The 69,643-nt window shown below is 54.1% G+C and overlaps 2 protein-coding genes across 3 annotated transcripts; one reads left to right on the top strand and one right to left on the bottom strand.

Moving 5' to 3' along the window:
- The first annotated feature begins 17,908 nt into the window (after positions 1 to 17,908).
- Positions 17,909 to 51,254, top strand: ACAN (aggrecan). Its single transcript, XM_073227105.1, has 16 exons — positions 17,909 to 17,994; positions 20,289 to 20,672; positions 21,636 to 21,810; positions 23,024 to 23,151; positions 24,543 to 24,836; positions 26,423 to 26,800; positions 28,565 to 28,739; positions 29,218 to 29,345; positions 30,411 to 30,704; positions 31,781 to 31,996; positions 33,860 to 37,282; positions 47,916 to 48,074; positions 48,514 to 48,596; positions 48,838 to 48,982; positions 49,778 to 49,960; positions 50,394 to 51,254. The coding sequence occupies exons 1-16, from the start codon at positions 17,925 to 17,927 to the stop codon at positions 50,468 to 50,470; spliced, it is 6,312 nt and encodes a 2,103-aa protein (XP_073083206.1). The 5' UTR covers positions 17,909 to 17,924; the 3' UTR covers positions 50,471 to 51,254.
- Positions 51,255 to 53,419: 2,165 nt separating this feature from the next.
- HAPLN3 (hyaluronan and proteoglycan link protein 3) lies at positions 53,420 to 66,788 on the bottom strand. 2 transcript variants are annotated; one of them, XM_037000438.2, is made up of 6 exons: positions 66,662 to 66,788; positions 59,870 to 60,027; positions 59,594 to 59,776; positions 57,090 to 57,458; positions 54,474 to 54,776; positions 53,420 to 53,831 (listed from the first exon to the last, which is right to left on the bottom strand). In XM_037000438.2, exons 3-6 carry the CDS (start codon positions 59,715 to 59,717, stop codon positions 53,545 to 53,547), a joined length of 1,083 nt encoding a protein of 360 aa, XP_036856333.2. In that variant the 5' UTR covers positions 59,718 to 59,776; positions 59,870 to 60,027; positions 66,662 to 66,788; the 3' UTR covers positions 53,420 to 53,544. The 2 variants fall into 2 exon arrangements, with proteins under 2 accessions (XP_036856333.2, XP_036856335.2); XM_037000440.2 differs by having other exon boundaries at positions 59,870 to 60,016; positions 66,662 to 66,770.
- Between the last annotated feature and the right edge of the window lie 2,855 nt (positions 66,789 to 69,643).

Raw genomic sequence — 69,643 nt, 5'->3', positions numbered from 1 at the left:
TCATTTAAGGGATCATAAAGGGGACAGAGACCCAGAGGGGGGAAGGTGCGTGCCCCCAGCCGACCCAGAGCAGGTCAGTGAGGATCTGGAAGGGAACCTTGGCCTGAAACATACCATGTCCAGAGGAACCATTCATTCATTTACTCATTCGTTCTGTCAGCAGCACCTTCTGTGTGCCAGGCATGCAGTAGATGTGGGTGATACGGCAGCGAATGAGACAATTCCCTCTTCCCGCCTGCTACCTGCTCACAGGCTAATGGGAAGACGGGCTATAATCAACTTGACCCTGACCCCTCATTTCTATAAAGCAGTGGTTCTCCACTGGGGAGCTGGGGAACACCTGGCCATGTGTGGATGCAGTTTTTGTTGTCATGGTGGGAGAGGGGCAATACTACTGGTGTCTAGTCGATAAAGACCAGCTATGCTGCTCAACGTCTAACAATGCACAGCTGCCTCCCCCTAGCAGGACAGAACTCTCCAGGCTAAATGTCAATAGTGCCAAGATGGAGAGATCCTGCTCCAGACCTTCATTTAGTTAGTGGGCCAGGCCATGCCCAGCTATGTACATCTGGAAGACTGGGGGTGGCAGGGCAATATGGGAGGAGTTGGCAGGCAGTAAAGAGCAGACAAGAAAAGAAAGAAAAGGAAGCTATTGCCACAGCTGTAAAGTAGAAAGAACTTGGACTTTGGTGGCCCAGATCTAGGCTGAATTCCCAGCTGTGTGCCCTTGGGCAAGTCACTTGTCCTCTCTGAACCTCAGTGTCTGCATCTGTAAAAGGGGGCTTGTGGGATAACCAAGAGAGCAGAAGATAAAGCAAATGAAGGACCTGGCTCCAAGTAGACCTATAACAGCATAGCAGCTGTTATAATGATCTCTGAGGCTTTTAAAGGCCCCGCTATGGAAAATCACAGCATCAACAAATGTGGACATGCGATCGATCACCAGGCCAAAGAAGGATGCTGTTTGGGGTACGATTACCACAATGATGCCTTCTGACCCGGGCGAGGAAGGAGGGTCAGTACCTCCCCAGATGCTCAGATTCCAGCTTGGGGTGAGCCGGGAAATGGGTTTGCTCCAGAGAGAAGTGCAGTGTGTGCAGTGCCAGGAGCACTGGACTTGGAGCCGCATAAACTGGGCATTGACTGGCTGTGTGACATGGGAAATTGCTTTACCTCTCTGAGCCTCAGGCTTCTCATGTGTAGAATGGAAATTGGCAGGTGCCCGTGGGGGCACCTGTGAAACCTAAGCAGGACCTTTTGCATATGATGTGCACTGCACCTAATCCGTGCCTTGCATGCAAACAGGCTGGTTGAATGAATGAATGAATGAATGAACCATCGCACTATAGATTACCTTCAACTCTTGACAAGGGGAGTACCAGCAAAACCCAGATGAGCCGCCCCCCACTTAGCCGATTCTCCATCCCAGCAAGCTGCACCTGTGGTCCCCGGTATGTTCAGGGTCAGTTTACAGCACATGATAACAGCGCCCTCTAGAGGGCACTGCAGTCACAACAATTGATCGGGCCCGCCCCAACGTGGGGATCCCCTTGGGGAGTGGGAGGTGCCCCCGAGACAAGAATGCAGGAAGGCCAAGCTGCTGGAAAGAGGACCAAACCAGTGCGAGGAACCTGAGACCCATCTCAGTGCAGGCAAATTATTGAACACCGGTGCTTTCCTATCTGTACAATAGGGCCACTGCTCAACCACGCGGAACTGAAGTTACAATAAATGAAGGCTTAATTGAAAGTCACTAGCCACAGGGGTACGTTTGGGAAATCACCCTAGCTTCCCTGAGCCCCCGTATTTTAGAATCATGAAGCATTCAATCAGAAAGGGACCTAGGGGACAAGTAAATGACGCACCTCCGCATTATGCAGATGAGGAGACTGAGTCCCAGGGCCGGGGGACACTCGGACCCAGGGCTCAGGCTGCGCCTGGCACAGCCATGGCTTCCTCAGGGACTCAGGCTGAGGCTCCTCCCTCCACGCCACACATCACATTCAAGCCAGCAAAAGGGGGCACCAGGTCACAGAAACACTGCCATCCCATCAGAACCGACTGTGGACAGATTTTTGACCTGGGACCACCCCCTGTCTACCCGTGGGCCACCTTCTGACTCTGTCCCTGCAGAGTCCCTGCTGGTTCCAGGGCTGCTTTTAGGAAGAAAGCCCTTGAAAGAGAAATGTCCAGAGCAAGGGGCAGCCCAGCCTCCTATCCCTCTCAGAAAACCTGGGTTTCTTATTCCAGCCACCACCCTGGGTCACATGTAGGCGATTTTCCCCAACAAAACCTGGACCTTGGCCTGACCTTCCCCCACAACTGCCCTCCCCACCTGGTGCCCCCTCCCTCCCCGTGACCAAACAGCCCTCACTTTGACTCCCTATCCGGATGGCTCGGGAACACCTGGATTTTAGGATGACTCAGGGATATAGCAGACGTTGGTCAGTTTTACAAGATACTGGAAAGAAGACTAGACGCTGTCATCAGTGGTAGCCTCGGTCCCTAGAATCAGAAGCATTTGGGGAGCTTTTGAAAAATGTGAATCCCTAAACTCGAATATGCCCCCAGAGATTCCACGTGGTGGGGCATCTCTGTTTTTCAAAACTGCCCCAGGTGATTCCATTACAGCCACATCCCTCTGACCTTGCTTCTCAGGGTCACTAGCTTTCCCCTCCCCGCAGGCAGAACCACAGCCTCTGGGTAATGAGAAGGTCAAACCTGCTCCCTCATCTTCTCTCCTCTGCCTGAGACAGGGGCCCTGCTTCCTTGTCGTCCTTGACCCTGGATGAAAGCACATTTGTCCCTAGAGGCAGATGAAGCTAAACCAGGTTTCCCAAAGTGGGTTCCACAGAACATTCCTTCCAGAGATGGTCAACCGGCATTGAATGTAAAATGAGTCTCATCCGCAAGGGTCTAACAGAATAAAATGCCCCCCTTTTCCACAGGACTTCTCTATGCTCATGGACTTGGAAATCTCCATCCGGTTCCTTAAATTGAATTTGACCCTGGAACTCTTCTTTCCTAGAGCAGTTTGAGGGTCCATAGACACGGTAATCTAGGCGATCAACCAGGTCTGAACCCACTGCTGGGAAGAGGCAGCCGCACCAGAGCCCAAAGGAAGGGGAGGCCCCACCCTAAACCCTAAAATCTCAAATACAGTCAGTTACCGTCAAGGCCTCTCCACCCGGGGCAAGGCTGGCCGGCCTCTCCTTTTCCACTTCGTACCTGCCACCTTCCCTCTAAAGGTTGGCTGTGCAGAATGCTCATTTTAGTTCCGTTGTTTGCTGTATTTTTAAAAAATAGGGAGAGAGGTGCAGCAGTTAGTGCAGTTTACTGGAGGCGGGGCTCCAGTTCCTGCTGACCCCGCCTCCGGACCTTTCTCCACCGGAGCCTGGCTGCCTCCGCAGCTGTGGGTCAAGGCCCCCACCTCTGTGCACTACTCGCTGTGTGACTCCAGGGGGCGCCAGTGTCCTGGACGTCTCCTTGAATTGCAACCCCGCCAGGGGTGAAGTGCTCTTCCCGGAGCCCATGCTGCTTGCTTGTCTCTGTCCCAGGTCTTCATCACTACAGCCACAGGTGTCACCCCGCCCCAGGCCCACCAAGCCCAGAGCCACTTATTCCTTCTAAAGCTCCTCGTTCCGGATTCCCACTTCCGGAATCCAAGCTGCAGTGGCTTCGGTCTCCTGCTGTTAATGTTACAGCAGGGAGGCTCCCCCTGGTGTGGAGGGACCTGATGGCTCCGATGGTCTCCGTTCCCGTTGCTGCGCGGGCCCTGGCTGGGGTGGGAGTGGCTTTGTTAGTCAAGGCAGGCCCTAGCCCCACCTTACAGCCTCCGCTTCCAGTTGCCCCTGGGGCCCACCTAGGCCCTCCCACCCACCCTCTTCTCTCTCTGAGAGCTCCATCTACCATCTCAGTGCCTCAGGGGCCCAGCGCTTACCCACAGGGGTACGAAATCTCTGTACCTACCCTTGGCTGGAAAGGGTGACTAGCCCCACCCCCTCCTTAGTTGCTGCAGATGCTAATGAGGAACACCTACCCTTGATGCCCCCAGCAGCTCCCAGAGCATTTGCATATCCCTCTGGGGACTGCAGAGGTCTTAGAAGACCTTAGGGCTGTGGTCATTCTACACTCAGAATAAAGCCCGATACCCACAGACCCTCAGCAGCTGGTCTCCCTGTCCCCCTCGGCACCCACAATTCATCCCTCACCCACCACCCTCTAGCCACAGACCTCCCACTTCATCCCCCTCCAGCCGTTCACCCTACTGGTCTTCCCTGCCTGGGTTCTCTTCCCACATGACTTTGCAAGGCTGCTTCATTCTGACATTCAGGCCCAAATGCCACCTCCTCCATGAGGCCTTTCTTGACCACACAATTTAAAGAACATATACACCCCTGCCGCCATGCCCTCAGCCCTTGGTTGCATTTTCTTTGTAGCTTTTCACTATCTAAAGTTTGTCTGGTTGTTTTCCTGTCCCCTCCCTGGTGTCGTCAAGGACAAAAGCCGCATGAGACAGGAGCCCCGTCTGTCTGGATCATCTTCTATTTCCAACACCTGGACAATGCCTAGCACACACTAGGTGTCCGGTAAAAGCCTGCTGGCTGGACAAATGACTTCAGTCCAGTGCTTTTCAAACCAGCTCCAGGGAGCCTGGGGGTGGGAGGAGCCTGTGACTCCCCACAGCAGCCACAGTGAGGAGGTAGTCAGGGATTCGGGGATCCCTGGGCCTGATACTGTCAGAACAACTCCAACCGCTGATGTGAATTCTCCTCTTGTCATAGATGAGAAAACGGGGGCCTGGAAGAGGGTGTGCCCTGGCCAGAGGTGCGGCCCTGGCCAGTGTCAGCGCTGGGACTGGAGCCCAGGGCCCCCATCCCCAGCGTGCTATCAAATGGGCTGTTGCCTAAGAACAGTCCCCACCTGTCCCAGCCACCTCAGAGCCCCATCTCACCCTGGCCGTGGCCAGGGGGCTCTGCACAGTCAGAATGGCCACCCCCCGGGCCGGCTCATGTTCTGCCACCATTGGGCCCCAGCTGGGGAGAGGAATGGCCACTCTCCGTATGCCAACTGCCTCCCCTTCTCACTTCCCTTAGTAGTTGACTTGAACATCATGGGGGAGCAGTTGCTTTTAGGAATAAATCTGTATTTTTATGGTCTACCACCCTTGGAGCCTCAAGTTCTATCACTGGACTGCCCAACGTGGGCCATGGCCACCTTCCATCTCATCTCCTTTGCCTCTTTCAAGCTGCTGAGTTCCAGCGCCTGCTATGAAAGGAGGAGGCAGGCCAGGCTGGGGACAGGACTGGGAACAAGCTGCTGGTTCCCTGGCCCCACAGAGCTCAGGGTTCTCGTGGTTCTGCAGACCCAAACGTGCCACTCTGCTCAGCCTTTGCATCTGCACTGAACACCTCTCGCCACCAGTTCCCCCCTGCGCCTGGCTGCTCAGGCTACACCGCTGGGCCTTCCCTGGACCCCCAGCTCCATCTGGTCTTTCTTTTACGATGGAGAGTCTAGAACACTGTCCCCTGCATTGTATTCCCAGTTCCCTTCCTGATGACACCTAGTGCCTGGACTCCCAACAGCGTCCCTCAGGCATTGTCCTCCAGGAGTGGATTCAGGTCGAGGGGCTCCAGGCCCAGTTTGGCCAACTCACCAGCTGGGTGACCTTCCAGATATGACTAGTCTTGTGTGCCTCAGTTTTCTTATCTGTGAAGTGGATATAATGACTCTCATCTCATAAGTTCACTGGAGGGTAAAATAAGATGTTAATAAGACCAAGATACCTGGCACAGAGTGGGTGCTCAGGAAGCAGTGACTGCCATTAATCATGAGTATTCCAGGGCCCATTCCTGGCATCTCAGAACCTGACATTTTGTGAAGATAGGTTGAATAATCTTGTGACTCTCTCTCTTGCCCAAACTAAAGTTTCTCAGCTGCTTTCCTGCCCACTTTCCCTCTTAAGGTGGCCATACAAGCTTGGAGCAGGAAGGGACCTGAGGAATTCAACACGAGCCTTATGGTCTCAGTCCCCCGGAAGCTCGCTGCGGGACAGGGCAGGTCTCCTTTCAGATCTGGCAACTGCAGCCAGCACCCTGGTACCCAGGGCCCCCACTCTGCGTAATTCTAGGGGGGGCCATTCCATGTGGTCCATGCATAGTGTCCCCTGGGGTCGCACAGTGCATAGCCTTTGCGCTCTACACGTGGGCCCTGAGTGCGCCCCATGCACCCTACCCTTCAGCCGTCCCTTGGGACTGCACCATCGCTACAAAAGCAAAAAATTCCTTTTCAGGTGTTCTAGCTGCCAGCCAGCATTTGGGTGCTTTCAGGAGGAGAGAGGGGCTGGGACAGGGCTGAAAGCTGGCTCTGGCCACCCTGATGTCCCCCTTCACTCCCCACCAACCCTGCCATCCTTCTCCCCTGGGGCTGGAAACTGAGGAAATCTAAATGTCCCAGGAGAACCCTTGAGGGTTCTGAGCAAGTCAGGGCAACTGAACAGACTCAGTTGTGCCTCCCCCTGAAACTTCAGTCTTTCTTGGTCCTATGTGGACCCCCCAAGATAAGGTGTTCTGCGTCCAAACAGGCCAGAAACCTCAAAGGTACTTCATGTCTGAGTTTTTCTTAATAAAATATAACACCCAGACCAGGATCTGGGAGATGTTCCTCCCTCGTCCTGGTTCCCTAGAAATACATTGTCAGTGGGACCTGGAGGGGAGCCGGAAGCCCTGACAATAGCCTGAGAGTCAAGGAGCCGACCAAGAGGAGCACAAGGGCTGGATGCCAAGCAGGAGGGCAGCTGAGAACAATCTAGAAAAATCCATCAAGAACAATCCCAAGACATGAAATGCCTCCACTGAGAAAACAAAAGCCAAAGGACTTCGAGTAGACCTAAGAAATATTTTCTAAAGAAATCTAAGTGATCCTGAAGTTGACTACCAAGTGAGATGGGGAAATCTTTTTTTAAAAGTTTTTTCTTCGTACCCCTTTCTGTAAGCTCCCGGGGGCTGCCGTAACAGTGTACCACAAACTGAGTGGCTTCAAATGGCAGAAATGTATTGCCTCCCCGCTCTGGAGCCTCCAAGTCCAAAATGAAGGTTCCCCCAGGGCTCTGCCCCCTCTGCAACCTTGGGGAGAGAACCCTTGCTCACCTCTTCCCTGCTTCTGCCCACGCTGCCATCTCTGACATTCCTTGGTCACCCCAGCCCCACTCTGACCTCTGCCTCTGTCTCTGCTTAGCGTTCTCCCTGTGTGTCCATGTCTTCACTTGGCCCCCTTCCCCTCTAACAGGGACACAGGTCATATTGGATCAAGGGCCCCTCCTAATGACCTTATGTTATCCTGATGGCATCAGCAAAGATGCGAATGTCCAGATAAGGCCACATTCACAGGTACTGGGGGTAGGGCTCTAACATATCTTTGTTTGAGGGGGAACAAAACTTAACCCCTAACACCCTTTAGGGACTCACTATTTTAGACCTGTGCTTCATCTGTGAGTTGTAAAGGAAGTTCTATCAGGAGAGATTAAATAAATAGGTTAAATAAATGACATAGTCTCTGAGAGGTCAGTGCTTTTATGCTAACCGCAGACTGGGCAAGTTGAGTAAGAAGGATAGAAACACCCTCGCACAACCTGAACCAGCAGGAAGCTTGGTGAGGCTCAAGTAGGTCTAGTTATCCCCACTTACAGATGGTGAAACGGAGGCATAGCTGTTAAGCGGTAGGGTCAGGACTTGAACTCGTGACTTTCTGATGGCACAGTTCATGGTTTTCTGGCTAGTTCATGACCTATTCCCAGAGAAAAGGCTAATTTCTCAGACTGGACCTTGACAACTACTATAAGAAAAAGAAGCTAAGGGCCTTGTCGCCCAGTCTAGGGTGTGTGTACAGCTGTTTGTACCCGTGTACCATGCGCAGGAGCTTCACAGGACCCCCTCGGCTGGGAGTCAGGGCCACCTCAGGAAGGACAGTCCTGAGCCGGAAAGACCCGAGGCCCAGTCTGTTGAACACTAACCGTGACAGAAGGAAAGTCTGTTTCCCAGCAGATCCCCAAGAGTTTCCCACAGAGACCTTTCTCTCTCCTCCACCCCCCTTCCCCAGCTGGCTGTCACCTTGGCCACGGGGAGCCCACTTGCTTTGACACACAAACTCCAGTTCCCCCACTGGCCTGCCGGGGCTGGAGTTTATTTCCTCCTGTGATTGTCTTAAATGTAGATTTTTTTAAAAGGATATACCATTTCTTTTATTTTTAGAAACACTTTTCCTTTGCAAAATAATAAAGGGCATTGTAGAAAGTTTACGACATATAAATGCTCAAAGTGGAAAAAAATAAAAATCTACTATAAACGTACTACCCAAAGATAAGCAGAGTTAAACTTCTGTCTATCTTTCTGGTCTTTTTTCCATGAATAGATACACATACAAATGGAATGGAATTGCATAGTACATGTTACTTTGCCATTTGCTTTCCGTGCTTAACCATATAGCGTAAAATGTTTCCAAGCCAGTAAACAGTTTTCCATAATTCAGATATTCTATGTGCCAGGCTCTCTATGGGACACGGTAGGAAACACAAAAGGAAGAAAAAAGAAGTTTTCCCTGCCCTAAATGAGAGCGCACAGTCTAGGCGGGAGGGAACATGTCTGCGGCAGAAAGTACAGTACGCAGAGAGCTCTAGTTCTGTGGCTAATTGAGCAGCTGTAGAAGGATTTTTCCATCACGGAAAGTCAGCACAGCTGCTCCCACCCAGCTCACACGGGGTTGAGGCTCAGCTACAGGGCACTGGCAGTCATTGGGAGAGCACACTTTAGTGAGAAATTCCACAGGCGCTCTGCCTGCTGGGTGTGTGTCCCCGGGAAGCCAGAGACAAGTTCTCCTGTTCTCCTCCTGGTATGAGAATCTTGAGGGGCCAAGCATGTGCCTAGTGTTTCATGATACATGTTTCTCATATAGCATGGCCCTCCTAACAAGCCAACGAATACATCTGCTGCTCAGATAAAGAAATAACTATGTGCAGAAATGGAAAAAAGGGTGATTGTGTTTGACTCATTTGCAGTGAGTGGGGGGTGAGGTGCCTCCAACATGGTGCCTTCCTATGAAATTTTTAAGGAAAAGTTTGATCATACCGATGAGTGGCTTTGGAGCCCAGCCCCACAAAGATGCAGCTCCTCTGTGCAAAGGTGTCCCAGAATGCCACAAGCAGGGTGGAACCCGGCAGCACCCTGCTTGCGTGAAGGCCTCCTTGGACATATAAAGCACTCCAGAAAAACAGTGGAGCCTGTCCAATGGGAATAGCCCATAAAGATCTCTAGATACTGTGTCAGGTAGAGATACTGATTATTCTCCTCGAAAGGAAAAGTGGTCTAGTCAGCTTCACGGAGATGGAAAGTCGAATGGTCATTGCTGGGGCTGGGGGAGGGCAAATGGGGAGTTGTGTTTTAATGGGTACCGAGTTTCAGTTTTGCAAGTTATAAAGAGTTCTGGAGATGGACGGAGGTGATGTTTGCACAACATGTGACAATGTGAATGTACTTCCTGTCACTGAACGGTAAAATATATGAACTTAAAAATAGTTAAAATGGTAAATTCTTTATTACATATATTTTATCAGAATGTGTTGAAAAAAGAATTCAAAAAAAGAAAAGGTAGATTTCTTGGGAGGACAATAATCACTGAGGAAACGCTGACCGGGAGGGGCTGGGAGGCAGCAGGCAGCGCCAGTCCCTAGAAGGCGCTTTCTTGAAGCAGCTGCTTGGGCATCTGGCAGAGACCATGAGGCGCTATGACCCCGACAGCCTTACAGGGGACAGTTGCCCAGCCAGAAGGGGCTGGCAAGGCGCAGGGACACACTGGAGACAGCTGGAAGGGAGGAAGCAAAGTGCTGGGGCTGGAGTGCGGGGCAACATTATGTCATGTCGGTGTTTGCAGCTCTTCAGGGACTGTTCTGGAACAAGCCAAGAGTCCGATGGGGTCTGTGATGGGCTCGGAGAGCAACTCTTTGGGGTTTTTCAGCCTTAATTGCTACAAGGTGCTATGGTGCTTTGAGTCAAACTTCAGAGCTGAATCGAGTCCGTGCGAGGACTCCTTCTGCAGTAGGCACGCCGCCAATGTCTGTTCGTTGAATCTGCACTTTCGAGCTGGGTGAACAGATTGTCAAAGGTTTTTGGGTGATGAGGCCAAACTCCTGACAAGCTCCACTATCAGCACCTACCTGCATTCCCAGCACGTACGTGGGGAGCAGGGAACTGGTTGGGGGCACCGCTTTTGGAGTTAGGCTGACCTGGGCTTGAATTCTGGTCCTGCCATTTCCTGGCTGAGAGATCTGAGGTGAGCGGTATTTACCTGCTCCAAGCCTCTGTCTCCTCTGTTCTGAAATGAGACTAGTAACAGTTCCACCTCCCAGGACGACTGTGAGCATTGAGTGAGATGATGCATCTGTTCAAACTGCTGTTGGGCACCATGCTGGCTTGTGATCACCCTTCCATGGCAATCTTTAGAGGAAGTAGTTGTGACAGGCGTTCAGGGCTGAGGGACCTCCAAAGACAAGAACGCCTGATGCATGCCTCAGTGGCCCCAGTCCCCTTGCAGAGGCAGATGAATGCTCCGGGCAGCGTGTGCTCCTGCTGGGATGGAGGAGGGTGAACGTGATCCTGATGGGGCACCAGGGGGACCTCGTGGAGGAAGAGCCTTCTGGCAGCACTAGCAGAGGCCTCTTGATGCACACCTCAAATCAGGTCACTCCCAGAACCCCTGAGAGCCTCCCCGTCACCCACAGAATAAAGCCAAATTCATTAGGTTTTTTTCAGCATCTAACCCAGCTTTGTTTCTAACTGTCTTGGATCCTTCACCAGTTAGATCTACTCCTTTCTTCGTGCCTTTGCCCGCAGTGCCCCTGGCTGTCAGGGCTCAGCTGGAAGACCATCTCTTCTTCAAACTCTCCCAGGTCCCCCAAACAGGAGTGATGTCGGAATCGTCTCAGTTTCTGGAACCTTCTTGTTCAGAGAAGCTCTTCCCCTTGAAGTGGATGATTCATTCACACCTCTCGTCTCCTGTCCTGCCCAGTGAGCCTGGGGTGGATTCACACGGGTCCTTCCTAGGATCCCCCTCAGCACCTGCTGCAGAGTTTTCCACATGGCAGGGGCTCCACAGAGGAGAGGAGGGAGGGAGGCAAGCCAAGGGGTGCCTGGAACTTTCCCAGGGGTAGGGCAATCGTTCCTTCCACGTGAGGGCCAAAGGGAATGCTCTGCTCTCCAGAACGCATGCCCCAGGCAGGGAAAGCAGCGTCACTGAAGGGTGGGCGTGGGGTGCAGAGATCTTGTCCACCATCCACCGTCCAGCCAACACTGAACCAACCAACTGACACTGGGCAGGACCAGCCAACCTTGTCCTTGCAGCACAGAAAGTGCAGCTGCTGGTCTCCAAGACCCCCTTCGGGTTCAGTGAGTCACTAGAAGGACTCACAGAACTCAGCAAAGCTGTTACACTCACAGTTATGGTTCTTTACAGCAAAAGGATACAGATCAAAACCAGCAAAGGAAAGAGGCACCTAGGGAAGGGGCCAGGGGAGCCCGGCTCAGAGAACCCGGCTGTGTTCTCCCAGGGAGTCCCGTGCCAGAGCTTACTTCGCCCAGCAACGATGTGTTAGAAAATGCACAGTTTGCCAACCAGGGAAGTTCTCCTGATCCTTTTTCTTGGGGAGCTGGTCATGTAGACATGGCTGACCGCCCACCTGGCTGACCTTAGTCTCCAGTGCCCCCAGAGCTCAAGTTGATACCAGGTGACCCAGGGAACCCCCACCCCCACCCCCCTGCCATAAATCACACTGTCAGCATAGACTATCCAGTGTGTCCCAACACATCTGGGTAAACGGGAGCTTAGAGGTTACCCGCTGGGAGCTGGGCCCACAGGTCCCATCAGCTCTCAAAAGAGAACTTGACCCAAAAGGAGCTAAGCAGACATTGTCTATGAAGCCTTTCCCAGTCCTGGATTCAGGGGATGCAAATTAGGGCTGAAAGAGTGAGGTTTGACTCCAAATAATCCATCTTCTTTCTTACCTTTGACTGGATCCCGGGACTAGACTCCCAGAACGTGAGCATCTATCCCAGACATTTAAGGGATTGGACCTGTCACCCCTTGTTCCCTTTCAGCCACACCCCTGGCCCTCTGCTTTGCCCAGGAATTCAACTATAACCCCAGACACCTTTCTGGCAAGCAGGCATTTCTACCAGGACCCTCACCTTCCAGAAACTTGTACCAAAAATCATTTTGAAACCTGGACTCACAACCCCCACCACGTCCCCCACCCAAGGGAGGCTCCAAGGAGTCACACTGCATCCCCGAGCCCCTTCCCAAACTCCTGCAGGAAGGAGCTCTCGGTCCCACTAGGGGGCTGGGCAGTGCCAAGCAGAGGGAACTCAGCTCTTGGCTCAAGATTCCTGCCCCAGGAAGGGTGCTTGTGCCTGATGGAAAGTTTGGGCTGAAGGACACTCCCTTGTAAAACCCCAGGTCTGGTATTTACACAGCGTCTGAAATTAATGCAGAGAAAACCTCCAAGTGCCCAGGCTGAAAAGGAAGGCTGAGAACAGGAAGGGGCAGGTCCCAAGCCCCAGGTTTTTTTCCACAGACAGAACAGGGTAAAGCTAAATGTCCCTGGGTGAGTGAGTCAGGAGCCACAGTCATGCCACGTTCCTCTCCGCTTTTAACTGGCTTTACTGGGAATCTACAACTGGGAGTAGGGAGAGGTAGAAGGAATGGGGAAAGGTTGATGAAATTGAGCTGAATTCTTCCCTCAAGGGCCCACCCTTGTCCAGGCATGTGCTCTGGGGCTGGGGATGGCTGGGCCACCCTGCCCTTAGGAAGTACCACCCGTGACCGGCCTTCCTTCCCTGCACCTGAACCCGCACCCAGCCCCTTGGAAGCATAGCCTTCCTTAGGTGCCACGATGGCTCTGCGGTCTCTTTTGTCCCTGGATGCTACCCCCAGACCCCCCGCTCCCTGTGCGTGGCCCGACCTGTCCCACTCCTGGCCCTGTAGCAGGAGGGGAGCATGAGTGATGCTTCCATGGGCCACTTGTATGCTCCAGGCCACCCCTGGCAGCCCTCCCTCAGTTACCCTCCCTCCCAGGACTTCTAGCACTCTCTGGGGCCGAGGAGCAAGACCGCTTTGAAATCAGGTGGCATTCACGTGCGTAAGCCACCGTTTTTATGCACAGAGGTAGGATGGATGGTCCGTGCTTGACAAGAGAAGAGGGGTTTTTGGGAGATTGGCCTGCAATTAAGTGATGCACTGGAGGTCAGTAGGGGACGGGCACTTTGGTCCTTTTGAATCCCTGCCCCAGGACTGGTCACAGACACAGAGCCACCTGGTTACTGACAACTCTCACTGCTGGTCAGCCACTCTACAAAATTCCAGTGTCCACCAATTCATCAACAAGTAGCTGTCAATTACCAGTTTTTGTGGTTCCTGGCACTGTATAAATTAACACGGATTTTTTAACTTAAGGCTTGACATCACAATGTGCTTGATGAGGCAAAGCTAGTGTAGGTAAAACAGTGGGGGAAAAAGAGCTCGAAGGTGGCCGTAGAAGCTGTCACCATTGGGAGAGCAGAACCAAAGGGCAGGGCCTGCTGAGGCTTTGCAGAGCGCACAGGAGCCCTGCAGGGTCAGGGAAGGGAAAGCGCAGACATTTCCTTATCCAGCAAACATGTGCTGAGCCTGCAGCGAGGTGGCCAGCTCGAGCTGGGCCCGGGAATATTCCACGGAGCTGAGCAGGGCCCCACCCTTCCCTAGGCTGGCAAACTGGCCTTGGTTTCTGTGCCGGCTTCCAGTAACCCCAGGGCCACATGCAGGACTGCATCATGAATGGAGAATAAGACTTCATTTCACAGAAAAAGAGAAGGGCCTGCTGTCCTTCAGCGAGGCTTTTTCTTCATCTAGGGTTGGTTACCTCAGTAGTGTGCCGGGAAGCCCACTCCCAAAAGGGGGAAGAAAGGAAGAAGCCCTCGTTTGCAGTGTAGGCTGATTTCCATGGTGTAAATAAGCCCATCAGGACCAAGTTCAAGCTACCAGTGTGACGTCACTGAACGCATGGTTTGGGAAGAAATGTTTCAAATTGTCTCTGGCAAGCTGCTACGAGCCGGCTCCAGCATATCGCTGGTTCTCCCTGAGGCCCTGGGAAGAAGGTTCTCCCTGACTGTCACACCCCTGGGCTGCACATGGACTGTGACCCTCTCACAGTCACATGTTGTATGACTGGGAGCGTGAATCAATATAGCCATGCATCCCACACAAGCAACGGGTATCTCTAGCTGAGATTTATGGACTGCAAAATGGGAGTGGTCTGCCTCAAAGGGCTGTGCAGCGCATGGGTGCTCAGCAAGGGTGAGCCTCCAGCCCCCTCTCCCCCCCCCGTGAAGACGTAGGGCTGAAGGAGATGACTCCTAAGGGATTCCGTCTTGGACGATGATGAATATAGTCAGAGCTGCCCAGCGACGGTAGGGCCACTGTGTGAAGGAATTCGGTTCAAGGCTGAACACCCCCTGCCCTAGCCACGGACACAGGAGCTGCGGACAGGAAGGTTTGCAAAACCCCGCAGTCATGGATTCTGAAGGACCAAAAAACATCATTTGGTCCCACTGTGTTACGTGGACAAGCAAAAGGATGCGAAAAAGATTCCGATTCGATGAACCACAAACGGACGCCTACGGGAAAGGGCTAGAAGGGAGATGATGAAGGCAGAAATAATGACTGAGAGTGAGAATCATGGTGATTTGTTTTATCTGTTTCCCTATTTTCCAAATGTTTGGCAGTGTGGCGGTGATGTTTTTGAAGCAGAGACAGTTTTATTCTTTAAGGAGAGCTGTGTAGTCCGACCCTCATCCCAGGACAAGACCTAAACCCGCAGTGCCCACATTCCGAGAGGCTCACGGGGCTTGACCCCAGGGACCTGGGAGGGGCACGGTGCTGACGGATGCCCTCTGAGGGCCAGGCCCTGTGCTTGAGACGGCGGGCTGGAGCCAGGGCTCCTGCTGGCACATTATCCTGCTGGGTCTTGAAACAGCCGGAGTAGAGCAGCAGATGGTGGAGACGGGATGGGGGCCCCAGTCTGTGGGTCTCCACTGCACGTTGTTGGAAGAATGTAAGGCAAGCGGGGGAGCTGCCCATTCAGTCCCGTTATTTGATGGAGGAAAGGTCAAGGTGGCAGCTGGGTCAGCAACCGTGGACAGAGTCCAGCTGACGGGAAGGTGGAGAGTTTCCTGTCCTGAGCTTTGGGGCTCGCGCTCACACACACACACGCATGCACACACAACCTCTGCTCAGGTCCAAAGCACTGCCAAGTCCCCTAGTGGTTCTCCCCTGAGAATGCCACCTCTTTGACAGGCAGCCCAACCCCATACCCCATACAGGCCAGCAACTCCCACAGCCTCGGCCCTCACTTCCTGCTCCCCCAGCTTCCCCTCTCCCCACCTTTCAGATGCCCCTCCCCTGCCTGGGGTGTAGCTCCTCGAGCCCCACCACCTCCTAGCTTTGCTCCCTGGAGAAAGGCCCCCCTGTTGACAGGCCGGCAGTCTTCTCCTCCCATAAAAGCCTCACTGAATCCTGGAGACCCTTGGAACCCAGACAGAATGGAATTTCTCCCTATTTTTTTTACAGCTGAGAAAACACACACACACACACACACACACACACACACACGAGAGCATATTTATTGCAATATTTCTTTCCCAAAGTTTGTCTAAGAAACAAGAAATAAAATTAGTTTCTCTGCACCCCTCCCTGCATCCCGACAATGCCGGGCTTGTCCGGAGCCACGGAGGCACACAACCCCGAAAACAGACCCCAAAGTTCCGACGGAGCACGTTCTAGGGAAGAACAGGCTGTGCAGGCAGGTCTCAGAGGCAGCCTCCAGGGACCACTTCCTGCCTAGGACTGGTCACACAGGGTCTGAACAACAGCGCCACCAGTCAGCGACCCTGCAGTGCAGTGCTAGGCCTGGAGCCCCAGAGATTTTAGTTTGCAGGCAGTGTCTAGGGAGAAAATCCCCAAGGAGAGCAAAAGCCTGTGTCCTGGGGCTCTGGGGCCTTCCAGCCTGCCCTGGTGTAGGGAGCAAGCCTCAGGCACTCATCTCTGTCCCCCACCCCCAGCCCTTTCACATCTCAGGGGAACAACATGTGTGGAATGAAGGATAATGGGGCAAAGTGCCCCCAAAACGACAGGCTGGGGTCATCCAAGAGGGTCCCCCTGGGGTCCTTGGCCCTGCTCGCCCCTCCCTCGTGCACTCCTGGTACAGGAACCCCAGAAAACCCCATCCCCAAATCCAGCCAGCACAGCTGGTGGTGACTGGGCCAACAGTGACGCCTGCTGGGCCATCAGCCTCCAACAGAGCCAAGGTCAGGCAGCCAGGCAGCTGCCCCAGCCGAGCGTTACTCTGGGAGTTCCAGGTCTTGCCTTCGTTCCAGGTCCTCCTTAAGCCTGTGGAGCGTGTGAGATGCAAACACTTCTGAAACCCAGACTAAATGCCCTCAACAACTGGAGGGGGTGCAGGGCTAGTGCCAAGGGCAGGTCCATCTAACAGAAAACTCAGGAAACACCACCGGGCACGTGTCACGGAGTGCAAGGCACAGGCGTCTGCAGCGTGACTGCACACCCTCTAGCCAGCGGTGCTCCGTCTTGGCTGCAAAGAGAAAAACCTCCCAGGGAGCCTTTAAAATTCCCTTGGAGAAGACCGAAGCCCAAGTCATTTCCCTGTGCAGCCAAGGCTGAGAAGCACTGCTCCTATTGAGCGCTTGTAAAGTCAGCTGGGTCTTCTCGGGGTCCCCTTGCACTGGCCCTCTTGGAATCAGGGTCCCCGTTGTGCAGGACATATGCTTTACAATGCGTTGTCACAGGTTTGTATACTTAACCATGATGGTTTTCCAGCACATGACAATGAGGAAGGCTTGTTTTTCTAATTCATGTAAGCCATTATTTGGACCAGCTGGAGGGCTGCAGGAGTCCTGGGCTCTCATTTCTCTCCTAAAGTATTAATCTGTCCATCCATCACCTTCTAGAGAGCTCACTAGGCGGGCAGCCTTTCCCTGATTTGAACCACGTCCTTGAATTGTGCTTAAAACTTTGGAGCATTGTCCGTTCTGAACACACAAGATTCCTGAACTTGAGGTTGGTGGCTGGTCCAGATTTCAGGACCTGGGGGAGTGTATTAGTCAGGGTTCACCAGGGAGACAGAACCGATGGTATGTGTGTCCATACACAGAAAGAGATTTAGAATAAAGAATTGGCTCACGAGCTTACGGAAGTATTCGGCACTGGGAACAGGAGGGGCAGGAAGTAGTTCCAACCTGAGTCTAAAGGCTCCAGATCCCGGAAGAGCTCATGTTTCAGTCTGAGTTTGAAGGCAGTTTGAAGGTCCGCAGGTAAGAGGAATTCCCTCTTAATAGGGGGAGGTTCAGCTGTTTTGTCCTATTCAGGCCTTCAGTGGGTTGGATGAGGCACCCCCACATTAGCAGGACAATCTGCTTCACTCTGTCTGCCTATATAAGTATTAATCTCATCAAAAAACACCCTCACAGACACGCCCAGATTTATGTTTGACCAAATATCTGAGCACCCTGTGGCCCAATCAAGTGGACACATAAAACCAACGGTCACAGGGATCCTTTAGGATGAATCTTTGCTGGTTGGAAGATGGGAGGCTCCCTCGAAAGGTAGGAGGTTTCCAGCCTAACACCTGTAATTAAACTGAGACGTGTGTGAAGGTTTTGTAAGGAGAGGATTCTTGGAGGAAATCTCTCTCCAACTGCATGCAGCCTGCTCATCTTGGTATGATTTCAGATCCATGGGCATGGAGTTCGTCATCTTGTGCTGTGCATCACATGACCCTCAACCCCACCTCCAAATAACACCTGTGCCTTCCCTCTTCCAGGTGAACTATGACCACTTTACTCTTGGTGTTTGTGACTCTGAGGGTCATCACAGCGGCCATCTCAGTAGAAGTTTCAGGTGAGGACATTCCCTCACATGTCTCATTTCTCCAGCAGGTACTGAGGACTGGATTCTGGGTGCTGGGTGCTAAGTCTGTGCTGCTAGACCCAAGGATAGAACTCCCCCTTTCCTGGCCTTTTCCGGCCCTGCCCCTTTTCTCGAAGGCAAACATAACTGCAAGGGGACAGCACACCTGTGGACATGAACACACGCGTGTGTCCAGGGGCTCTTGCTTGGGCAACGCTGCTCCCAGCTGCCCCCCAGATGGACGGCTGTGGGGGAGAGCTCCTGGCAGGTGCCCACCTTCCTAGCATCCTCCCCATGGATCCCACCTACAACTGCCAGTCAGTGAACTTGGGATTGTAGCAAGACATAGATGAGCCAAAAGAGAGAAAGCTGCCAAGGGAGGATCGGCGGAACATCAAAGGAGAGAAAGTTGCCTGAGAGAGTCAGAACGAAGCCCCCCAAATCACACAGGTCTCGGCCTTTCTCGGCAGACCAACTGGGAAGCCCGCCACGTGGTCTCTGCAGGGGGCAGGCACTGGGTAGGCTTCTGATCATCAAGCCCTGAACCAAATGAACAGACTATCCATTGAGTCCAGGACAGGCTTGCCCCAAAGTGGGATGCGTCTCCCCTAGATCCAGGCAAGCAAGGCGTCTGCTCTGGGCCAGGTGCTGACCCCCCTCCAGCCCCAGCACTCCCACTAAAGGACGAGGAGTCTGTCGTACCAATGAGACATGACCACCCAGATCCACGCTCCCCCTTCAGACCACACTCGGTCCCCAGGATGCCCTGAATTTCCTGTCCAAGGGGACCCAAGCCACTGCCAAGGCCGTGTGGGTCTCACCTCTGGGTCCATCCTCCTATGAGGGGAGCACACCCCTGGTGGGAGCCGACCCTAGGCCCAAGGGGGGGTTAGTGGGGGCTGTTTGTAGGGGTGTGTGGACAGAGCTGGGGTGTGGGCTGGATAAACACAGATCTCTCACTGTGCACAGCAGTGGTGGGAAAAGAAGGGGCCTGGCTGCCCCCACCCCACAACACACACACTTGCGGCCACCACATTCCCAATACAAACCTCTCAGAAATCCAAGAATTCTGTTTGAATCTGGCTTTTCATTTGGAAAAGTGTCATTGTCAAATAGAAAGCAGAACATATTTTATTTAACAATGTGTTGGCTTGATTTATAGCTTTAAATATTTAATATGGTATAGGGGTCTCCATATGTACGCCTGCTCTGGGACCCACAAATATCCAGCCCCTGGCTATCACCTGGGGGGGCTGCCCACCCAGGCAAACCAGCTCACTAGAGTTTCCTGAGAGCTTTAAAAACTTCAGAGCCACGCACCGCAGTCACCCCGGCTCTTCCCAGACAACCTCCACCACTACCACCTGCTGTGCTGTGGGCGAAGGCTGAGCATTCGGAGGGAGATTTTTGTGGAAGGTGACTGTCCAGGACATCAAAAGGTCATATCCAAATATTCCTGCTCCCCCTTCCTTGCCCTGTCATGTAGCTACTACCCACAAATATCTGGAACAGTTTTATTTTCAACCTGTAGGCACTTCAGGATAAAACGTCCATAGTGTATGACTCACCAGGAAAGGTGCAATTTCTTCAAAGCTGTTTCTTTCCCACTCCAGGAAGATCTTTTACTTCTAACAGGGTTTGGTAAACACACTGCATCGTCCCTATCAATACTGACCATGATTTTTTTGTGGAGTCTAATCACCTCCCACCCGACACCCCACGTCTGCCTCTTTGCAGGCTTGAATGTCTGGTCTCTGCTGATGCCTCTCCGGTGAGGTCCCTGATTCTCCAGCGGCACAAGAAAATTACTTGTCCTTCTGCAAAGTTGGGATGAAGCCCAAAGCAGAACACCTCAAGTGGGGCACATGTTGTGTGGAATTTTTTTCTGCCCCATGATAATTTTTTCCAAAATGTTTGAGCTAAGCTGTCACTCCAGAAAGATGGGTCCTGTTTATCCAATGGCTTGGCATCCCCTAGGGCACCCCACATTGAGAAACAGAGAGGCAGTCTTGACTCTGAAGTTTCCCCTGCCCTCTTCGGCAGCCCTTTGCTGGCTCCATAGGTCCTGCCTTGAGGCTCAGAGACGAGGGGTCTGGAGGAACACCGCTCTGGAAAGGGTGTTGTAAGGCTTCCTGGGAATCCCACGTGGCACAGGAGCACCCTCCCCCCAGCATAATCACAAACACACTCATTGGATTTTGTCATTTCCCGAAGGACTGACTGGGAGGCTGGGTGGTCCTCCCTAAGTACTAACAGGTCTGCCTCCCCCCCATCTCTCCCCACAGAACCTGACAACTCACTGAGTGTCAGCATCCCGGAACCGTCCCCGCTGCGGGTCCTCCTGGGGAGCACCCTCACCATCCCCTGCTATTTCATTGACCCCATGCACCCGGTGACCACCGCCCCCTCCACCGCCCCCCTCACCCCAAGAATCAAGTGGAGCCGCATTTCCAAGGAGAAGGAAGTGGTGCTGCTGGTCGCCACTGAAGGGCAGGTGCGGGTCAGCAGTGCCTACCAAGACAAGGTTTCGCTGCCCAACTACCCGGCCATCCCCAGCGACGCCACCTTGGAAGTCCAAAGCCTGCGTTCTAATGACTCTGGGGTCTATCGCTGCGAGGTGATGCACGGCATCGAGGACAGCCAGGCCACCCTGGAGGTCGTGGTGAAAGGTGAGAGCCTCCCACAGGGACACTGCTTCACCTGCAGAAAGAACCAGAAGGTTCCCTCACCCGGGTGGACCCAGCCAGGCTGGCGTTCAAATCCCAGCTCCTCTCCCCACCCCACCAGTTCGCACCTCATTCAAACTTACTGAACTTCAGTTACTGCCTCTGCAACATGGAGCTGGCAATTTGCAGTCATCCTCTCTGGACATTAAGGGAATTAAACACTTCCTGGCCACAGTCACACGTAAATGACAGGTTACATTTGGCAACAATCCTGTAATTGGGTGGGACTTGTGATCCTCCCCATTTTATAGACAGGCAAACCGAGGCTGACCGGCTTGCCCGGAGTTTCCCTGGAAGCGAGGCAGAGCAGCCTCCTGGCTCTTCGTCTGGGTGTCCTCTCCCTCCCCAACCTCCACCCTCCATTCTCAGTTCCACAAGCCAAAGAGGGAGATAAAGTGTCTCCGGCTCCCTCTCAGCGGCCCGAGGAGAATGCCTGTGACCTTGGTTGGCTTCAGAACTTTGATCAGCGTCAGATTTTTCCCGCTGGGAGGCTCTGTCAAAGACGGCCCTCCTCTGGGCATACCTTAACAGGGCTCCCACAAGGATGCCCTTGGGCCGATGGGCATGGGACTCTAAGTGTCCTTCCCCACAGTAAATATAGGGTTCTAGAGTGACAAGAGAAAATCATAAGGAGACAGATTTTAGTTCAATTCAAAGAACTTTCTGATTATCAGAATTATCCTGAATATTCAGTAAGGCTGCTTTGTGAGGTAGTGAGTTCCCCATTATTAGAGGTATTCCAGCCAAAGTCGAAGGGCCACATGCAGACGTGGAGAGGGTTCCACACATCAGCCAGAGGCCTAGACCAGATGTTTCAGAGGCCCCTTTGACTATTGCTATAATTCAAGGGCCTGGATGATGGGAGGCTGTGCCTGACCTGCTCTCCCACCGGCGTGTGTCTTGCAGGCATTGTGTTCCATTACAGAGCCATCTCGACGCGCTACACCCTGGACTTCGACAGGGCACAGCGGGCCTGTCTGCAGAACAGTGCCATCATCGCCACGCCCGAGCAGCTGCAGGCCGCCTACGAGGATGGCTTCCACCAGTGTGACGCCGGCTGGCTGGCCGACCAGACTGTCAGGTGAGTCCCAAGGCCACGGGTGGAGCGAAGGGGCAGGTGATGGGTTGGAGTGCTGGCCAGCGCTGAGCTGGCACCAGTGTGACACCACAGCTGGCCTCGGTGGGGGCTGGAGGGATGCCTGAGTCAGGCCCCCGTGGCCTGTCCCAAATCCTCATTAAGCTGTCCTGTGGCTGCTCCCACGTCTGCTGTACATGAGCACTTTCTCCATGCAAGTTACGCATCATTGTTCTTCCTACCCATTGTTCCTTTAGCCATGATTTCTTCACCGACTTTTTTATAAATGTTGGTGTTTTATGTGTTTTTGTAAACCGCTTTACATTAGGCTTCTTGGCACAGATTTCCCTGAGCCCAGCTTTACCCCTGAGGAATCTCAGTGGGGAGCTAGCCTGTTAAGGCAAGATAAGGCCATTCCCCGGGGTGGATGGAGCCCTAAAGGCAAAAGCCAGAACCACAAAGCCTCAAGAAGAAAACAAAGGAAAATATTTTTGCAATATTGGGGTAAGCAAAGGAGATGTTAGGACACCAAACCCACTAACCATAAAAAAAAACAAAACAGATGAGGCCACAGCCTATGGTACAGGAATCCACATCTCACCTTGGAAAATGTGGGCTCAGCCACCCACCCTCGACTTCACCCCGGCTCCACACTTGGAGGCTGTGTGACCTTGGATGAATTGTTTAACATCTCTGGGCTCCAGTTTCTTCCAGGTTAAAATAGAGTCTTGGTTAAAATGAGGCTGATGTGAGACTCAGATGATACAGAGCAGGGATCAACAAACCCGCAGGCCAAATCCAACCCATTTCTGTAAATAAAGTTTCATGGGACACTGCCAACCTGATCTTTAATGTACTGTCCACTTTGCCCTATAATGGCAAGGTGGAGGTCATGCAGAAATGCTATGTGACCTGCAAGACCTAAAACATTTACCGTCTGGCCTTTTGCAGGTTTTGCAGGCCCGTGATAGAACACTTTCGGGACCAATAGATATTCAGGAGAGGGGGCTGTCTGTAATCATCAATAACTGTGAAAATGTATATGTCAGTAAAGCTAGGGAAAAGTTGAAAAAACAAATAGGCCACACATCCAAGGCAGATAGCAGCAAGCATGCCAGTAAGTGGCTGTCTCCTCCCACGAGGGTGGCAGTACAAGGGCACAGGCCACGGCCCACCTCTGCTCCCTGAGTGTCACGCCCCCACTTTGGGTTCTGGGCAGGTACCCCATCCACATGCCAAGGGAAGGCTGCTACGGGGACAAGGATGAGTTTCCTGGCGTGAGAACCTATGGCATACGGGACACCAACGAGACCTATGACGTGTACTGCTTTGCGGAGGAGATGGAGGGTGAGGCCACCCTACCCCAACCCCAGTTCCCAAGAGTCCCTGCCAGTCCTTCACCCCATAGACACTCGGGATTCAGTGGGCCTCCCCTGGGGCACGGCACTAACCCAAGACACCCACGCTCGACCCCCTCTGCTATGTCCAGAGGGATGGGGGTGGGAAAGGGGAACGCAAGGGGCCTGCAGGTCAGGCCCCTCACGCCCCACTTTGGAGAGGGCCTCATGGCCCCAGGCACCTGCAGACTGCCCCACCCTGTCCCCCGCCAGCCAGGACTCCCACCAGTCTGACCAGACCATCGCTGTCCCAAGGTTCACTGCCTCATCAAAACCCAGCCCGGCCTGGTCACTAGCACAGAAGACACCCCAGGCCACTCCAGGGTGGATCCATCAGAAATACACCTCCCAGGAAAGCTGGCTGCCAGCCACCCTCTGTCAGCTTCCCTGTTGCCAATGGGTTGGTTCTGGAGGGCCCCAGGGCAGTGGGAAGGAATCTGCAGGCTTTGGTTGGTAAAGGGCACTAATTCTGGTCACAGTCAGAGCTGCCCAGTTTACCCAGGCATGGGGGTGACACCCCTCCTCCCCGTGCACCCATTCACCCCTTTGACATTCCAGCCCCTGCCAGCTCTGCCCCCTCCCCAGCTTACACCTGCCCCCCAGGCTGGGAGAAGGGCTGTCCCCAGCTTCTCATCTCCACGGCCCCTTTCTCCCCTCACCCCAGGGTCCAAACTGGCCAGTGAAGTAACATGTGATTGTGTTCCCGTTGGCTAACCAACACACTAACAGCCAATCAGAGCTGCCACTGAGCAGCTGATCATTCCAGATAGTCTGATAGTTCCAGACTGTCCCCATAACAGATGCCCACCACCCGCCTCTAGCCCCAGCACCACCTTTTTGCATTTTGGGGAATGGTAAAAAGAGCTTGCAGGCCCCACTAATGCCCTCATGGACGCTTAGGGACCTAAAGACCTCCTTTTGGGACCTGCTGCTCTAAGGATTAAAGTCTGATGCCTGCTTTTCCTGCAATTGCTTGAGTGGGCAATGCTTAACTCACAGCAAGATGCCTTTGCGCGGAGACATTGCACAGCCAGGTGCAGGGCCTAGATGCTTCTGAGCAAGAGTTTTGTCCGGACCCTCTAGGCTTTCCCCACCTCCTTACCGTTTGGGCAGGTTCCTTCTTGGCCCTCTGGTTTTGGGAAACCAATGTCACCCTGCCCAAACGCCCAGAGGAAATGGAAGGCAGGACCCGAGATGCAGGCTTGCGGGACCAGGGCTTTGAGAAGTTAGAGGCCAAACTGAGTTAGAGGGCACCCAAGATCTGGAGGAACCACGGGGATTCCCTGGGGCACGGGGCAAGGGCAGGCGTGAGATCCTCACCCATCACTTTGTCCTTTGCAGGTGAAGTCTTTTATGCAACATCTCCAGAAAAGTTCACCTTCCAAGAAGCAGCCACTGAGTGCCGGCGGCTGGGCGCCCGGCTGGCCACCACGGGCCAGCTTTACCTGGCCTGGCAGGCGGGCATGGACATGTGCAGCGCCGGCTGGCTGGCCGACCGCAGCGTGCGCTACCCCATCTCCAAGGCCCGGCCCAACTGCGGGGGCAACCTCCTGGGTGTGAGGACCGTCTACCTCCACGCCAACCAAACGGGCTACCCCGACCCCTCATCCCGCTACGACGCCATCTGCTACACAGGTGGGTCATGCCTGGAGGCCAGGAGGGGCGTCATGCCACCAAAACCGGGGTGCAGAGGAAGCCATCTTGGAGTGGGGCTGTGTTTAACACCTTCACGGGCCACTGGTGCCTGCATTCCATATTTAGCACCCCCTCCTTTAATTAGTTCCTAGAGAAGCTAAGATAGAATCACTGGAGGCTGCAGAGTATTCATCCCAGAATAGGGTTAAAGGCACCAGCCTCAGAGGCTGTGCTCTCAGATTTGAGTCGCCTCTCTGCCACCTGCTACTGCTCTGCTTGGCCATGGGAAACTCAAGGCACCAAGCCTCACTTTCCTCATCTGCTTGCTGGGCAGAAGGCAGTGCCAAGAGAGCGCTGCCAACTGCCCTTTTAAATTGCACACACTTAAAAGTAGAGCCAAAGTGTTTTTGAAAATGAGTTGGGAAAATGTTTTAACAGGCCCTTTATTTTGAAAATCTAAACGAAAACTTTTTAAAGGTTTTAATCTTGTGTTTTATGCATTGTAGGTTACAATTACAATTACATGCCAATTTTTGGAGGAAAACATATAGTGAATCATATGGAGTGACATAAATTTTATGATCAAATTGGTGATAGCACAATGACATAGCTCATTGCATGTTTACTTTTACAGTCGGATGTTACACGAAGTGGATCGTTTTGCAGAAATAATTAGGATTTCCCCCAAAGCCTCTCTTTAACCTTTCAATATTCTAACCACCCTTTTTGAAGGACAGTTGAGTATTGAACAACATGGGCTTGAACTGGGCAGGTCCACTTATACATGGACTTCTTTTCAATAAATATATCGGAAGAATTTTTGGAGATTTGTGGCAGTTTAAAACAACATTTTCTCTAGATTTCTAAAGTGTAAGGATATAATGCATGTAACATACTAAATGCATGTTAATCAACTATTTATACTATCAGTAAGACTTCTGGTCAATAGTAGACTATGAGTAATTAAGTTTTGGGGAACTCAAAAGCTGTATGCTGATTTTCAACTTTATAGGACTGGGTGTGTGGTGGAGGCGGGGGCAACTCCCACACTCTTCAAGGGTCAGCTGTGCCCTTGTGGATATTCTCTTTATTAATCATTAACTGGCTCTTTCCTGCCAGACCCTCATTTGTTCATGACTGAGGCAGGCATTTCTCTCACATCATTTTTATCAGTGTTATGAGCATCTGAATCTTCAGCAAGCTTTGTCAAGCCCGCTTGTAACTGACTTACATCGTCCCATTGGCTAGTTATAACACCAGATGGTCAAAGGTGCTCCAAAAATAGGTAAGGAGGCAGCTTCATGGGTGACTGATGATGTTGGAGCAGGACTGATTTTATGAGCAGTGACCTGACGGGTCAGTATCTTGTGCTATGAGGACTTTGCATTCTTTTGCAACCTAGGATCGGGAAACTCCTGTACTGAATTCTCAAATAGTTGAGGGCCCCCTGCAACGGACGCAGCAAGGAGCAAGGCACACAGTAGGGGCTTTCCTCCCTTAGCAGGGAAGGAGGTGGAGCCGCTGCTCATCTTTCTGAGGCCAGCCCCAGGCTGAGCAGCTAAAGCTTGTCTCTCCCCTCACCCTAGGTGAAGATTTTGTGGACATCCCAGAAAACTTCTTCGGGGTGGGTGGTGAGGAAGACATCACCATTCAGACAGTGACCTGGCCTGATGTGGAGTGGCCTCTGCCCCGAAACATCACCGAGGGTGAAGCCCGAGGCAATGTGATCCTCACGGCGAAACCCATCTTTGACGTCTCCCCCACTGTCCTGGAGCCCGAAGAGCCCTTCACATTGGGCCCTGACGTAGAGGCCAGCGCCTTCCCTGAGGCCACCAGGCCTTGGGGCCTGCCTGAGGTGTCCACACCTGCCCTGGGCTTCACTGCCTTCACCAGCGAGGACCTGGTCGTGCAGGTGACTGCGGTCCCGGGGGCCCCTGGGGCCCCTGGGCAGCCACAACTGCCAGGTGAGTGCGCACCCTTGGAGGGCTGCTTTGGGGGCCGATGGGAAGAGCTTGACCTGGGACTCATGCCTTCAACTTAACCTGAGACCTGGGACAAGCCTCTGTCCTCTCAAACTGGATTCTCCTTGTTTGCAAAATAAGGGCTATAGTCCAGACGAGTGACACCCACGCTGTTTTGCCACAAAGCATCTCCTTCAAAGTCATAGGTGGAAACCAACATATGTCCCAAGCAGGTAAAGGTGCCACACGGGTGTAGGTGAAGTGGACTGACCAGGGCTCCTCTATGCAGGGACCACCTCACCCCATCGGGCACCTCCACAGAACCCAGCGCCCTGTCCCTGCTGCACTGGGTGACCCTGGGGCCTCTCACAGTGCTGGCCTTCCAGCGCAGGGGTCAGTGTGCTATAGCCAGTGGGCCAAATCCAGCCCACCACCTGTTTTTGTTCAGCCCTCGAACTAAGAATGGTTTTACATTTTTAGGCAGTTGGGGAGAAAAGTCAAAAGAAGAATATTATGTGATATATAATGAAAATTCTATAAAATTCAAATTTCAGTGTCTGCAAACAAAGTTTCATTGGAACAAGGCCACACCTATTTGTTCATGTGTTGCCTGTGGCTAACTTAGGGCTCTGGTGGTAGAGTTGAGTAGTTGTGGCAGAAACCATTTCACCCTCAAAGACCAAAATATGTCCTATCCAGCCCTTTCTGGAAAATGCTTGCCAAGCCCTGTTCTAAGCTGATGGTGCTCCAGGTGTTCAGAAGTATCTGGAGAATTGGCATGTCACGTCCCATACAGCTCAGCAGCTCCAAACTCAAGTCCAAGAACAGGAAGGACATTCTGGGTAGCTTCCATAGGGGCCCCAGTGGTGTCCCCTCTCAGGGGAGGGACAGGTGATACTGCCATACATCACTGGCATCCATGATACCACCACGTGGGATTTCAGCCAGAATTGCCCAGATAAATACAATATGTTGGGATGGAGGAATTGTTGAAAAGTTTTGGCGTAATGCTAACAATGACTGAGTCCCAGGGCTGGAGAGGGCCCCCCTGGCCACCAGGTGGGAAGGGGGCAGTGGACAGACTGAGCATCTGACACAAGACACGACAAAGAACATGGGGGAGACTTAGACTAGGGACTCGCAGCTGTGACATGAACTGGCGAGTCCCCCAGGGAAATGTCAAAGACAAATATGAACCCAGCCAAATGCACTAGGCGCAGGAGAGTAACTGGGGGCTCAAGGACAGGGCTCTTCACTGTGTGGGGTCCAGGCCCTTTGAGAATGTGGCAAAAGCTGTGAGCCCACTCCCCAGCCACTTGCAGGAGGGCCACCCAGGCTCGAACCCCAGGCACTAGGCTGTTGGGAAGAAATGCCAGTGGTTGATTTCTTCGTTGGCCTTTTCTGCATTTTCCAAATGTTCTGTAATGAACATTTATATAATAAGAATAAATACATTTGTTTTAAAGAGCAGGGGACAGAAGAGCAGCCTGGGATTGAGGAGTCCAGAAAGGAGGGCTGAGGAGCCCACAGAAGAGTCCTAGAAAGCTCTCTCAGGCAGATGGATTTCAGGAACAGTTTGAACAAGCAGAGGGAAAAGCAGCTGCGCTGCAAATAGGAAAGAAAGGAAAGGATGAAAGGAGGTCATTCTTTAAGAAGCCAGGGCTCCCTCCAGGCCCTCAGAGCCACAAGCATCAGCCCTGTGGGGCCTGGCCCATGCCCCACTGAACCTGCCCTGTCTCTCCGTCGGTCCCTGTCCTCCCCACGCAGGGGTGGTGTTCCACTACCGTCCCGGCTCTGCCCGGTACTCACTGACCTTCGAGGAGGCGCAGCAGGCCTGCCTGCGCACCGGGGCAGTCATCGCCTCTCCCGCACAGCTCCAGGCCGCCTATGAAGCAGGCTATGAACAGTGTGACGCCGGCTGGCTGCAGGACCAGACCGTCAGGTGAGGGACCAGCCAAGCTCCCCTCCCGGCCTGGACCCAGCCAGGAGAGGCCGAGCCTGGGGAGCCTGGCACAGCACCCAGCACAGAGTGGGTGCCAGCTAGACTTGGAGTTAATCAGTTAGTGACACCATGGCTACTCCCAGAATTCTTCCCCAAAACTAAGTCATATTCTGAGAGGGTGGGGAACCTGGGTGACGTGAAGTCCTTGGTCATTTCTCCCAAAGAGACTTAGAGAGGGAGACACCTCCAGCCCCATCCCCAGGCCCCTCCAGCTTTACCCACCGACCCTGTGTACTGCACCCCCATCCTTTCCCCCAGCTGCACAGGGAACTTGCCACATGAGGGGCCCCTTCCTTGTTTGCATCCATGGGACAACACCTTGTCCAAATTCCCAGGTGACCTACAGGCCTCATCCTGGGGCCCTGCATCCTCCAGTCCCCAGAACAAACCTTCATCTGTGCCCCCCCATCCTTTCCAGATACCCCATTGTGAGCCCACGGACCCCATGTGTGGGCAACAAGGACAGCAGCCCCGGGGTCAGGAGCTACGGCGTGCGGCCACCGTCAGAAACCTATGATGTCTACTGCTATGTGGACAAGCTCGAGGGTACAGGCCACATTCTCACATTTTGGGCCCTAGGCAGGCAGGGGGCTGATGAGGAGACACCGAGGGTTGGGGGACGGGGGGAATTACCATCTTCCCAGCCCCTCCCACCCAGGGCCAAAGGCCTGCCCAGCCTCTCTTTAGGGTCAAACCCCTTCTCTCCCTCCCAGATCTTTCATGTGGATCCCCCAGCATTGTAGGGGACCACTGGTTCCTTAAAAAAGCAGTGAGTTCTGTGGATAAATGAATCCATTTATTATTACACAAAAATGGTATATATACCATCTGTCTCATGGAGAGAAGCCATGTCCAGGAACCAACCAAAGGCTCTGAGAAGTCCTGCAGTAAAAAACCTCCCTAACTGCTTCACCAAGCATTGCCCAAACTAATGAAACTACAGACCCTTGACTTTATTTTATTTCATTTCTTCAATTAAAATCAAATTAGTATTCCATTGAACTCAATTTTAGAAATGCTGGTATTCTCAAAAGACCTCAGCATTGCTACTCACTTGTTTTGGGACCCAGGCAAGTTACTTAACCTCAGTTTCCTTAGGCCTCAGTTTTCTCATAAATATGTAAAATGGGGCTGATTATTTTCTGATTATCAGAGACTTTTTGCATATTAGATGAGATGGATATGAAAAGTGCCTGGTACAAGTAGGTGCTGGGTAAATGTGAGCTTCCCCCAAATCAGACAGGCACCCAGGTACAGTTCTGGGTGTTGGGACCCACCCGCCAGCAATGGCTACAGGACCCGCCCCCTGCCCTCAACGGAGTAGGGGTGAGGTGGAGGTGAGATCCCCAGGTCCCCAGCAGTCGCAGTGCTGGTGATTAAGAGCTGTGGTGCAGGGGAGCGCTGGGAGATTGGGGCTTCCCCAAGGTGGTGCCTCTCTTAGCCACAGGAGGTGGTGTCTGAGTGTGACTGCAGGATCTGGAAAGGAGACACGGGCTGCTTTCATGTAGGGCGACCAATTCATTGCACTTGGGCTGCCCTGCCCCTGGGGAGCAGAGGCTGCTCTGGCTGTGGGCATGAAGGGTCACACCTACCACCTACCTCTGCCCCCAGGGGAGGTGTTCTTTGCCACACGACCGGAGCAGTTCACCTTCCAGGAAGCCCAGGAGTTCTGTGAATCCCAGAACGCCACACTGGCCTCCACGGGTCAGCTCTACGCCGCCTGGAGCCGAGGCTTGGACAAGTGCTATGCCGGCTGGCTGTCGGACGGCAGCCTCCGCTACCCTATCGTCACCCCAAGGCCCTCCTGTGGTGGGGACAAGCCAGGCGTGAGAACCGTCTACCTCTACCCCAACCAGACAGGCCTCCTGGACCCACTGTCCCGGCACCATGCCTTCTGCTTCAAAGGTATGCATCCCCACCTCTCCTCCATTCCCACCATGCCTGGGGGGCTGGGGGTGATTCCACAGGGATCACTTCTCCTGGCCCCTGTCCGCTCTCCCTATTCATCAAAACGAGAGGAAAGAGTCAGTCCCTCTGGGGCAGGGGCAGTTCTGGAGCTAGCATGACCGTGGGCTTTGACCCCAAGGCAAGTACATACTTCTAAAACTCCCCAGAGACAAGTAGGGAGAGGTTAGACCTTGAAGTCTAAAATTAGCCAGACCTGAATTTTAATGATGTCTCTGCTGCTTAGTAGCTGTGTGAGCTTAGGCAGTCATTTAAGCTCTCTGTTCCTCTGCTTCATCTCTAAAATAGTAACACTGTAGTTTCTACCTCAAAGAGTAGCTTAGTGATTAACTGGCATAGTGCTTGGAACATAGCAAATGCTCAATAAATGTTAGCTTTATTATTTAAATAAATAATATATACACACACATATACTTTTAATTTGTATGCCCTTGTCAAATTTTCTCCTGCTTCTAAATATTTTTCTGATGAGTTTAGTCAAATTATTTTATTATTATTCACTAAGCACCAGAAAGTCACATTTTTTATTGGCTCATGCTAAGGACCGGAGGCCATATCCTGTCATTGCCAGTGTGAGTTCTGAGAGTGATGTCATCAAACAACTTAGTGGGCGTGGCCAAGGCAGCATTGCTGGCCGCTGATTGGTTGAGTTCTCCCAGGGCCCTTGGGTCCAGAGGCACAGACTAGAATGTAGATTGTAGTAATGGCTTGTGCCATATTTTACATATTATACATCAAAAACTGAGTCTTTGTAAGAGATTCTGCAGAAGAGAGGCCCCAAACCACCCTGAAACAAAGTGCTGGTGGTGTGTGCGTACTGATATTGCATAGGACGCAAACCGCTCTTGTTAATTGAGGACAAAAGCCATCTTGCTGGACCTGAGCAGGCATGGGGTTGCTCAGGAAGGTTTTTGCACAATTCCGGCCCACCTCAGAGCCCTCCAGCTCTCCTAAAGAAGGGCAGGCCTGGATGGCTCATTGGTAAGAAGGACTCCTCACCTCCTCCATCCCCTTAGGTGTCTCAGCCGTGCACCTCCCAGGAGAAGAGGAGGCTGCCGCACCCACACCGCCTGCTGATGTGGAGGAGTGGATGGCTACACAAGTGGGGCCTGGCGTGGCTGCTGTGCCCTTGGGGGAGGAGACCACTGCAATCCCGGGCTTCACTGCTGAGCCAGAAAACCAGACGGAATGGGAACCAGCCTTCACCCCGGCCGGCGCCTCCCCCCTGCCAGGTCCGTGAAGCCTGGGCTCTAGGGCATGGCCTAAAGCCGTCCTCACCTGTCCACTGTCCACCTAGGGTGAGCCCCAGGGGTGGGTTCTCTCCCTGGGACCTGTGCCTGGGTGTGCTGCTGTGGGCAACCTCAGCCACGTCCGCTGGCCTCTGGGACCAGCCCCCAAGGGAAAGAAAGGGCAGGGAGGCCTTGTTCATAAAACACCTCTGTCCCTGTCTCCCTCCCTCTCTTTCTCTCTTTCCTCACTCACTGTTCCCTTCCCTTGAGGTTTCCTGCCTGCAACACCCCAGATGCCCAGCGCTGTGCTGATCAGAGAGCTCACTTTGTTCCCCTGCATTTACAGCCCTACCCCTAGCCTCTTAAAATCTCTCTTACGGGAGGATCTCCAACAGAGGCGAAAGGCCCTGGGAGGGGCAGTTGTTGGAAGTCTGGCTGTAACCTGTCTCCTTGCCTTGCTCCCCTTCCACATCTTGCCTCTGGGCCACACATCCCCAGCCAGGACTGCTGAGCTCCTTCTGTCAGGATTAACTCACATGGGGCTTGATGGGATGGGAGTAGTCGTCCCCCCAAAAAGTGTGTTCTGGCCAGAAGGTTTGGGAAATGCTGGTTTACAGAATGATCAACAGTTTTCCTCACTGCAGACCTTCTCAGAGCCTTGGATATGTTAATATGCACTGTATCGCAGAAGAGGTGATGTATTGGATGTGACCTAAATGAATCTGACCACAGGACCTTTTTAAATTTTTTTCATAGGACATTCTTAACATCATTGCCCGGTGTGGTTAAGGCCTAATTATAAAGCAATGCTCAGGAGTGCATGTGCACCTAGTAGAGTCAGCTTGCCCTAGTTGGGCATGTCTACCTATACCACTGTTTATTCTACATCTTTTTCTTTAAATTGACTTGCTTTTATAAAAGAAACCTAAATTTATTTAAAAGGAAAGTGTTATATCTTGACTGTAAGTGGCCACCCAGAATGTTTCTGATATATATATATACATACACACACACACACACATATATATACATACCCCTAAAATCATCTTGCATGCCAGTAGTGCTATTCTGAACTTGGTTCCAGGTTCCAGGATTCTCTACACCGCCCGGCTTCAGGATTCTCCTCTAAGTGAGAATAGGCTGTGAGTGGGCTCCGTGGGACCCGGCACCCTCTGTGCTTAGGTTCTCCACCTGGGCAATTAGCCCGGGAGTACCTGCCAGGTACAACCCCAGCTAGGTTATTTTTAAATGCCAAAGGAAACAAGATGGAAAGAAAATTATGGAACCATGATTCTTTAGAATGATGGGGTTTTCTTTTCTTTCTCTATTTTCTAAAACCTCTGTAATAGGACTCTCAGAATTGAAAATGTTGAAGATTTTCTGGCCTTCCCTGCCTCAGGGAAGTTTTAGATGACCGAGGCTCACACACAAGCAAACGTCAGTATTATTGGAAGGGCTTATATAAACAGCATGCTGGCCCCAACCCCAGGGTCCCTGGGGTACAGTCTGAGAATTTGCTTTTGTATGAGGCTCCAGGGGAGGCTGGGTCTGCTGGTCCAGAGACCTCACCTGAAAACCACAGATTTAGAAAAGTGAGAGGATATGGTAGAAGCCCTTGAAAGGTGTCCTTGATTGCCTCCAGTGGCACCTCCACCTAGTCTCACAAAGCACAGCCTGAGGATGGCGGGGAGCTTTCTGGTCCCCCGCCTCCTTTCTTCCCAAGACACTGGCATGTCTGAACACATATCTGAGCTCTTGAGAGAGAAGTTTTAGTGTGAAAGGAATGGAGTTCACCTTCTCTTTGTGAGCTTAAAATGGGGCAGAGTTACTAAACCCACACCTCCTCTTTCCTCTCCTTTCATCCAGGAATCCCCCCTGCATGGCCTCCCACTAGTGCAGCACCAGAGGAGAGCACAGAAGGGCCCTTGGCAACGCAAGGCCCCTCGGCCTCAGAGGAGCCGTTCACGCCTTCACCCCCAGTGCCCAGCGGGACTGAGCTGCCAGGCTCTGGGGAGCCATCCGGCGTCCCCGAAGTCAGCGGTGGCTTCACAGGCAGTGGAGAACCTTCAGGACGCCTGGACTCCAGTGGGCGGCCCTCAGAGGGTGAAGATACAATTACGTGGACCAGCACTCCCCAGGTTGGAGGTGAGGGCCCAGAGGGCTCTGTTTCTGGAGTTGAGGACCTCAGTGGGTTGCCTTCTGGGGAAGAGGTTCACCCTGAGACCTCTGCCTCCGGAGTTGAGGACCTCAGTGGACTTCCTTCTGGGGAAGTGGTTCACCTGGAGACCTCTGCCTCTGGAGTTGAGGACCTCGGTGGACTCCCTTCTGGAGAAGAGGTTCACCTAGAGACCTCTGCCTCTGGAGTTGAGGACCTCGGTGGACTCCCTTCTGGAGAAGAGGTTCACCTAGAGACCTCTGCCTCTGGAGTTGAGGACCTCGGTGGACTCCCTTCTGGAGAAGAGGTTCACCTAGAGACCTCTGCCTCTGGAGTTGAGGACCTCAGTGGACTTCCTTCTGGGGAAGAGGTTCACCCTGAGACCTCTGCCTCCGGAGTTGAGGACATCAGTGGACTCCCTTCTGGAGAAGAGGTTCACCTAGAGACCTCTGCCTCTGGAGTTGAGGACCTCGGTGGACTCCCTTCTGGAGAAGAGGTTCACCTGGAGACCTCTGCCTCTGGAGTTGAGGACCTCAGCGGACTTCCTTCTGGGGAAGAGGTTCACCTGGAAACCTCTGCCTCTGGAGTTGAGGACCTCAGCGGACTTCCTTCTGGGGAAGAGGTTCACCCTGAGATCTCTGCCTCCGGAGTTGAGGACCTCAGTGGACTTCCTTCTGGGGAAGAGGCTCACCCTGAGATCTCTGCCTCCGGAGTTGAGGACCTCAGCGGACTTCCTTCTGGGGAAGAGGTTCACCCTGAGTCCTCTGCCTCTGGAGTTGAGGACATCAGTGGACTTCCTTCTGGAGAAGAGGTTCACCTAGAGACCTCTGCCTCTGGAGTTGAGGACCTCGGTGGACTTCCTTCTGGGGAAGAGGTTCACCCTGAGACCTCTGCCTCCGGAGTTGAGGACCTCAGCGGACTTCCTTCTGGAGTAGAGGGTTATCCAGAGACTTCTGCCTCTGGATTAGAAGACATCAGTGGACTTCCTTCTGGGGAAGAGCTTCATCCGGAGACTTCTGCTTCTGGAGTAGGGGGCATCAGCGAACTTCCTTCTGGAGAAGAAGGTCTAGAGACCTCCACTTCTGGAGCTGAGGATCTCAGTGGGCTCACTTCTGGAGCCTTGGACCTTGGCAGAGTGCCTTCTGGAACTCTAGCAAGTGGGCAGGCTCCAGAAGCAAGTGGCCTTCCTTCTGGGTTTAGTGGTGAGTATTCTGGGGTGGACCTTGGAAGTGGCCCATCCTCTGGCCTGCCTGACTTTAGTGGACTTCCGTCTGGCTTCCCAACTGTCTCCCTAGTGGATAGTACATTGGTGGAAGTGGTCACAGCCACCACTGCAGGTGAACTAGAAGGGAGGGGAACCATTGGCATCAGCAGTGCTGAAGAAACCTCTGGGCTGCCCTTCCATGAGCTGGACATTAGTGGGGGAGCTAGTGGACTCCCTTCAGGAGCTGAACTCGGTGGCCAAGCATCTGGGGCTCCTGACATCAGTGGGGGAATATCTGGATTCTTTGAGGTTAGTGGACAGCCATCAGGATTCTCTGGGGAAACATCTGGAGTAACCGAGCTTAGCGGACTATCCTCTGGACAACCAGATGTCAGTGGGGAAGCTTCTGGAGTTCTTTTTGGCAGTGGTCAACCATTTGGCATAACCACCAACCTGAGTGGAGAAACATCCGGGGTCCCTGATCTCAGTGGGCAACCGTCAGGACTGCCTGGGTTCAGTGGGACAACATCTGGAATCCCCGACCTGGTTTCCAGGGCTGTGAGTGGCAGTGGTGAATATTCTGGCATTACATTCGTGGATACCAGTTTGGTCGAAGTGGCCCCGACTATATTTAAGGAAGAAGAAGGTTTAGGGTCCGTGGAACTCAGCGGCCTCCCTTCAGGGGAGGCAGATCTCTCAGGCACATCTGGGACAGTGGCTGTCAGTGGACAATCTTCTGGAGCAATTGACTCCAGTGGCTTTACACCTCAGCCTCCAGAATTCAGTGGCCTGCCACGTAGAGTGACTGAGGTCAGTGGAGAGGCCTCTGGAGCTGAGACTGGGAGCAGCCTGCCCTCGGGAGCATACGATGGCAGTGGACTTCCGTCTGGTTTCCCCACTGTCTCTCTTTCGGACAGGACTTTGGTGGGACCTATAACCCAGGCTCCAACAGCCCAAGAAGGAGGAGGAGGGTCTTCGGGCATTTTGGAACTCAGCGGTGCCCATTCTGGAGTGCCAGACATGTCTGGAGACCATTCGGGAATTTTGGACCTAAGTGGGCAGCAATCCGGGATGGTAGAACCCAGTGGAGAGCCATCAAGTACTCCTTATTTTAGTGGGGACTTTCCTGGCACCGTTGATGTGAGTGGGGAATCGTCTGCAGCCACAAGCACCAGTGGGGAGGCTTCAGGACTTCCGGAAGTCACGCTGATCACTTCTGAGTTCGTGGAGGGTGTTACTGAACCAACTGTTTTCCAGGAACTTGGCCAAAGACCCCCTGTGACACATACCCCCCAGATTTTTGAGTCCAGTGGAGAAGCCTCTACGTCTGGGGAAATTAGTGGAGCTACCCCAAGGTTCCCTGGGCCTGAGGTAGAAGCGTCGTCCGTCCCAGAATCCAACATCGAGACGTCTGCCTCTCCTGAGCCTGGGGTGGGGCTGTCTGCTGCCCCTGAGGCCAGCGGAATTGCTTCTGGGTCTCCTGATCTGAGTGGAGCCACCTCTGCCTTCCATGAAACTGATGTGGAGGGATCCTCGGGCCTGGGAGTGAGCGGTAGCACCTCAGCCTTTCAGGAGGTCCCCAGGCCGGGCTCAGCCACCCCAGAAGTGAGTGGTGAGTCAACCATCACCTATGATGTGGGCACAGAGGCACCAGGCTGGCCTTCAGCTACTCCCTTGGCTTCTAGAGACAGGACTGAAGTCAGCGGAGACCTGTTTGGTCACACCTCTGGGCTGGAAACTGTCACCAGTACTAGTGTCCCAGAGTCTGAGTGGACCCAGCGCCCCGCAGAGGCGCACCTGGAAATTGAGTCCTCAAGCCCCTTGCATTCAGGAGAAGAGGACCAAACAGCCAAAACAGCCACCAACCCACCAGATGCTTCCATCCCATCTTCTCCAGAAGAGACAGAGAGATCAGAGGCAACCACTGCAGGTACCATTCACGTTTTTTTCCTTTAAACATGTTTGTGTAGTTCGGGCTGTCGCACAGTGGGAGGCAGTGTAGATTCAAGGTTCTGACCACAGCCCCACCAAAGATGAGCTGTGCAACCTCAGGCAAGTTTCTTAACCTCTCTGAGCCTCATCTGTAAAATGGGAATCGTACCAGGGAAGATTAAACAGGTTATAAATATATAGAGAACAAGCACTCAGCATCATACTTTGCACACAGCACACCTTTAAAGATGAGTAATTGTTATGTTACAATGGAGTCACCTCTCGAGAACACTTATATGTGAATCCCACTGTCTGTCATGGGCACAGAGAGAGGAAAGGTGACTGTCTAGATTGTGCTACAAATTCTGCTCATGACTCTTTCCCATGGGGTGAGTGTGAGATGAGAGAATGAATCTACTGATGACGTTTGTGCCCAAATATTTACTTTACACAGGGTTAAAACCTGCCCCATTTAAGACACTATGAAGTGTCATTTTGGCTGTGTCCTTTTGGCCCTGTGTCCCCACCGCCATCCTGGTACAGGTGACTCCTCTGTGCTGTGGTGGTTGTGTCACCGACACAGTCCTGGCACCGGGCACCAGACACTAATGATTTCCCTTTGCTTTTTGCTTTGGAATCCTTTGCCCCTCCCCAGATGCTGGGAGCAGCGCCCAAGAGGGACAAAGGCCCCAGAAGCATGCTGACCCAAAGCCAGCCTCATGGGCTTAGGGGTCCCAGGCCTCGACCTTGAGGGCTTGGAGGTTATTCTGTACCCCGGGCAGCTATGTTGCTGATGCTCAGCCTCTCCCCAGGGGTTGCAGCCCTGCCCGGGTCCTGTGCTGAGGAGCCCTGTGGCGTTGGGACTTGCCAGGAGACCGAGGGACACCTCATATGCCTGTGTCCCCCTGGCCACTCTGGCACGCACTGCAGCATAGGTCAGACCCACGTTGGCTGTGGGGAGGCAGGCAGAGAGGGAGGGGACTCTTCCCCAGGAGGGGCCACCAGTGGGAGGGGACTGCCAAGGTCAGCTGACACTCAGGCTTCTTAGACCCGGGAGGGAGAGGTTCCCAGTGACATTCCTGGTAGGAGCCACGGTATAAACACGACACCCCTTTCTAGAATGTCCATTCCACATGACCACTTATTCATTAAGTAATGAAACTGGGAAGGTGTTTTTGTCAAGCTGATGATTGTTTTATGAGTAGACTGCAAAAAGGTTTGCATTTTGAAGATAAAACTTGACACTTCAAAGAAATGCTGAGCTGGGGTGTGTACTGGGCATAGCTGGTCACACCCCACTGTCCCTTTAAGGAAACCCCGGGGCACTATCCTGCATTATTTAGAGCAGACCTCTCCAGGAAACCCTTCCCGTCCCCTCCATGCTTGGGTCCAGGCGGGGTCTGGGTCCCCTTCTCACACAGAAGGAAATGACACAGACCGTGCTTGTCACCCCCACTCCAGGATTCACGGCTGCAGGTCAGCAGCGCCTTGCTCCTGGGCACCTACCACCCTGGGCCCTCTGGGGAGGGAGGCCCATCCATCAGGCAGTCTGAGGGACAGGGGAGCCTAGGGAAGCCTTACTGGAGGTAGCCCCCAAAGCCAGATGATTAGACTCGACCTTTTGTTCTCTGAGCCCCTCCAGGCCTGTGGCCATGAGGGCATTTCACCTTGGCAGCATCTTGCCAACAGCTGACCAGCAGCTGACCACCCTGGCGGCAGGAAGTGCCTAGTTATCTCCAAGCTCACGCTCTCAGGTGACCGCTCTGCACTGCCCGCAGGCCTTTTCCCCAGCCTCTGTCCCAAATCAAGAATCACAGACCCAGGGTCTTTCATAAAAGGGCTCCAGTCCTAGGGCATGTGCGAAATCAGAGCCACAAATCCCAGAGGAATACAGCTGGTGCCAGGTAGACAGTGTGCCAGGCGACTCTCCTCCATAGCCTATAGCCTTCCCATCATGCACAGCGAAGGTTTCTGTGTTTATATATATTGATACGTATGTAAATCAAGGCCTCATTTCATGTAATATACTCACATATAAATAGGCTACATACTTGGCATGTACACAGGAAATACATATGTATTCATAATCAGGCACTAGGGTGCATATCTGTTCCCTCTTTCCCCCTTGGGGTCAGCCTCTGCCCACAGGTGGGGGCTCTGACTGAGAACGCCATTGGCCTCCATGGCCAGAGAGTGTGGGCTCTTCTAGGAAGGTCCTGGCCTTGCCTTAACTACCGACGGGACAGTATTTCCTGTGGACCACAGTGACCCCAGGGACAGTAGCTGTGTCCCTCCATCATCAAATCAGAAGCAGTGACAATGGACCTTAACCACTGTGCTAGAGGGACAGCCTTCCCCTGCTTATGTATGTTTCCAGAGGGCCTTCTTTCCCGTGCTTTCTCCCCAGACAGCCCCTCATCCCGATCTGAAAACCGCAGCATGGAGAGGTTGAGTAATAGACCCAACTCTTAATGATAAGAAACTCCTTCTTGAGCGTAATAACCAGCTGCCAGTCTCAAAGCGCTAGAAGCTGGACTTCGGGGGAACCAGAATGGAGTGGGCGGGGCCCTGGGAGTTGGACTGGTCAGACACTTCACAGGCAAGCCCTCACCACCTCATTTGTAAATAGAGTCAAAGGCTCTGGTTCTCAGCTTTAAAATTTTCTGATGCCTAGGTCCCACCTCCACAGATTCTGATTGAAATAGTCCTGTGGCCTGGGCACTGGGGATTTTTTTTTTAAAGCCCAGGTGACCCCAGTGTGCAGCCAGGGCTAAGAAACACTGCTGTAAGGATTGAGCTCCTCAGTGGACGGCGTCTGGCCAGAAGAGGCATGAATAAAAATTGGTCCGCCTTCCCACCTCTCACTCCACTGTTTATTAGGAAAAGCTTTATGGTCTCCAAAGAGCAAGGAGTGAGGGTCACCCGAGTGAAACCTGGGGTCGCCTTGTCCATGACTGTGCCCCTGGAGTCCCAAGTCACTCCTGATCGATTTGGCTCAAGACTCGGTGCTTCCAAAAGGACTCTGGGTAGTTTCCCATCCCCCCAGGTGACCACGGGATAGGGCTGGGGGTGGGGACACACTTTAGGAGGTGCACTGGGCTCCAGCACCCAGTGACTGGGAGGAACTGTTTGCAAAGGGCTTTGCCACACATAAAAAGCAAAAAAATAAATAAAAAAGTCTCCAGTCTCCTTTATCTTGCACTAGAAGCAGGAACCAGAGGTTGTTAAAAGACCACGGATCAAAGTTCTCTGGGGGCATAGATAGCAGCAAAACCTGGCATTTTTCCTGCAGCAAATTTGAATACTCAGAGAAAACTTTCACCTAGTAAAGGAGATTGGGGGTTGTATTTAGTCCCCAAAGAAAACACTTGACAATTACTGTCACCTGGTCTAGCCAGCATTCCATAAACAAGTTCTTGATTAATTATTAATCTGTCCTCTTGACATAAATATAAACATCTGTTTAATGAATACTCAGATTCTCCAGCAATTAAAAGCAGCCCATCCCTGTGGGATCCGCGTCGCCTCAGCATCCTTCCCACCTCCACTGCTTTTATCTCCTGTGGGGATCAGATTTTTGACCCTGAGGTTTCAATCCTGGTGGCTGCTTAGAATCCCCTGGGATATTTTAGGAGGTACCCTGCCTGGGCCCCACCCTGAGATATTTGGTTTCAGTTGGTCTGGAGAGGGAAAGTGGCATTGGTTTTTTTTTTTTTAAGTCTTTAAATTAAAAAAAAAGAATTTTTTTTTAATGACCGCATTTTAAATGTGTAGCTAAGATTGAGACACACTATTCTAATTAGTTCTCACATCCAATTTTCCAGCAATTGCTGGTGTTAACATGGGTTTCTCTAAACTCGTTGGTTAGAAGGGCACAAACTTAATAAAGTCAGTCTCTTTTCTGTTTTACTGCCATTTTTCACTTTGTAGGCTTGGGGCTCTAATCTCTGACCTGACACTGTCTCTTCCCCTAATGGGGAGATGTTTGAATTTCAAAACGTTATCCCTGGGAAGAAATGCTTTCAAAGCAAGGGGAAATACAGGGCTACTAGTGAAAATACAAATTATGCCTCTGGAACTGACTTAGCAGATTTCAACAGGCAACTAATTGAAGAAGCAGGATATGAAAGTTATACTCGTGATCAACCTTTAAAAATGTAAGGCTTGATAGTATAAATGATTATGGCATACTTTTTAACTTAACAGTGTTTATTTTAGAAGCATATTGATAAATATGCTTTTAGAATCCTTCTATCAACTGTGATACAACAGAAAGCAAGTGTATTTACTCAAGTTTGTCCATCCTGATTGATCCTAGGTCTTTGCAAGGAACAGAGCATCCACTGAGTTAAGAAATTACCTCTGTGCTTCTTGAGTGGATTTTCCCCCATCCTTGTCCAGAAATTTATGTCCAGGGTCACCATATACAGCGGCACAGGTTGTGCACTGAACAACTTGAGGGGTATCATTCATACCATAGTCATTATGAATGGCAACCCTTTTAGTGGGGTATCACTTGAGTAAAAACACCCACTGTCTCTCTTCATTCCAAACCTTTCTCTGAGCCAAATAAACCCTCTCACTTGGAGGTCACTGGGCTCTGACCCAGACAAAAGCTGGACAAGAACCTATTCAGGGTGGAGGACTGAGGTCTCCAAATCAGATGCCAAAGTGATTACCTGCAAGTATCTTTATTCCCCCCGCCTTCATCCTCTCCCCTAAGTCAGAGAAATCGCTAAAGGGTCTTGTTCAGGAGCAAGCCGACCTTTTTGCTTATAGTAGTGGTAAGAAGATTCTGAGTTCTGACACTCCCCAGGGCCCGTGCACCCTTGGCTGGTGCAGCAGAAACGGTACCAAGATGCTGAGGTCCAGGACTCCAGCCTGGGACAATGGCCCAACTTCCAACCTCGTGGTCTAATCCTTTCCCTCCATCTCTTCTCATCTGTCTCTCCCACTTACCAGCACGAGCAGGTCACTTCATTTGTGTCCTTGCCTGTAAAATGGCATAATGACACCTGTGCCTTCGGGCTGCTGGGAGGATAGTGTGTGTGTGAGACATTGTGTCTGGCTTGGAGGAGATTCTTGAGAGATACTGGTTCTTTCTCTTCCTTCACACAGTCTGCCCATTGCCCAAAGCCCTTCCCATCCTCCACCTGCTACCACCCTGTTTGGGGTCCCCGGCTCACAGCACGGCACAGCCCTCTCCTGCTTCCAGAAGATGAGCGACGTCCCAATTGCCCTCCACAGAAAGAAGTGGGCAGCGCAAGGCCGTGGGCACTCCCAGCCAGAGGAAGAGGGGGGGAGGCACCACAGGCCTAGGTGGCAGCTAAGAAAGCCCCACACAGGACACCCCATCCTCTTCCTACTGCTGAAGGCCTCTCTAAACCGCCACGGTGGCCCTCACAGGCCCTCTGTTCCAGGATTGCAGCCCTTTTTCCTCCCTCTCCTGTGACCCAGGACCTGCATAAAACAGCTTCTGAGCCCGGGCACTGGTTCCTTGAATTTCAGTCCCCTCAGCCGTCTCAAATGTTGTGCCCTCGCCAAGCCAGAAGGCAAACAGCACTGCCCTCTGGACCTCAGACTGCGGGGGGCAAGGGAACTAAGTCCCTGGGACAATGGGGAGCCACCTGGCCAGACCTCCCTTGGGGCCTCTGCCCTTCCTGCTCTCTCCCCAGGGGTTCGCCACAGGAGGGGGGATGTCTGGCTCTTCTCCCCCAGGCCACTCCTGTGCCCTGCTCTGTACAACTGCTTCAGCGCCTACATTTGCTTAATGCCCCCTTGCCCAGTGCTGCCTATGTCCCATAATGACGCTAATGGACAAAAGAGAACAGCAGCTCTTCTGAAGCAGGACAGCGCCCCCCAGCTTCTGCCCAGCCGACAGCCTGACCTATTGCCGCTAGTGCTGCTGGGAATCCTGGGGCATGCATGCTGCGATTTCAGTCGGTTCCTCCGCGCACTTTGGTTCTGCTTGCACCAGTTCCAAACTCAGAACTGCTGGTTTCTCGTCCATGGTGTGCACTCCCTGAGACGAAGTTAAGAACATCACGGGAAGAGAAAAATACCGAGGACTTGAGATGTTTCAGGCCACCCATTGCACAAAGCCACTGCTGGTCCAGAAGACCTCTACTATCTACTAACCAAAAAGATCCAGAAGAAAGTGCTCCTGCCTTCTTACCAGAGGTTTGCTCTTATGAAAAGCAAAAACTAAGTCCGGGAGCCTATTTAAGACACTGTCCACATGGATCCCACCCACAGACACATGGCGTCCTGAAGGTTATGCGAACACAGGTGCACATAACCAAGGCTCAGCCATGTATCCTGAGGCCCCGTGAGCCAGTGGAATCCACTCACTGCAGGATTTTATTGATCTGCTGGGAAGAACTGATCACGTTCCCAGGGAAGTAACCCGGAGAAGACCAACGGGAGCCTTGGGAGTACGGTCCCAAAGAGCGTGGAAGAGCCACGCTCTGGATAGCTGGCTTCAGGGAAGGACGCAGAAAGACCAGCTTAGGAGGTCCACTGCTCACCTTGGCTAGTGGATGCTAATTTAAGTCAAAGGCCAATGACTTACTGATTCAAGTCCTACAGAGAAATTGGGCCAGAAAGAACATCTCAGGCCAGAAGAGCAGAAGGGAAGGAGACCCTGCCTAGGAAGAAGAGGCTTATGGGGACCTGCCTGGGTCCCAGGCTGGTGCTGGTGGGTGGCCACTTACTAAGTGCCTCTCCAGCTTCAAACACTGGTCTCCCACTGGCCATGAAGGAGCCCTTCCAAAAAGTGTGACTCACTGAAGATGTGCACATTCTGCGACCTTCAGCTCAAGGAGAAGTACATGGGGATATGTTGGGCTGGGTTCCTGTCCCTCCCCTCAAGAGAATGATGGTGGCTTCATCGTTCCAAGATACTCTAGAATCTTATTTACTGAAGACAAGGTGTCTGCAATCCAAAAAATCTAATGAGTCCCATGCGAATATCTACGTTGCCATTTTCTCACGGTCCTGAACTCTGCAGACCACTTGTAGCTCGTTCGTTCTAGCACTGCACGGCCTGGCCCTCTTTCCTGGCTCGTAACTATGGAGGAAGCCAGGAAAAGAAAGCTCTCACCAAGCCTCAAGACCTTGATTTCCAGCATCCTTGCTCAGCACCATGTTCAGAGCCAGTTCAGACCCCAAGACCTCTTGCAATAGTCACGAGAGAGGGCATCATGGAGAGCCACCATGCCCACTCTCACCACAGGTGTTTGCCTCTGGAAGCACCAGCTCTCTGGGCACTAGGAAACCTGGCTGCAGCCTCCAGGCTTGCTGATCAAGAATCACATGCCTCCAAGACCCACTGTTGGCTCTGTGCCCAGCACTCGGGGACACAGCAGGGCAGCAGCAGCGGTTCCTGGGAGCCCAGCCCCCATCCAGCCCCACGCCACCCGTGCCGCACCGCAGCGCGTGCCCGCTGGAGCTGCCCGCAGGAGTCCTAATGTGGCCCTTGGTTTCTTGCAGACATTGATGAGTGCCTCTCAAGCCCTTGTCTGAATGGAGCCACCTGCTTGGACGCCATCGACTCTTTCACATGCTTATGCCTTCCCAGCTACCGAGGGGACCTGTGTGAGATTGGTACGGCCGTCTCGGCTTCAGCTAACGTTACTAACTGCTACACCCCCTCCTCCCTCACCCCGCCTCCTAACCACAGGCTCTGGGCCCTGGCTGGGCCCCTAAGGTCCATCCAGAGAGCCATTTCGGGGGCCACAACTGAGAAGGCTGCCCCGTCGTGCCCACCCCCTCTTTTGCTATTTCCCTTGAAAGTCCTCCTCGGGGACACTGCGGATCAGACTGCAGGAGAGACAGGCAGGCTGCATCAGCCTGCACTTTGGAAGGTGGGGTGCTGGGGGGCGCCTTTAAAACATTAACTTTCTGCAGGGCTCCCAGACCTGCTGCCGCCACTATCAAGGTTGGCGCACACCTGAGACTAAGAGGATGGAACGGATTGATTTGTCCCAGTGCATTTGTCCTGAAGGAAGCTGCGGGTGGGAGGAATTTGTGCTCGCTCCTGACAACAGGCGCGGACCTTCTGGCTCGGACATGGGCATGTATCTGCCTGCTGTATTGCCCCGGGGGCCTTTGTGGCCTCTCCATGGCCTGGGGAGCCGCTGTGCCACGCTGGCCAAGCTGCATTCTTCTTCTCTGGCAAGAGCTAGGGTCTGTCTGCCTGAGACCTCCCGTGTCACCAGCAAGCCCAATTCTTGCATGAGCAGGACCGCTGCATGTCACCCCCTCCTCACCACCATGACAGCTGCCATGTCAGTGCCACTCCGGCCCACACTTCCTTTCTGCCTCTCTTGTGGAAGGCAAAAGGCCGGCCAGAGCGAGCAGGGCCTCACTGCCAGGGACTGGGGCTGAGTTCCTCTTTTGGCCCTTGCTAACCCCTGCTCCCACACCTGGGCCAGGCTCTGCAAGGGCGAGCTATGTGCCAGGAGCCTCCTAGGGCTGGACTGAGCCCCCAGCTCTCTCACCTTTGATACTTCAAGTCTCCCCATCCCCCTGGGTCCCAGGGCCACCCCAACTCAGAAAGTGGGAGATGGGTCTTGCCGTCACTAGTAGCAATGACCCACACCGAACTGGAAGCATGCAGGGGCTCAAAACGATTTTCAATAAACTCTCAGTTGGACAACGCAGAAACTTCCAGAAAGCAGCTGAAACTCCAGGGAAGTCTCCCTTTGGTGCTAAGCAATGTGGGGAGATGGTTTCGGATTGCATATCCCTTGGAGGCACTGCCAAGGTTACACACTGGTGGGGAAACTTAAGGCTTCTGGAAGCAAAGGCCTGCACCCTCCTCCTCCCTGCAGCCTCCCACGCTCCACCTTCTCCCCAAGACCCCAGGAAATTGGGGCGTGGGGTCCTGACGGGGTGAGAGTGGAGAGTTACAAGGATTTTTCTCCCCAAGATGCCAAAATATTTGCCGTAGGGAAAAAGGGTCTGGAACACCCATCCACACAGACAACAGCTCTTGGGGACAGGAGGCAGGGCCCTCCCAGGATTCTACACTCTGGTGGTGCAGAGAGATGGTGCCAGAGCTGCCCAGTGGGGCCCCTGGCCAGGCACCCAGCCAAACAGGCCTCCATCTCTTCTCCCGTCCCAACCCTGAGCCCTCACCACCGTGGGCCTTTCATGTCCCGGCTCTGGCCCTGCTGCTTCCGCTGCTCCCTCCCGCCTTCCTTCTGGGGATTCTGTGACTGTTTCCCTCGAGCCCCCCCTCCTGCATGGCCCTGGCCCTGCCCTCCCAGAGCACCCACGCCTCCAGCGGTGCCTGCCCGGTTCAACCCTCAGGCACTGAGGGGGCCCAGGAATGGACCCCACAAGTCTGCCCTGGCACCAGGTCTCTGGCCTCCTCAGCTGCTCAGCCAGCTCAAGGCCGCTCATCTTCTTCCCAGGCTTTTGCCTGGCCCCCTGGGGAAGGCATTGGCAGCGGGCGCCTAGTGGCCCCCTCCCAGGCTTCCCCCCGCTCTGCTTGCTTCCTCCTCCTCAGACTGCTGGCCTCCGCCTCTCCTCCCTCTGTGCTCCCCCCGAGGGTCTCTGCCAACCCTTCTGTGCATCCACCCTGTCAGCCTCGGCCTCCGACCCCTCAGGTACTGGCCCTCCCTCCCTGGGACAGCCAGACCAATCAGGGGGGCTGCCATACAGCCTGCGGGGCTCGTGGCCCTGCACTGAGCCCCAGCCTCTAGGGAGGCCGCTGAAGAAGGAAGAGAACGCATTGGAATTCCCTCTGTCCGTTGGCGCGCTGGCAGGGGCCTAACAACTGGCTCCCGGAGAGGAAGGGGCAGCCCTGATTTGTAGCATCTGCCAAACTCCGAGGTACAATACTCCCGCCAGAGCCAATTCAAACCCACCAGTGTGAGGTCACTGAAGTTGGGAAGACGCACGCACAGCGGCCCTCCCAAGCCTGACGAGGCCACTCCAGCACACCTCTGCCTCTGTCTGTCCCTCTACGCTGCTCTGAGAGCTGCAAACCAGCCCCTACTCCTGAACTCAGAAGCCATTACCAATATAGTCTGTGAGGAGACAAGCTCCTCTCTCTTCTCACCTGCCACCGAGAAATAAACCACCAGTGCCCCTGGATCATGCACCCGGGTTGGCAGGATCATGAGCCAGCTCTGACCACACACATAAAGACTCCCAAGCTTCCTTGCACCCAGAGCACACTTAATCCTGCTCCTCTGCCCCCACCCAAGGTTCCATCTCGTGCCCCCAGCACTGTCTGCTGCCCCTGCCTTCACGCACTTCGCCATGGCCCCCTCTCTCCCCAGAGCCATAGAGCCTCTGAGCCATGTTTTGCCTTAAACCTCAACACCTCCCACCTTCCTACCTCTTTTTACCCGGCCTGCTGAATTCTGTCAGCCCTGCAGACAAGGCGTCAACAGGACAAAAGCTTTGGGGACCAACAGCATGGAAAGAGGTCCCTCCTGTCCGAGGCCAGGCCTTCCTGGCTTCCGACTTGAGCCTTGACCCAGCTGGGCCTCTCCCTCTCCTTGAGGGCATGACCCCGCAGGCTGGGTGAATGCAGGAATCTGGACCCTAGGGCTGGCAGCAGCCACGGGCCGCAGTCAGCCTGAGCCCCTCCTGTCACGCCCTGCCCTGTGTTACAGACCAGGAGCTGTGTGAGGAGGGCTGGACCAAGTTCCAGGGCCACTGTTACCGCCACTTCCCCGCCCGCGAGACCTGGGTGAACGCCGAGAGCCGGTGTCGGGAGCAGCAGTCACATCTGAGCAGCATCGTCACCCCCGAAGAGCAGGAGTTCGTCAACAGTGAGTGCGGTGACGGGAGAGCGGCCTGGCGGGCAAGGGGCCTTCTTTGCCGGAGGTCAGCCCACCCGGGCCCAGTGAGGCTGCGGGGATCGGGGACATGGAGGGGAGGAAGGGCATCTCCTCAGCCTGAGTTCCCAGAGGGAAGATGGGGTCTTTGGGACCAATGCTCTGGCCACCCCAGGGACAAGCCGGCAACTCTGAGTCAGCCCCAGACAAACGCTGTGGCTGTCGCCGGTCCGACCGGCTGGGGGAGGTGGTCCAAAGTGCACCGCAGACATGCATATGCTGAGGCCCTTGTCAGGACCTTAGAAGCAGAGGGCATGCTCTTAGGGGCCCACCCACCTCCTGCACCCCCATCCCCTCTGCCTCTATGAGTCCGAGTTTCTCAGACACCCTCAGGGGACCAGGGCCATGCCCAGTACCCACATCCTCTCTCCAGGTAATGCTCAAGACTACCAGTGGATTGGCCTGAATGACAGGACCATTGAAGGGGACTTCCGCTGGTCAGATGGACACACCTTGGTGAGTTCTGCTAGGGGCACCAGGGAGAGTGGGTGGCCCAGAGGAGGGGAATAAAACCCCCCAGAGACATCCACTGAGAACACACCCCCTGAGCATCCACTGCTCCAGGAGCACTGAGGGAATCCTGGGCAGGGATCGTAGCTGCTTCACCTCTGCCTTTAGAGACCACCCAGGGCTGGACAAGTCCGGTGAATATCGCCTGCCCTGTCCTCCCCTTCCCCTGCCCCACTCCCGCCCACAGCAATTTGAGAAATGGCGCCCCAGGCAGCCTGACAACTTCTTCACTGCTGGAGAGGACTGCGTGGTGATGATCTGGCATGAAAAGGGAGAGTGGAATGACGTCCCCTGCAATTACCTCCTGCCCTTCACGTGTAAAAAGGGCACAGGTAAGTGGCAGCCTGGGAGGGTCCTGCGTGGATAGAATCAAGACTTGAAGCTCCTGCTCTGTGACCCGCGGCTGTCACCTTGTTGTCTGGCTGCTGATGTCACCTCATCTGCCTAATAGCAAATCGGAGCTGACCTAGGGGTGGAAGGGCTCTCCTAGCACCAGTATCCCAGGGCCAGTGACAAGGGCAAGCCCACTCCTGGGGACCACATACAGGAGCAGGGAGAGGGTGAAAGTCACAGGCTAGAGGACCCTCCCTCCCCCCGACTCCACACATACACATCCCATGGATATCAGCATAGAAAGTCATGCCCGATGGTACATGGGCTGGGAACCTCCCCCTCTTTGGGGCCCCCAAGTCCCTCAGTCAGAGTCAGAGTTGTCGGGCCTTTATCCTCAGTTAAGTCTGTGACATCAGGGTGCCAGTATGTTTCCTGCACCGGATGTTTCCTGATGTCACAGACAGCCTGCCTGGCCCTCTCCCTTGTTCCCCACCTTCGCCCTCTCTGTCTTCTGCTCATCCCCAGCAGACCCTCCTTCAATCCCTTCCTGCTGCTCCTGGTCATCAAGGCACCAGAAGTTAGAACCAGCGGTTTCCAGATTCTTAGCAGGGCATGAAAACTCCCCTTTGCCAGCAGCAGTCAGGGCTCACGGCTGGGTGTCCGGGTTCAATGCCCCATCCCTAGACTCTGGGCTGTCCCATCGCAGCCAGAGGGGGCCACAGCGGCTCATCACTGGCATGCGTCATCACGGGAGACCCTCTGAGGGCCCATTCTGAAGGGTGTTTGCCCCCCAGTGGCCTGCGGAGACCCCCCCGCGGTGGAGCACGCCAGGCCCTTTGGGCAGAAAAAGGACCGGTACGAGATCAGTTCCCTGGTGCGGTACCAGTGCAATGAGGGCTTTGTCCAGCGCCACGTGCCCACCATCCGGTGCCTGCCCAGCGGGCACTGGGAGGAGCCTCGGATCACCTGCACAGACCGTGAGCACAGCCCCTCCCGACCCTCACGGGGCCCAGCATTGGGTGGTGCCCTCCTGTCCTCCTCCCCACCTGGGGCACAGCAGCGGCCAGCAGCCCTCTCCGGGGACCCTGAGCACCAGCTGCCCGTGCCATCCGTGGGGGCCACCACAGACCACTGCCCCTGCCGCTAGGGAGGGCCTTTCCCTGAGGATGAAGGAGCAAGCCGATGGGGGCCCGCTTTGCTCTTCAACACCAGCCAGAAGCCCGGTAGCCCCAGTTGTTTCCAAGAAAAATCAAAAGCAGGAGGCACATAAAGGCACAGGCTGCCTGCCCTCCTGAGCCCTTGGGTTCGGTGGGAGGGGAGCCCGTGGAGAGGGCGCACGCTGGGGAGAAGCCAGGCTGGCTGCTTTCTTCCCGGGCTCATAACCATCTCTGCATCTCCCCCGCATGCCAGCCTCTGCCTACAAGCGCAGACTACAGAAGCGGAGCGGGCGGCCTCGGCGGCGGAGCCGGCCTGGCACGGCCCACTGAGAGGAAGCCCCAGACGCGGCCGGGATGCGGAGCCCCGGAGGCTTGCCAGGCTGACAGCCCACACAGATGGTGCCCTCTTCTTGCCGCTTTCTGTCATATAAGGAATTCCATTAAAGAAGGAAAAAAAAAAAGCCCCACATTGTGTATGCACCCACCCACCCCCGAATCGCCAGAACTGCATCCGATTGCCACCCCCAAATGCCAAAGCAAAGCAAACGTGTTGTAACCCACGGACTGCGTTTAGAGACGCTTCTTCAGTCTCCTGATGTGCCTTTCAGGGACCAGAGCAGGGACAGGGGGAGAAGGGGAGGGGTTAAGTTAAATAAAGAAGATTATTTTTTGTTTCCTGACTTTATCCAAGAGCAGTGCAATCCTTGGTTCTTTGCCTTCCAGGGAGAGCTAGGGAGGCGGGCGGAAGGGGCAGAGGATGGAGGGCACGACCTCAGACGGAACCGCAGCTGAATGTACTGGATGAGGAGCCAAGACGCTGCGCCATCCGAGTGGGGAGAAGCTGGGGGCGGGGGCTGGTTCCCACCAAGGTGGTGCAGACAGGAGGAAGCTGTGGAGGGAGCTTCCCCTGCATGGGGGTCGGGGGCCCTCCAGGGGACCCACTTCCAGCCTCTCACCCAGCGCTGCCCCCCTAGCAGGTGTCCATCCAGGCAGGGCTGGGTCGGGGGCATTTGCATCCCCGTGGGAATGCCACCTCCCCTGCCCCCCACCTCCTCCACTCCCGGGACCGTGCAGGCACCAGGGTTCCGTGCACCTATTTATATTTTTGAAAAAACTGAAGATTATGATAATTATAATAATAATAAAGATATTGGAAGAGATCTATTTCTTTGCTTTTCCCTCCTTTTTTTAATTTGAAGAGAAAGCCACCATGGTTGAGGTCTACTGAAGGGGCTGTCAGGAATGGGGGCAGTGAGGATAAGGTCTGATCAAATGAATCCAAGCTGGTGTGAATTCTGTCCGGTAAGCCTGAGACAGTCACGCCTTTGTGTGCTTTTTTACAAGGAGTGCCTGTGTTTGATGGCCTCCCTGCGTATGCGTGTGTATCTGTACACATGAGATGTGAAGAGTGTGTGGTGTGTGTGCATGAGTCAGTGGGCGCTGTGTGGCGATTTGCAAATTGGCACACTGACAGAGCAACTCAAGTGTGACATCTGGCTACTTTACATAGTCTGGTGCTTTGATACCATAGTGCTCGCATAGGAGGACCTGGTTGGTGGAATAAGTCCAAGAACAGGCAAAATCAGGACTTAAACGACGGAACAAAAACATTGCAGATGCCTGGGAACAGTGAAACTTGCTTACCCATTTTGGGGGTAAACTGGCCAGCTGACCACTAACAAAAAGATCTGGGCATCATGCCCTTCAGGAGGCTGTTGGACATGGACAAGAATGATTCTGATTGCTTGTGGATCCCCAGCAGACCCTGAGCCAAGCAGAGTGTACGTGCCAGGCAGTGTGCCCCCATCAGCCTCCTCCTCAGGAGTGGGCACCACCCGCTCATCACATCTGCCAACAGGCAGCTGAGTCTGTGAGTTTTAAGAGCTGGTTAGCGAGGGCCCGGGTGGCTTTGCTGGTATCTCTTCAGGTGTGGATGCGTGTGGTTGAGTATTTGTTGGTGACTATATCCGTATGCCCAGGTTACCTTCAACTCTGGAATGAATGAGTGGACAAAAAGTAGAGGGTACAGGGATGATCACATATTAAGGGCTCAATAATTACATGAGGAATTGATAATCAACTGATGCGTTGGGAGTACAACTATGTCAGTGGGTCTCAAACTTGAGCCTGCGTCAGAATCGAGAGGGCTTGTGATGACACAGAATCCCGGGCCCCACTCCAGCGTGGCCGACCCAGTGGGTCTGGGGTGGGGCCCAGGAATGTGCACTTCGAACAGTTTCCCAGGGACCCAGCTGCTCCTGGCCGCCCTCTGAGGAGCACGGGGGCTACACGAAGAACTGGCTGCACGACTGAGGGGGAGCGGTAGAGGTGAGCCTCTGCGGAGGCAACAGGCTGGGTTTTCTGAGGCTGGGTGGTTGGGGCAGGGGGCAGAGGGTGAGGCCCAGAGATGGCTGGGGCCTGAGATCCTCTGCGGGCACACGGTCTCCTCCATTTCCTGAGGCGCCCCCTGCCCTTCTGCTACGCCTGCAGTCACCCAGACAGGGAGTGGGGAGGTGGGAGAGCTGGCCAGGGCCTCCAGCTTCAAGGCCAGCACCAGGGCGGGGCTGCCCCAGGACCGGCAAGGGAGAACCCTGTCAGCCTGAAGGGGCAGCCCTGGAGTCTGCCGCCCACGCCAGGGCACAGATCCTGTGAGCCCGGGACCGAACTGCCCTCCACACCCGCTGGGCAGGGGGCTGAACCCCAAGACGGGCTGAGCTGGCCAGCAGAACAAAGGGGAGGTCTGGGGGTGGAGGAAGGGCTCCCTGCACCATTCACTGTCCCAGGAAAGTACACACACCTGAGGCCGTTCCCCAAAGAGGGAGAATGAGAACAAAACACAGAGTCTTTGGCACCAAGGGAGAGAAAAAAATGAGGAGGAAATGTGAAATCTCTTCCCTGGGATTTCACACAGGAGCCTAGGGACCCGCTTCCAGCCCTGACTCCAGCCAGCAGCTTCCCAGAGAAGGAAGAGGGGCAGGAGGCTGCCAGGCCCAGAGCCCAGCTCCCCCGCCTCCGGTGCCCTGTGCCCCCTCCCTCCCTAGGCTGAGGCGGGGTGGGGCACTGCAGCCTCCGAGCCCCGCTCTGAGCAATAGCCTCTGGGGCAGGGAAAGGGGCTGCACCCAGGGACCACAGGGAGCCCTCGTGAGCCCACGAGCCTCCCATGTGCCAGAGGAGAGGGGCAGGAGGATTCCGGGAGCCGGACAGCCTTGGGGTACCCACCTGAGCAAAGGGAGGATTTGGGATCTGGTGGATTTATGAAACACAGTAATTTTTTTTTTGAATTTTAAGTTGAGAAGTATAAAAACAATATGAAAATTGCCCCAACTGACAAGGGAAAATGAACCACTCAATAAATACAGCCCGTGAGGGGAGGGGCCCGGGCGGGTCAGAGCTGGCGTGGGGTGCTAGCATGGCTGGTAGCAGTACACGCCATACTTGCGGCTCTGCGGGTCTGGGAAGCCGAAGCTGCGGACACCAGGCTCCAGTGGCCCACAGCTGGGACGTGGGTGAGCCACAGGGTAGCGGGCACTGCCATCTGCCAGCCAGCCAGCGTCACAGCGGTCCAGGCCTTGGAACTTCCAGGCGGCAAAGAGCTGGCCCACCTTGGCGATCTGAGCACCGTCTTCCCAGCAGGCCTCCTTTGCCTCTGCCAGCGTCAGCTTCTCAGAGTGCTCCAGGTAGTATACCCGCCCTGTGTGAAAGCAGGGGCGAGGGTTGGGCAGAGGGGCATCCAGAGAGCACAGCAGGGCTGCAGAATGCCAGCCCATCCTGACCGCACCACCCAGCCCCCAAAGACCTGACAACTGTCCAAGCCCAGGAGCCACCACGCTGTGGGCATCCACAGTGCACACCTTGGGGAGGCACCTTCCCAGGCCTCACCCCCTCTGAGCATTCCACCCCACCTGCCATGGGGCTGCAGATACCCCTGTCATGTCTGTCCTCTACCCTGTCCTTTAATTGCACCCTTGGTGATCACCCCACCTAGGCTGGACCAATCAGAGCCTTTCACCCACTCAGCATTTACTGAGCACCAACTATGTGCCAGACACTGTTCCAAGTGCTTGGCATATGGAACTGAACCAGTTTCTGGTTCTGTTTATCTTCCTGTGAAAACAGTTTTGTTTGTCTATGATGCCAAGAGCCTGCTGTTGGCCCCAGCACATAGTAGGCACTCAGGAGATGTTTGATGAATGAATGAACAATCGTCAGTGTGAACCAGAAGCAGGCCCCCAGATGTGGCCTCATGAGTGGCAGGTGGAGGTGCCGCAGGAGAGGCCCTAAGCGCCCCCGATGCTGCCTGCCACCGCGGACCTGAGCTCGCTGGTCCACTCACCCCTGAGAGCAGCAGCAAAGCAGAACACATCGTAGCGGTGTTGATGACGGTCTCGTGGGCCATAGCTGCGCACACCGGGTGCCAGGCCCAGGCCACCACAGGGCTGCCGGGCCAGCATGATGGGGTACTGCACCGAAGCATCCTGCAGCCAGCCTGCATTGCACCAGTCCAGGCCCTCCTCCCAGGCCCGGAACAGCTGCTCGAAGGAGGCCACCACTGCATCCTGCTCTTCGCAGGCACGCTGGGCCTGGTGGAAGTTGAGCTGGTAGCGGCCCTGGGGGTGCTGGTAGGGAAAGACCACACCTGGGGAGGGAGGAAAGAGGAGCCTGAGTGGGTGGGCAGGGGGTCCAGCTGCTCAGAGACCCCAGTCCTCTCCCTACTCCACTAGGTCACACGCTCCCCTAACACACACACACACACACAGTCCCTCAGAGAAGCTCAGCAAACTTGTCATCTCCTTTCCATAGTCCAAGTCAAAGACAGTCTACATGTGCTTTACACCCCCTCCTAGAACTAGGCCGGCACACAGCACTATGCAGAAAACGTTTACTAGCTTGTTAAGGTCATAAATTAACCAGCCCACTAATGTCCCTAACTAGAGAATGACAGTGACTCTTAGTTAATGGGCTGTCGCAAGAACCCCAGCGCTGTGGTCTCAACATGTCCCCCAAAGTCATCTGCTTAAGCCCTAATGCCCATGATCGAATGGGGAGGTACTGAGGTTGTGTGGGTGGGGCCCCCATGGATGGGATTAGTGCCCTTATGAAAGGAACCCCAGAGAGCTCTCTGCCCACATCCACCACTTGCAGATGCAGGGAGAAGTCCACATCCTGGCACAGGGCCCTCACCCAGCCGTGCTGGCACCCTGATTTCTGCCTTCTAGCCTCCAGAACTGAGAGAAATGAACTGTGGTCATTTATAAACCCCCAGGTGGTGGCACTTTGTTGTAGTGGCCCGGACAGACTGAGACACCAGGGAGAAGGTGCTGCCTGCCGTCTACAGGAGCCGGCAGATCTTTGCGCTCTGCAGGCCCCCCGTGATAGCTGAGACCTGATCTTCTATATTAAGATTCATGCGGAAGCTTCTTAGAAGAATGGAAGGAAATTTCCATACATGACATAATTTTCATGGGAGAGCAGGCCCTGGAAGCCATGGGGAGATGAAGAATGGTAAAGGGCCTCATAAAGGGGCCCCAAGGTCAAGGAGGTCCTGGGAGAGGACTTCCCTTCCCGGTGCCAGGGTCTTGTAGGGGCAAAACAAAAACATTTTATTATGACAAAGTTTCATACATGAATGGTGACTTTGAAAATGTTTTTTAAAGACCTGGGATTTAGTTTCTATCAAGTCAAATGAAACCGTAGGAGAAAGGATGAGCCTAGGCCCTGGGACTGCCATTGTTTGTAAGCAGGGCCTGGAGTCCTTGGCCTCTCCTTCCTGAGGCCGGGCACCTGGGAACACCCCCAATCTCACCTGGGGCAGGACACCGGGCTGCCACGGGATGGACAGGCCTCAATGGTTGGCTCACAACACCCACATGTGTGCAGGGGGTTATTTTGGGCTTAATTCCATCTCAAATCCTTAAGCTCTTCCAGGGCCAGAAATGGGGTGAGGGCTCCCTGTTTCTCTAGGCTGCCCCTGTGGTCCTCTGACAGATGACCCCAGTACCTCCAACATCAGGGATGAGGAATGTGGTCTCCCTGGGCCACCATCTTAAGCTCCCTGGACTTGGGGAGTAGATGGCCAATGGCAAAGGTCTGCCACCGACTGAGCCAGGCCCTTGACTCCCATTTTATCCCCAGCTCCTCAGGAGGAGGTCACGGAGGAGACCTGTATTCCTCATTTTGCATGTGAGGAGACCGGAGTTCTGAGGGGCTGAGGCATTTTGGCAGGTGCCACAGCTGGGACAGGGTGGACATGGTGTCAGATCATCCTTCTCTGCCCCCAACCTGAGTCACCTGCCTAGCAGGCAGAAGCCACGGGAAGCCGCAGGGTCCCATCCTAGAGTCAGCAAGAGTAACGTCACTTAGAGGTTGCCACCAGGGCCCCCACACAGGATTCAGCTTGTGGGGTCTGGCTGGTTTGGGCAGCACTGAGTTTTTTTTCAAATTAAGAGATTTTTTACATAAAAATCAGGAGATTTCACATATAAATATAAGCTTCTTTTGCCACATCAGAAAATCTGGCCCTGCTGCATCTGCTTCTGGTGTGGCGTCAGGACCAGGCCTGGGCAGGACACTCCTTTGGATGGGACGCGGGCTCACTGTGCGCCTGAGGCCCAGTGCTCCCTGTCACTCACACGGGACTGCCTGATCGGTTTGCATTACCTGCCGCTGCTACAGTCCAGCTCTGTCTCTAATTAGCTGTGTGACCAGCTCCCATCTTCCTCTCTGAATGGGGTGTGAGCAAGAGGGAGTGGACACCAGTGGCTTCTGGAGACTGACTGCCTGGGGTTCACCCCCATTCTGCCATTTATGAGCTATGTGACCTTGGCTCCGTGCCTCGGTTTCCTCACCTGTAAAATGGGGGTGGTGATAATAGTAGCTTCCCCATGGGGCTGTGTGGAGGATTACATGCCTGTCTAAGGTCCCAGCATCATCCAGCCCATCCGGGACTCACCCTGAAGCTCCAGCCCCACCAGGCCGCTCTCATCCTCCAGCTCGTCAATGACTTCGCAGCGGTAGCGTCCGCAGTCCTCCAGCCGCAGGTCCCGGATCTCCAGCGACACTTCGCGCTCCCTATCCTGCCGCAGATGCACCCGGCCTCGGTAGCCTCCGAAAGAACGGTGCCTCAGCCCGACGGCCACCAGCACGTCCCGCTCAGGGACCCCATTCTCTGACAGCTTCCACCATTTGATGAGCACAGGCCTCGGGGAGACCAGGGCCGGCTCGTAGTGGTAGCGGCAGGGCAAGGTTACGTTAGCCCCTTGGTGGGAGAACAGGGTCTCCTCGGGCGTCTCCACCACCAGCTTCACTCCACTGAAGATGGCTGGGGGGACAGGGGGATGAGGACGGGGACCTGCTGCAGTGTCTCTGTACCCCCGCAAGGGCCACTGCCACCCACCTCCCCAGGCTCAGGTGTTCTAGAATGCAGGGATGGCCCTGGTGCAGCACCCGTCCCTGCACCCACATGCTCTGCAGTGTGACCGTGCACCTCCTTCCATCAGGAGGTGACGCTGTGCCCCACCCCTCCCTCCAATCCGTGTGGGCTTCGCCACTTGCTTAGCCAAGTGACTGTGGCGGAAGGAACTGGTCCATTGTGCCTGTTTTGAGCCTAGGCTCCTTGAGGCCCTGCTGCTTCCACTTTTTCTCTCAGAACCTTGCCAGCCACTATCAGAAAGAGCCTGGGCTCAGCTGCTGGACGGTGAGCGCCCACGTGGAGCAGAGACAAGCCGTCCTAGCTGAGGCCACCCTAGACGAGCCAGCCCCCGGCTGACCTGCCCATCAACCAGCCCCAAAAGCTGACCCAGGAATCATGAGCTAAGTAAGCGCCTGTTGTCACAGCCACCACGTGTGTCATGCATAAGAAGCTACTGGTGCAGCAACGACAGCACCTCCTTATGATGGGGGTGTCTAGACCTCGGACCCCCTGAGTCTCCTTCTACCAGACGAACCACAGGAGAGCACGGCCTGCCCTTCAGTCTTGGTGCAGCTGTCCGCCATCACTTTTCTGAGACCCCGAGAAACCCAGGTGAGATAAGGCCAAGACTCCTAAAGGAGACTATACTCAGGGCCCAGGCACATAAGCACAGGGCCCAAAATGCACCACAGAAACTAGTCTGTCGGCTAAGGCCGTACAACCGGGACCCCCTACAGGGGCCTCACTGGCTCAAGATCTTGGGCCTGGACTTCAGACCCTGGAAGTAACAGGGTGGGGGAAGGGGTAGCCTCAGGGGTGGGGGAGGCGTAGCCTGGGGGTAGGGGAGGGGTAGCCTCGGGGTTGGGGAGGGGTAGCCTCAGGGCTATGTGGGAGCTCAACAGGAAGGCTCCCTAATGAGCCAGGTGCCCTGGTGCAGTGGTTCTCAAAGTGGGGTCCCAGAGCCAGCAGCATTGGCATTACTAGGAACTAGTTGGAAATGCAAATTCCTGGGCCCCACCCCAAACCTCCTGAGTGAGAAACTCAGTGGGTGAAGCCCAGCCTTCAGTGTTTTGACAGCCCTCCAGGTGACTGCCGGCCACTCAGGTTGGAGAACCCTGCTGGGAAAGGCAGTAGGCAGAGACCTGAGAACACAGGCCCAGAGGCAGACAAGCCAGGCTTGAATCTTGGCTTCAGCTTTTCACAAGTCTAGGCCAGTCTAGAGAAATCAAGCCTCAGTTTCCTCATTTGTAGAATGTGGTGATCACGGTACCTACAATGGGCTGTGGTGAGGCTCAAATCAGATTAGGGGGGCCCCCCTGGCACACAGAGGGTCCAGTGGTCATGCCCCAGGGTTATCATTTAGTGGCAACACTCTGTAGTAAAGCTGCATTCAAACCTGAATAAAATGAAAATATTTAGCTAAATCAATGCATCCATAAGACAAAATACCACACGGCCATGTAAAATAACCTGGTAGATGCATAATCATTCATTGACTGGGGAGGGAAAATTGTATTCTATGAAGTGAAAAGGGAGACTTGAGAACTGCATATGCCGAGCAGGAGGTTAAAGAGAAGTTTCTAATCACATGTGAAAGGCCGGAAGCATACACCTAAGATGTTAGCAGTCGCTCCTCCAGGTGGGGGAAATAGTTTGTGATATTGTTTGCATCTAGTAAGGGACAAAGCCATGCAGCTAGCAAGTGGCAAAATTAAGATTCAAACGGTAGAGACCAGGGGAGGTCACATTTAAGCTGGATCTTGAAAAATCAGAAGAACTTTGGGAAAGTATAAAAACACAAGTGATTGTCTATAAATGCATTCAGCTCTGTGTCTGAGGGGTGAGCCAGCGCAGAGTAACTGACCCATCTCTTTGGATTGTCTTAGAAATGACAATGGTCAGCTACAAGGACCCAGAGGGGAAAGGGGCTGATGACTCCATTCCCTGTCTGCCATCCCAGCCTGGACCCTGCATATCACAGCAGGAGCCAGGACAGGTCTTGGTCACCCAGAGGAGCAAAGAGCCGGATCCAGGAAGCCGCCCACCTTCGCTGTGGCTGTTGCCCAGGCTGCGGCCACTGGCACTGCTGGAGTAGTAGAAGCCATTGTAGAAGGGCAGCCCGGAGACCCAGGGCAGAGGGAACAGCAGGACCAGGAGCAGCGAGCCCATGGCGTTGTGCACGACTGCAGCGCCAGGGTGTCCTGGGCAAGGCTGGGGCCCGGGGCAAACTGGGAAGAGGAGAAAAGAAAGCCAATTAGAGAAGCCCTGCTGGGGGCGGGGGGCGGGGGCAATTCCGGGGTTCCAGCACCCCCTGCACTCACTCGCTCAACAGGTAATTCTGGAGCACCTCCTGCGTGCCAGGAACTGTCCTCAGAGCCAAGAAGACGGTGATGAGCTAGGTGAGGTCCTTGCTCTGGGGGCTGCCTCCCCACTCCAGGCAAGATGAGCAGTAAGCAAGCCAGCAAATCCTGGGAAGGACCTAGGACCCAGCAAAAAGGACCCAGAGAAAATTAAGCAGGACGACGTGAAAGAACAACATTTTCCGAATGTGAAAGGTTGTGAGCAGCATGTTTTAATGACGTCAAAGAGACAAGACTAGTTTTTTGCCTGCACTCTCCTTTCTAGAAGCCATCCCTTCATTATCAGAGTCTGTGTTTTGGAACCATCCAGGGTGAATTCTGCTTCCTGCCGAGATGCTGGCTGATAAAGGGCAGAAGGGTCAGCAGAACCAGTGTCTAGTTGCCCTTGGGTGTCAGGGCCAGCAGCCTGTCCTTTGTCCCAAAGGTTCTGCAGTGGTGGCTTTAAACAGAAGAGCCACAGGATCAGACTTTTATCTTAGAAACATCCCTCCAGGGCCAAAGTGGACAGTGGACTGTGGGCAGCAAGGCAGAGTGACAGCAGACATTTGGAAGCAGGAATGTCATGTGGCAACATGGGAAAATGCTTAGGGTGTAATTTAAAATAGACAAAGCAGAACCCAGAATTGCCACTCTGCTATGCCTGCAAGTACGTGGCCTCCGGATGCCTGTGTACAGAAAGGAGGAGAGGGAACAAGAGGGGGTGGGGAGGGATAGGGGAGAAAAGAAAAACAAGAAAAGGCATCAACCTGCAATGGTGGTGGGATTGAGGAGGACATATTCTCAGTTCTGGAACATCTAGGAGCTTCGGCTAGAGAGGAAGGAATGGATGGGGGGGAGTTGAGAGGTAGCAGGCACTGTTCTCTTAGACACTCAGCACAGATCCCAAGGCCCAGACCTGCCCCTTGCTGCACACCACAGGAGGACGCTGTCCTGAGCCTCACTTCTCGTCCAGGAGGAATCCCCGGATGACACCCATAAAGGTGAATGGTGCCTTGCAGGGTAACAGTCACAGATAATTCTTATTATTCAGAGAATGACCAGAAGCCTCCATGCCCATCTAGGCCTTCCCCAGAAACCCACTAGATCCAGGAGAAACCAGTAGAACCATCTAGATGTGCAGAATACATCAGTTTGCCCAGACATCAACCTTTCTGTTGAGAAAACATGTCCCAAAGCAGCAGGCAACAAATGACCTAGTAATAAAGCACAGCCACCACAGGGGTCAGAGGACATAGGAATCACTGTGGGATGGAGAAACCAGAGCAGGAATTTCCCAACCCTCAGCCAGCCCAGCCGTACTTCGCCACATCATCAAAAGCCTCTCTTCCTGACGAGCAGGGAGACAGGTTTGTCTCCTTGCTTGGCCACCTTGCAAGAAAGCTCTTTCCTTTTGCAAAAGCCAGCATCGCATATTTGGCTTACAATGCGCATGAGACAGCAGACCCTTGTTTGGTTACAAAGCCTCCTGGCGCCTTGAATCTGGGCAGCCTAAGCACAATCAGGCGACCGAACACAGAATTCCGGGGGCAGGAAGATGTGGGCTCGAATCCCGTGTCCACTGCTTCTTAGCTCTGTGATTCTAGGCAGGTTTCCTCATTTGTGAAAAGGAATCATAAAACTCACCATCACATGTTGTTCCCCCATACAGTCTACTTTCCTCCTTTGGTAATAAAGTTCGAGATAGATACATGACCCGTCAGCTGGAGGCTGTTATTTTCAGCCTCCCTTGCTGCTAGGAGAGGCCATGTGATTCAGCGCTGGCCAACGGCAATGAGCAGAAATAACGTGCCACATGCAGGTCTTACAGTTAAAACAATTACAGATGCCTTTCCCTGGTACTGTTTTCCCCAACCTGCTGGCAACCAGAGTAGCCACTTTTGTCTCAAATATAAAAACCACAGGTCGAATGACAGAGCTGTCCCACCAGCCCTAGACTTCCCCCACCTGCCCTGTGTCGTAAGAGAAAAACAAAATCCTATCATATGTAAGCCACCACATTATGAGTCTCTTTGTGAACATAACTTAGCCTCACTTGGCCTCATTTCATAGGGTTGCTATCACTGGCGTAAAGATATTAACAGCTGAGTTTAATGCGCTGCTACTATTTCATTTAATCCTCAGCACACCCTCTGGAGGCGGAACCTATTTGTATCCCCATTTTACAGATGGGATTAAAGGCACAGAGAGATTAAATAATCTGCCCAAGGTTATCCAGCTAGAAAGTGGTATGACCATAGGCAGAAAAGAGTTAATGGGGAATTTAGAGGGTAAGTTAACACTCTCTGCTAAATTGTTTTGCAAAACAAAATGTTTCTGGAAGAGCAGGCATAACAGAAGGGCATAACAGCTGCTATTTGCCACTGTTACCTGCAAGAGCTCCCCTAACTGCTGCCTGGATGCCCCCTCCCTGCTGCCAAGGACGGAGAGTTCTGCCCAACAATCTCTCCTCCCCCTCTAAACACCTGTCAGAATTGCATGGTGTTCTCACCTTATTCACATGGGGGACCAAGGTGAGAATGGCCTTGTGCCTATCAAAGGGCTGCCCTGTATTTTGTTCCTGCAGACACTGTCCTGGGAGCTATCCCCCACACTCCCCCTTACTGAAAGTAGTAAATCTTCCTTTCTTACAATCTGGGTTGAGTTTTATGCGCTGACATTCACCAAGAGGCAAACCCCTTGTGAGCTGACACTTACTGAGAAATGACCCCTTCACAGTCAGTTCTGGTGGCGGAGTTAGGATCTTAACCTCTCTCTAGCTCCAAAGCCCTGAACCACCAGGAAGGTAACATGCAGGGCACATAGCCCAGTGCCTGGCACAGAGCAAGCCCTGTGAGGGTTGGTTTCCTCTTCCTTCCTTGAGATCTCACATTTGGAACCAGGAGGGAAGGGGATCAAGGACTGACAGGCTTGCTGATGTTGAGCTGGATGTCCTTCGGGTCCACCCCGTCCCTGAGCACCCACAGCCTCCTCCAGTGGTTGGGCACACCAGCCTCTGCATGTTTCCAGCCTCCTACAGCAGCTCATCTGGCTCAGATGTTTCCCCAGTGAGAAAGGGCTTCCCCAGGATGAGCAAATGCAGGCATTTCTGCCACAAGGTGATACTTGTATGCCTGGGGGGAAATGCCTATCATGCACTCAAAAATAACAAGGTGGTGGGAAAATAAGGTTAAGGCAGACTACTCAAAACATGTGCAACATTGTAACCAGAGAGTTAACAAAAACAACACCAGCCCAGCAGTTCTCCACTGACATTGGTGCCCAGTGCCTTCAGGGCTGGGTCAAGTGCTTCCATGGGCCATTGCATTCCAACAGAAACCAGATTTACCAGAATTAAAAATCTGACTCTAGGTGACACCATCTTCTTTAATCATTTCTTTTAAACACAGTCTTCGCCTGATTCCTACTTTTTTCAGAGTACTTTATGTTGTTAGGCAGCCATAAAGGCATCCTTCCCTCAACCAGATCTATCGCATCCGTGAGTCAGGATGGCAGAAGTTTGGATACTGAAAGCTCAAGTGGGAAGAGATGCTGCATTGTCCAAATCACTTTGGTTCCTGAGTTTTAGGCAATGAATGGCAAGCTTGGGTAGCAAGGGACATCTGCACATACACAAAGGGCAGGTACTTTCTGCAGGACTATCACGTTTATCTTCAGGAACCCAGACTAAGGCTTGCTCTTTCATTGTGAGAAATCTTGTACAACCACTCCAATAATACATTGGCACGCTGGGAAAAGCCACCACTGGACCAATTCCATTGTTATACTGATACAGATCTCCATTGTTCTTACCAATCATGGATGACGGATCCCCATTTTTCTTACCAATCATGGATGACCTCATTTGTGGTTCAGAAACATGGGTGAAGGCAGAAAAGACACCTTCAGGTGTCCTCCACAGTACCCCAGGGAAGCCCTTCCTAGCCTAAGAGACCCCAGCACATACTCACTATTTCCAGCCTGGGTACCACACACTGCCTGGTTTTTAAAAGGCTTCCATGTCCCCCGTTCCTTCAATCCTCCCAAGAGCACACCTTCAACAAGGAGAATTTTATTCTCCCCATTTAATCCACAGGTGAACAGTGGCACAGAGACATGAAGCAACTGTCCAAAGATCACACAGCCAGGAGGTAGTAGAGGCAGGACTCTTGAACTCTTTCAGCCAACCTCCATAGCTATGTGTCATATTTAAGGACTGCCACTCATCAAGTCATGACCATGGACATCACTACCTATGGTTCTCACAATGTCAGAATTGTCATCACCATTGTACAGACAAGGAAACAGGTTCAGAAATGCTAAATTGCTTGGCTAAGGTTACCCAGATAATAGAGGAAGAAGCTGGACTCTCCTTCACTCAGCAAATACTGTTCATGCATCTAGCATGTGCCAGGCACAGTTCCAAGCACGGGGGATACAAATGAGAAGTCTTCATGGAGTTTACGTTCTAGGGAGAGAGACGGACAATTAACACAATGTGGGACATCTGTGATGTGAAAGGGATGCACACGACCGAGGAGGATGAAGCAGAGGACGTCCTGGAGACAGGGTGGATCCGGAAGCCCCACTGAGAAGAGGATTGACAGGGAAGGGGTGAGCTTTCAGGATACTAGGGAAAAGCATTCTAGAAGAGGGAACAGCAAGTACAAAGATTTTTGACAGGAATAGCTTGAAGCCCAGTGAGGCTGGAGCCCAGAGAACAAGAGGGAAGGTGGCAGGAAAGGATGTCCAAACGGCAGTCACAGGCCTCATGATGTAGCACTCCAGGGAAAACACTTTTCAGCAGAGGGGTGCAGTGAGTCTGATTTACACTCTCAAGAATCATTCTATCTTCCTACCGCAAATCAAGGGCTGGTCCACATGCTGGCTGCTCCCTTCCAGCCACAAACAGCCCCACTTCTCTCCATTCCTTTGGCCCCTCTCCAGTCTGGGCACCCAGCCTGCTCCCTGGTTTATCAGTACTACTGCCAGTCGGCAAGTGTGATCTGGTCAACACCCTCTTTGCTGGATGTTAACCCAGCAGTCATGCAACCTGAGAATGGGTGGGGGGACTCCAAGAAAAAAATGTGTTCTTAAGAAAAGATCAGCCCTGGGCCGGGAGCAGCAGCCTAAGTGAAAGTGGTGCCCTCTTCCAGCCCCAGAGAGGAGCAGAGCACACAAAGCCGGAGGGCTCCAGTTAGACTCGCCACCTGCTGGCAGGGTGACCCTGGGCAAGCCATGTGGCCTCCGGAGAGACGCCTCCCTGTCTCCAGAGAAGGCTAATGGGGAAGCTCAGGGGCTGAGGACAGTGATGGCCCTGAATGTCAAGCGAAAGCACGGAGCAGTCCTGGGTATGAGTCAGGAATGGTAACTGCCCCAGGCCCACCCCGACCACCGCCACTAATGGCAGTGATGGATGGCCTCCGCTTGCGGGGAGGACAAGCACTCAAAATAATTAGCTAGTATATGATTGTTCACAGTTGACAAAGTGAAGTCTCGCGTTATTTCAGTGGGTCTTTCTCCTCTCAGGGCCTAGGAGAGCCGCCACCATGGCCTTCTCTTCACAGTTGGGAAAACTGGGGGCCAAGAGACGGAGGTGAGGCTTTATCTTTAGTAAATAGGTGGAGGTTGCAGAAACTGGGGTCTGCATCCTTTGCTCTTCCCTGCACCCGCCTGGGGACCCTTCCACCCTTAGACGGCGCTGACACTGACTTGGAAGGACGATGCAGCGCCCCAGACGACCCTCACTGCGCGACCGGGGCGTCCAACGCCCCCAGACACCAGCAGAGGGCGGTATTGCCCTCCCGTCTCCGCCAGCCCGGCTCCCTGGAAGGAATTTGACTTCGGTGCCCCCTGTTTAGACAAGGCTTAGGAGCGCCTTTGAAACCTGCGGCCCCCGGAAAGTGGAAGCCGGAGATGTTTCCTATCAGCATTCCCAGCCCGCTGGGCCCTGCAGGGCGGCGGGAGCGAAGCCTCCCAATCACCTCCCCCAGCTGCAGAGGGTAGAGGCGCTGCCGGGGTCAGCGCTGGACACCGCCGCCCCGACTGGGGTACAGGCTGCTCGGGGCCACCCAGCGAGTCGGTGGCAGAGCTGGGTCCAGGTGCCCCGTGCTGTGTCCCCCCTGGCAGCCCAGGAGCTCTAAGTTCCTCCCTGCGTGACCCCATGTCCCATCCAGGGCTCCCCGCTCCGCCATCCCTGGCCCTCCGGTCTCGCTGTTCCAGAGGCAGCAACCCCAGTGAAAGAGGGGCCTGGATCCGACGGGCATCCTTCGCGCCTAACGTGCGGTGGCCGGAGCAGGCCCCAGGCCGGGAGGCGCGGGTCGGCAGCCTGCCCGCCGCCCCGCGGTTGTCCCCAGCCCCCCGCAGGGCTCCCGCGACCCCCGAGCATCCGCAGGTGCCACGCGGCAGAGCCGGGCGCGCGGCGCGCTGTGCTGGGGACCTGACGGGGAAGGATCGGGAGGCCCCCGGCGAGAAAGCGGCCGGACCCGGGCGCTGGTCTCGGAAGTCACGGGTTTCGCCCGGGATCTGCCTCCTCGCCAAGCGCCCAAGGGTCCCGGGCGGGTCGGCCCGCGTGCGCGCCCCGCTCCCACCCCACTCGCGCCCGGGTGCCCCCGCCGGCGCTCACACGCGGCCCCGCAGCACCCGGCCCACTCGCTCTGCCCGCCTGCCCGGACTCTGCCCCTGGAGGTGCGGGGCCCCGCAGCAGACCCAAAGTGGCGGGGTTGGAACCCGACGCACCGGGGGCCCCGGGAGCTGGCCACCCCGAGCCACACACACCGTTTCCAGACGGCTCCTCGACGGCTCGGGCGCTCCCGGCCACAGGCAGCCCGGCCGAGGCAGCAGGCGGATTTCGGGATCTTGAATGGCCAGAAAGGAAGCGCCGCGGACAATCCCCCACGCTCCCGCCGCGCCAGCCCCTTAAAGGAATACAAGCCCCTTTCCCTCCCGGGGGCTGGGCCGAAGGGAGGAGTCACTGCAGGCCTGGGCGGTCTCCAGACCCGCTGGGGACCCCCCTCCAACCGCGGAGCTGCTGGCCGCGCGGTGAAGGGAGTGTCGGGGAGCCGAGGCTGTCACGTGTTGGGAAGGGAGGTGGGTGGGGGATGTAAGAGGAGCTAAGGGGGTCCCATTGGACGCTCTGGTTTACCAAAAACAGGGAGACCGAGTGTGGGGAAGACCCTCTCCAGCACTCTGCATATGGGTTATGTTATGGCTGCCCCCACCTACCGGAGAGGGGGGGTGAGCATTCTGTGCCTTCCCTTACCTCTAGGAGGCAACCCCTAGGAGACATCCCTCCTGCCCCTGAATTTGGCCCTAGTGAGATGCCAGTCAGACTCTCAACTCAGCGCCGGGCACGTGGATTCTGACTCTAGGTGGGGCTTGAATGAGTGGCCCTGATGGGAGGAGTGGTCCCGGATGGCGGGCTCCCAGCACCCTGCAGGAGCAATCAGGCTTCTCACCGGCTCTCCAGTAGGGGTAGGGGACTCCCCTCGGATGCTGCCAGCCCAGCAGGCACCCCCAGCAAGCCTGTTTGGACAGGGTGTTTTCTTTCCCATCCAGAGCAATAGGACTCCTGGCCCTGACAACTTCTTCAGCATAAAAGCCTCCAGAGGTCCTCCAGCCTTGGCTGGGAGAAGGGCCATGGGGTCACTGAGCCCAGAGGCTCAACAGTTGACAGCCTGCATACACAGCTGTGCATGCCCCTGTGTGTGTGTGTTACACAGAACAGCCTAGAGCAAGGGGCAACAGTGGACTAGGGGGTAATCTGTACCCAAAATGAATGATGCCAGGCTTGATGGGCAAAGAAGAGCCAATGAAGATTGCTCTGCAAGGACAGGTCTGACCACGTGTGGAGGGGAAAGACACAAACACCAATTAGGGAATTCTTGCAAGGGGCTCTGACAGTCACGTGACCAAAGTGTTTGTGCTGGGCCAGGCTCTGCACTGGGGCTTGTGTACCTTCTCTCCACCCATCCCCACGAGGCCATGGTGTCAGTCCTATTATTTCCATTTTACAGATGAGGGAACTGAGGCCCAGAGAGTCCATTGCCCAAAGCCACCCAGAGGCAGGATTTGACCGCAGGTTGTCTGACTTGAGACTGAGCTCCTAGTAACTCCACTGTATTTAAATCAGGAATGGGAAGGACACTAGATTCCTGGGGAAGGTGGGTCACCAGGTCCCATCACTGACAGCACAAGTCTAAGGAAAAGCGATGGACAGCAAGGAGGGTAAGTTTTGTGCGTGCAAAGCAAGTTTAACATGCCAGCCAGGGCCAGGACTGGCTAGCAGGTGGAATCTCAGCAGTGGGTCTCCAAAATAAATCTGTCTCTCTGAAATAAAGTCAATTTGTGGATGGGGGGGTGGGGAAATGGGTGAAATAGGTGGAGAAAAAAACCAATCTACTGCAGATGTGTAATCTTGACCTGGGCAGTGGTCACGTGTGTACACGTCAAAATGCATCGAGTTGTACACTGAGTTTTGTGCATTTTATTGTATGTATACCTCAATTTGTAAAAATAAGTAAATTTGTGATGATGGTAAAAGCTGTGAAGTGGATGAGATTGTAAAGGATGAGGAGCAAAGGATGGAAGTGACCAGGAGTACGGAGTCCCCGGGGGTAACTTGGGGAAAGCTGTGGCCAACCCATCCAAGGATGCAGAAATGAGCAGAAGGGCCGGAGAGGTGGCCCAGGTGATTCCCAAATTGCCTTGGGTGTCCTGGACCAGATGGAGGTTTGTGCCCACTGCCTACCAGCCCCCACAGCCAATGCCCCAACAGGGCCAAGGTGGCAGGTAGAGTGCAGCTCTCCTTCAAGTGGGACTTCTGGGTGTTAGCAAAGCTCAAGCGGCCACTAGTTATTGGAGACGTAGAACCACCCCAGAGCAGAGATGCGGGAAAGATGCTTCTCCCACCTTCTCCCACTGTCTGCTAGCCCCCCAAGGCAGCCAGCAATCACCCAGAAGGCTGACTCCAATCCCAACCCACAGCTCCCCAGAACTCTGAAACAGGAAGGCATGGACTGAGGGACCCCCAGGGTGGGAAGCCCCACACCCCCAGTTCATCAGAGACCATGGCCTGGGCCTTTTATTCTGTCCCTGCCCAGCCAAGAAACCTGGCAACAGCAGCTCTCAGGAAGGAGCCGCTTCCAGACTGACTTCCCTGACAGAGTTCCAGCAATGCCACACCCTCCCTGTGAGAGCCACGTGGCCCGATCCACTGCCCAGAGGCGCCTGTGTGTAGCTCAGCATGGCTCCCAAAGTTTGTTCCAGAAAATTCATCTTGCATTCCAAAGCTGCAAATACTAAGGTGGCTCCATGTGCCCCTTTCACAGCTAGTCAGTCCCTCCTCTGCCAGCCCTGTTCCCCCATCTCCAGGGCACTGGCCACTTCCTGATGGCTCCTGCATGGGCAAGGACACAGGGATACCCCTGAAGCTTCCCTCAGCCCTGGAGTGAAATGCCAGTGGCCTCCCAGGAACCTCCGTGCTTGGCCAGGAGGCCTTGTGCTTAGGTGGCAGAGCCCAGCCCCCTCCCGTCACACGCACTGCACCCCACCCTGCGCCTCCTGCAGCTCTGGAGGCAGCCAGGTTCACTGAGTTTCTAACAGTTTCTCCAGCCCCCACATCTAGCTGCAGCGAAAATGGGAACCACCGAAGGGGAGAACCAGCAGCCTGTCTTCCTAGGGTGGGAAGGAGCAATGGCCCCAGTGGGCGCAGCCTCGGCAGCACCTGGCTAGCGACTGAAGCAGCCGTGGGCCCAGGGC

The sequence above is a fragment of the Manis javanica genome, chromosome 18 (assembly GCF_040802235.1).
Source record: "Manis javanica isolate MJ-LG chromosome 18, MJ_LKY, whole genome shotgun sequence".
NCBI lineage: Eukaryota > Metazoa > Chordata > Mammalia > Pholidota > Manidae > Manis > Manis javanica.
The sequence above is the reverse complement of the archived record's forward strand: the minus strand, read 5'-3'. Positions and strand labels throughout refer to the sequence as shown.

Bases quoted from the DNA above. Each gene is read 5' to 3' on its own strand.
- ACAN (XM_073227105.1), top strand. From the start codon at position 17,925: ATGACCACTTTACTCTTGGTGTTTGTGACTCTGAGGGTCATCACAGCG. The intron at 23,152-24,542 runs GTGAGGCCACCC...TGTCCTTTGCAG, and splicing joins CTTTGCGGAGGAGATGGAGG to GTGAAGTCTTTTATGCAACA. The intron at 37,283-47,915 runs GTACCATTCACG...CCTGTGTTACAG, and splicing joins ATCAGAGGCAACCACTGCAG to ACCAGGAGCTGTGTGAGGAG.
- HAPLN3 (XM_037000438.2), bottom strand. From the start codon at position 59,717: ATGGGCTCGCTGCTCCTGGTCCTGCTGTTCCCTCTGCCCTGGGTCTCC. The intron at 57,459-59,593 runs GTGGGCGGCTTC...CTGTCCCCCCAG, and splicing joins GGGCAACAGCCACAGCGAAG to CCATCTTCAGTGGAGTGAAG. The intron at 54,777-57,089 runs GTGAGTCCCGGA...CTCCCTCCCCAG, and splicing joins GGTGGGGCTGGAGCTTCAGG to GTGTGGTCTTTCCCTACCAG.